The sequence below is a fragment of the Aegilops tauschii genome, chromosome 6 (genome assembly GCF_002575655.3).
Source record: "Aegilops tauschii subsp. strangulata cultivar AL8/78 chromosome 6, Aet v6.0, whole genome shotgun sequence".
In the NCBI taxonomy this organism is placed as follows: Eukaryota; Viridiplantae; Streptophyta; class Magnoliopsida; order Poales; family Poaceae; genus Aegilops; species Aegilops tauschii.
In genome coordinates, this window is record NC_053040.3 from 426,227,531 (window position 1) to 426,299,088 (window position 71,558).

Consider the following 71,558-nt stretch of genomic DNA (forward strand, 5'->3'; position numbering starts at 1 on the left):
GTGGTGGGCGTGCCCCCCTACCTCGTGACTTCCTCTTTTGTTTCTTGACGTAGGGTCCAAGTCTCCTGGATCATATTCTTCCTAAAAATCACGTTTCCGAAGGTTTTATTCCATTTGGACTCCGTTTGATATTCTTTTCTGCGAAACTCTGAAATAGGCAAAAAACAGCAATTCTGGGCTGGGCCTCCGGTTAATAGGTTAGTCCCAAAAATAATATAAAAGTGGATAATAAAGCCCAATAATGTCCAAAACAGTTGATAATATAGCATGGAGCAATCAAAAATTATAGATACGTTGGAGACGTATCAGGCATCCCCAAGCTTAATTGCTGCTCGTCCTCGAGTAGGTAAATGATAAAAACAGAATTTTTGATGCGGAGTGCTACTTGGCATAATTTTAATGTAATTCTTCTTAATTGTGGTATGAATATTCAGATCTGAAAGATTCAAGACAAAAGTTAATATTGACATAAAAATAATAATACTTGAAGCATACTAACAAAGCAATCATGTCTTCTCAAAATAACATGGCCAAAGAAAGTTATCCCTACAAAATCATATAGTCTGGTTATGCTCTATCTTCACCACACAAAGTATTTAAATCATGCACAACCCCAATGACAAGCCAAGCAATTGTTTCATACTTTTGACATTCTCAATCTTTTTCAATCTTCACACAATACATGAGCGTGAGCCATGGATATAGCACTATATGTGGAATAGAATGGTGGTTGTGGAGAAGACAAAAAAGGGAGAAGATAGTCTCACATCAACTAGGCGTATCAATGGGCTATGGAGATGCCCATCAATAGATATCAATGTGAGTGAGTAGGGATTGCCATGCAACGGATGCACTAGAGCTATAAGTATATGAAAGCTCAACAAAAGAAACTAAGTGGGTGTGCATCCAACTTGCTTGCTCACGAAGACCTAGGGCATGTTGAGGAAGCCCATCATTGGAATATACAAGCCAAGTTCTATAATGAAGAATTCCCACTAGTATATGAAAGTGACAAAATGAGAGACTCTCTATCATGAAGATCATGGTGCTACTTTGAAGCACAAGTGTGGTAAAAGGATAGTAACATTGTCCCTTCTCTCTTTTTCTCTCATTTTTTTTATTTGGGCCTTTTCTCTTTTTTTATGGCCTCTTTTCTTTTTTTTCGTCCGGAGTCTCATCCCGACTTGTGGGGGAATCATAGTCTCCACCATCCTTTTCCTCACTTGGGACAATGCTCTAAAAATGAAGATCATCACACTTTTATTTTCTTACAACTCAACAATTACAGCTCGATACTTAGACAAAATATGACTCTATATGAATGCCTCCGGCGGTGTACCGGGATATGCAATGAATCAAGAGTGACATGTATGAAAGAATTATGAATAGTTCCTTTGCCACAAATATGATGTCAACTACATGATCATGCTAAGCAATATGACAATGATGGAGCGTGTCATAATAAACGGGACGGTGGTAAGTTGCATGGCAATATATCTCAGAATGGCTATGGAAATGCCATGATAGGTAGGTATGGTGGCTGTTTTGAGGAAGGTATATGGTGGGTGTATGATACCGGCGAAAAGTGCGCGGTATTAGAGAGGCTAGCAATGGTGGAAGGAAGAAAAGTGTGTATAATCCATGGACTCCACATTAGTCATAAAGAACTCATATACTTATTGCAAAAATCTACAAGTTATCAAAGCAAAGTATTACGCGCATGCTCCTAGGGGGATAGATTGGTATGAAAATACCATCGCTCGTCCCCGACCGCCACTCATAAGGAAGACAATCAATAAATAAATTATGCTCCGACTTCATCGCATAACGGTTCACCATACGTGCATGCTACGGGAATCACAAAATTTAACACAAGTATTTCTCAAATTCACAACTACTCAACTAGCATGACTCAAATATCACCATCTTTATATCTCAAAACAATTATCAAGCATCAAACTTCTCATAGTATTCAACACACTCATAAGAAAGCTTTTACTATTCTTGAATACCAAGCATATTAGGATTATTTAAGCAAATTACCATGCTATTTAATACTCTCAAAATAATCTAAGTGAAGCAGGAGAGATCAATAGTTTCTATAAAACAAATCCACCACCATGCTCTAAAAGATATAAGTGAACCACTAGAGCAAAACTATATAACTCGAAAGATATAAGCGAAGCACATAGAGTATTCTAACAAATTCCAAATCATGTATGGCTATCTCAAAAGGTGTGTACAGCAAGGATGATTGTGGTAAACTAAAAAGAAAAGACTCAAATCATACAAGACGCTCCAAGCAAAACACATATCATGTGGTGAATAAAAATATAGCTCCAAGTAAAGTTACCGATGGAAGTAGACGAAAGAGGGGATGCCTTCCGGGGAATCCCCAAGCTTTGGCTTTTTGGTGTCCTTAGATTATCTTGGGGGTGCCATGGGCATCCCCAAGCTTAGGCTCTTGCCACTCCTTGTTCCATAATCCATCAAAAAATTCACCCAAAACTTGAAAACTTCACAACACAAAACTCAACAGAAATCTCGTGAGCTCCGTTAGCGAAAGAAAACAAAAGACCACTTCAAGGTACTGTAATGAACTAATTATTTATTTATATTGGTGTTAAACCTACTGTATTCCAACTTCTCTATGGTTAATAAACTATTTTACTAGCCATAGATTCATCAAAATAAGCAAACAACACACGAAAAACAGAATCTGTCAAAAATAGAACAGTCTGTAGTAATCTGTAACTAACGCAAACTTCTGGAACTCCAAAAAATCAGCCAAAATAGCACGACCTAGGCAATTTGTTTATTGATCAGCAGCAATTTTAATCACTATTTTATCACGTTCTGGTGATTTTCAACAATTGTTTTCGTGAACAGAAAGTTTCTGGAAATTACAGCAAGATCAAATAACTATCATCCAAGAAGATCCTATAGGTTTAACTTGGCACAAACAATAATTAAAACATAAATACACATCTAACCAGAGGCTAGAACAAAGATTTATTCCTAAACAGAAGCAAAAGCAAAAAAATAAAATAAAATTGGGTTGCCTCCCAACAAGCGCTATCGTTTAACGCCCCTAGCTAGGCATAAAAGCAAGGATAGATCTAGGCATTGCCATCTTTGGTAGGCAATCCATAAGTGGCTCTCATGATAGATTCATATGGTAATTTTATTTTCTTCCTAGGGAAGTGTTCCATGCCCTTCTTTAATGGAAATTGGAATCTAATATTCCCTTCCTTCATATCAATAATTGCACCAATCGTTCTAAGGAAAGGTCTACCAAGAATAATAGGACACGAAGGATTGCAATCTATATCAAGAACAATAAAATCTACGGGCACATAGTTCCTATTTGCAACAATAAGAACATCATTAATTCTTCCCATAGGTTTCTTAATAGTGGAATCCGCAAGGTGCAAGTTTAGAGAGCAATCATCAAAATCACGGAAATCTAGCAAATCACACAAAGTTTTGGGAATAGTGGAAACACTAGCACCCAAATAGCATAAAGCATAGAATTCATGATCCTTAATCTTAATTTTAATAGTTGGTTCCCACTCATCATAAAGTTTTCTAGGGATAGAAACTTCCAACTCAAGCTTTTCTTCATAAGATTGCATCAAGGCATCAACGATATGTTTGGTAAAAGCTTTATTTTGACTATAAGCATGAGGAGAATTTAGCACGGATTGCAACAAGGAAATACAATCAATCAAAGAGCAATTTTCATAATTAAATTCCTTGAAATCCAAAATAGTGGGTTTAGCAACATCTAGGGTTTTGATTTCTTCAATCCCACTTTTATCAATTTTAGCATCAAGATCTAAAAACTCCGAATTTTTTGAACGCCTTCTAGGTAAAGGTGGATCATATTCAGTCCCATAATTATCAAGATTCATATTGCAAAACAAAGATTCAATAGGAGACACATCAATAACTTTTAGATCTTCATCTTTATTTTCATAGAAATTGGAAGAACACGCTTTTATAAAAGCAATCTTTCTTAGCACGCATCCTAGCGGTTCTTTCTTTGCACTCATCAATGGAAATTCTCATGGCTTTGAGAGACTCATTGATATCATGCTTAGGAGGAATAGATCTAAGCTTTAAAGAATCAACATCAAGAGAAATTCTATCAACGTTCCTAGCCAATTCATCAACTTTAAGCAATTTCTCTTCAAGCAAAGCATTGAAATTCTTTTGCGAATTCATAAACTCTTTAACACAAGTCTCAAATTCAAAGGGCACCTTATTAAAATTTCCATAAGAGTTGTTGTAGGAATTTCCATAATTATTAGAGGAATTACTAGGATAAGGCCTAGGATTAAAGTTTCCTCTATACGCGTTGTTACCAAAATTATTCCTACCAACAAAATTCACATCCATAGATTCATTATTATTCTCAATCAAAGTGGACAAAGGCATATCATTAGGATCAGAAGAAACACTCTTAGTAGCAAATAATTTCATAAGTTCATCCATCTTTCCACTCAAAACATTAATTTCTTCTATCGCATGCACTTTTTTATTAGTAGATCTTTCAGTGTGCCATTGAGAATAATTAACCATAATATTATCTAGGAGTTTAGTAGCTTCTCCTAAAGTGATTTCCATAAAAGTGCCTCCCGCGACCGAATCTAAAAGATTTCTAGAAGCAAAATTCAATCCGGCATAAATTTTTTGTATAATCATCCACAAATTCAAACCATGAGTAGGGCAATTACGTATCATTAATTTCATCCTCTCCCAAGCTTGTGCAACATGTTCATGATCAAGTTGCTTAAAATTCATAATATCGTTTCTAAGAGAAATGATCTTAGCGGGAGGAAAATACTTAGAGATAAAAGCATCTTTGCACTTGTTCCAAGAATCAAAACTATTTTTAGGCAAAGACGAAAACCAAGCTTTAGCACGATCTCTAAGCGAAAAAGGAAATAGCTTCAATTTAACAATATCATTATCAATATCTTTCTTCTTTTGCATATCACACAAATCAACGAAGCTATTTAGATGAGTAGCGGCATCTTCACTAGGAAGGCCGGCGAATTGATCTTTCATGACAAGATTCAACAAAGCAGCATTGATTTCGCAAGATTCAGTATTGGTAAGAGGAGCAATCGGAGTGCTAAGGAAATCATTATTGTTGGTATTGGTAAAGTCACACAATTTGGTATTATCTTGAGCCATCGTGACAAACAAGCAATCCAACACACCAGCAAACAAAAAGCAAGCGAAAAAAAGGCAAACGAAAAAGAGAGGGCGAATAAAACGGCAAGGGTGAAGTGGGGGAGAGGAAAACGAGAGGCAAATGGCAAATAATGTAATGCGGGAGATAAGGGATTTGTGATGGGTACTTGGTATGTTGACTTTTGCGTAGACTCCCCGGCAACGGCGCCAGAAATCTTCTTTGCTACCTCTTGAGCACTGCGTTGGATTTCCTTGAAGAGGAAAGGGTGATGCAGCAAAGTAGCGTAAGTATTTCCCTCAGTTTTTGAGAACCAAGGTATCAATCCAGTAGGAGGCTACACGCGAGTCCCTCGTACCTACACAAAACAAATAACTCCTCGCAACCAATGCGATAAGGGGTTGTCAATCCCTTCACGGTCACTTACGAGAGTGAGATCTGATAGATATGATAGAATAATATTTTTGGTATTTTTGTGATAAAGATGCAAAGTAAAATAAAAGCAAAGTAAAAAGAAAAGGAAATAACTAAGTGTTGGAAGATTAATATGATGAAGATAGACCCGGGGGCCATAGGTTTCACTAGTGGCTTCTCTCAAGAGCATAAGTATTTTACGGTGGGTGAATGGATTACTGTTGAGCAATTGACAGAATTGAGCATAGTTATGAGAATATCTAGGTATGATCATGTATATAGGCATCACGTCCGAGACAAGTAGACCGACTCCTGCCTGCATCTACTACTATTACTCCACTCATCGACCGCTATCCAGCATGCATCTAGAGTATTAAGTTCATGAAAACAGAGTAACGCCTTAAGCAAGATGACATGATGTAGAGGGATAAATTCATGCAATATGATAAAAACCCCATCTTGTTATCCTCGATGGCAACAATACAATACATGCCTTGCTGCCCCTACTGTCACTGGGAAAGGACACCGCAAGATTGAACCCAAAGCTAAGCACTTCTCCCATTGCAAGAAATATCAATCTAGTAGGCCAAACCAAACTGATAATTCGAAGAGACTTGCAAAGATAACCAATCATACATAAAAGAACTCAGAGAAGATTCAAATATTGTTCATAGATAATCTTGATCATAAACCCACAATTCATTGATCTCAACAAACACACCGCAAAAAGAAGATTACATCGAATAGATCTCCACGAGAGAGGGGGAGACCATTGTATTGAGATCCAAAAAGAGAGAACAAGCCATCTAGCTACTAACTATGGACCCGAAGGTCTGAGGTAAACTACTCACACTTCATCGAAGAGGCTATGGTGTTGATGTAGAAGCCCTCCGTGATGGATGCCCCCTCCGGTGGAGCTCCGGAACAGGCCCCAAGATGGGATCTCGTGGGTACAGAAGGTTGCGGCGGTGGAATTAGGTTTTTGGCTCCGTATCTGATCGTTTGGGGGTACGTAGGTATATATAGGAGGAAGGAGTACGTCGGTGGAGCAACAGGGGGGCCCACGAGGGTGGTGGGCGCGCCCCCCTACCTCGTGACTTCCTCTTTTGTTTCTTGACATAGGGTCCAAGTCTCCTGGATCATATTCTTCCTAAAAATCACGTTTCCGAAGGTTTTGTTCCATTTGGACTCCGTTTGATATTCCTTTTCTGCGAAACTCTGAAATAGGCAAAAAACAGCAATTCTGGGCTGGGCCTCCGGTTAATAGGTTAGTCCCAAAAATAATATAAAAGTGGATAATAAAGCCCAATAATGTCCAAAACAGTTGATAATATAGCATGGAGCAATCAAAAATTATAGATACGTTGGAGACATATCAGGCTGCAGCTTGGAGGCGAGCTATCTCAGCCCTCCTCGTATACTCTTCCGCCTCCTCTCTAGTTATGTAATATCTCCCTTTGCCTGAAAGTCAAAGAAAGTAGAAGCAGGGAGAGCGACGTGATAGGTGCGTCGTCTGTCAAAAATTAGTCGGTGCTGGAGGAACTGATCGTTCCTCTCAACAAAACGATGACACGCCATAGCCTCATAATCTAAATGAGCAGGAGGCAACTCAATATCATCCTCACGTATGGTTATACCAAGAAAATTAGCTATACGGGTTGCATAAATTCCACCAAAGAAATCTCCATTAAATCTATTATGATGCAACCTACGCGCAACAATGGCTCCCAAATTATAAGATTTATCTCCTAACACAGCACTCCTGAGAATGCTGAGGTCAGGGACACACATGTGACATGCTTCATCCTTACCATTTATGCACCTACCTATGAAGAGAGCAAAATAATGTAAAGCAGGAAAATGAATGCTCCCTATGGTAGCTTGTGCTATGTCTCTAGATTCCCCCACAGTTATACTAGCAAGAAAATCTCTAGATTCATATTTGCGAAGTTCACTAGGGCTACCCCATTGTGGAAGTTTGCAAGCAGTGGTAAAATCCTCTAAGTCCATAGTATAAGAATTTTCATAAAGATCAAACAGGACAGTTTGAGAATTGCGTGTAGATGAAAATTCAAACCTCCTCACAAAGGAACTAGTGAGATAGTGGTACTGACGGCACTTTTCTGCCTCGAAGCTCACAAGATCAGCGTTACGCAAATATGCGTTAAATTCTTCCTTAATTCCTGCTTGATCCATGAAGTCCTCCGAAGGCCATTCACAAGGCCGCACTGGAGCGTCCCTTGGCGGTTCATCATCAGCATCACGCATTGCAAGCCTGGGTCCTTGCTTCCTTGAAGAACCCCCTTGGTACTTTTTCCTAAACATATTTCTTCCTCTGAAAAATTTCTGAAATTTTTAGTAACTTCAAAATAAAAGTGAACCAAGCTCAAAAAAATTGATAGCAACTACTCCTACAAGTGCCCAGAGCCTATATCATGCATTAGAACTACTTGGAACCATATAAATTTGACATGCAAGCTCAAGAAGATGGTCACCTAGGCAGCACAAATTTGCAATGAATAAAGCACTAGAACAAAAACTAATTGGATCAATGGAGGAGTCACATACCAAGGAACAATCCCCCAAAGCAGTTTTGTGATAGGTGCTTTGAGCAAGGAGATCGAAAATCGCAGCAAAATGAGCTAGAACTCGTGCTTGAGCTGGATGGTGATTTTTTGGGAGGAAGAAGAAGTGTGTGGGTGCAGGAATAAGTGGAGGGGGGCCACCATGGGCCCACAAGGCAGGGGGCGCGCCCAGGGGGTGGGCGCGCCCTGGACCCTCGTGGCCAGGTGCTTGCTCCCCCTGTTGTGTTCTTAGTGCCAAATATTCTCAAGTATTCCAGAAAAAATCATATTTCAATTTCAGGGCATTTGGAGAACTTTTATTTTCGGGGTATTTTTATATTGCACGGATAATTCAGAAAACAGACAGAAAAATACTATTTTTACTTTATTTCAACTAAATAACAGAAAGTAGAGAGAGGGTACAGAAGGTTGTGCTTTCTAACTTCATCCATCTCATGCTCATCAAAAGGAATCCACTAACAAGGTTGATCAGGTCTTGTTAACAAACTCATTCTGTATCGCATGAAACCGGAGAAATTTCGAATAACACTATGTTACCTCAACGGGGATATGCACATCCCCAATAATAAGAATATCATATTTCTTCTTGACAGTAGGAAGAGGAAATTCAAAACCTCCAATAATAATCAATGGAATTTTTCCAATAGAATTGATACTGTGGACTTGAGGTTGTTTCCTCGGAAAGTCTACCATATGCTCATTACCATTAACATGAAAAGTGACATTGCCTTTGTTGCAATCAATAACAGCCCCTGCAGTATTCAAAAAAGGTCTTCCAAGAATAATAGACATACTATCGTCCTCGGGAATATCAAGAATAACAAAGTCCGTTAAAATAGTAACGTTTGCAACCACAACAGGCACATCCTCACAAATACCGACAGGTATAGCAGTTGATTTATCAGCCATTTGCAAAGATATTTCAGTAGGTGTCAACTTATTCAAGTCAAGTCTTCGATATAAAGAGAGAGGCATAACACTAACACCGGCTCCAAGATCACATAAAGCAGTTTTAACATAGTTTCTTTTAATGGAGCATGGTATAGTGGGTACTCCTGGATCTCCAAGTTTCTTAGGTATTCCACCCTTAAAAGTATAATTAGCAAGCATGGTGGAGATTTCAGCTTCCGGTATCTTTCTTTTATTAGTAACAATTTCTTTCATGTACTTAGCATAAGGATTCATTTTGAGCATATCAGTTAATCGCATACGCAAAAAGATAGGTCTAATCATTTTAGCAAAGCGCTCAAAATCCTCATCATCCTTTTTCTTGGATGGTTTAGGAGGAAAAGGCATGGGTTTCTGAACTCATGGTTCCCTTTCTTTACCGTGCTTCCTAGCAACAAAGTCTCTCTTATCATAACGTTGATTCTTTGATCGTGGGTTGTCAAGATCAACATCAGGTTCAATTTCTACATCATTATCATTACTAGGTTGAGCATCATCATGAACATTATCATTAACATTATCACTAGGTTCATGCTCATTACCAGATTGTGTTTCAGCATCAGACATAGAAATATCATTTGGATTCTCAGGTGTTTCAGCATAGGTTCACTAGAAGCATGCAAAGTCCTATCATTTTTCTTTTTCTTCTTTTTAGAAGAACTAGGTGCATCTATATTATTTCTCTGAGAATCTTGCTCAATTCTCTTAGGGTGGCCTTCAGGATACAAAGGTTCCTGAGTCATTCTACCAGTTCTAGTAGCCACTCTAACAGCATAGTCATTATTCTTACTATTCAATTCATTGAGCAAATCATTCTGAGCTTTAAGTACTTGTTCTACTTGAGTGGTAACCATAGAAGCATGTTTACTAATGAGTTTAAGTTCACCTTTAACTCTAGACATATAATCACCCAAGTGTTCAATCATATAAGCATTTTGTTTCAATTGTCTACCAAAATAAGCATTAAAATCTTCCTGCTTAACCATAAAATTATCAAACTCATCCAAGCATTGGCTAGCAAACTTAGTAGGCGAGATTTCAGCTTTATCATATATATAGAGAGAATTTACCTTTACTACCTGTGTCGGGTTATCAAGACCATGAGTTTCTTCAATAGGTGATGAATTAAGATCATATATTTCTTCAACAGGCGGTAAATTAAGACCATGTATTTCTTCAATATGAGGTAAATTCTTAACATCTTCAGCTTTAATACCCTTTTCTTTCATAGATTTCTTTGCCTCTTGCATATCTTCAGGATTGAGAAATAGAACACCCCTCTTCTTCGGAGTTGGCTTAGGAGCTGGCTCAGGAAGTGTCCAATTATTTTCATTTGTCAACATATTATTCAATAGAATTTCAGCTTCATCCGGTGTTCTTTCCCTGAAAACAGAACCAGCACAACTATCCAGGTAATCACTGGAAGCATCGGTTAGCCCATTATAAAAGATATCAAGTATTTCATTTTTCTTAAGAGGATGATCAGGCAAAGCATTAAGTAATTGGAGAAGCCTCCCCCAAGCTTGTGGGAGACTCTCTTCTTCAATTTGCACAAAATTATATATATCCCTTAAAGCAGCTTGTTTCTTATGAGCAGGGAAATATTTAGCAGAGAAGTAATAAATCATATCCTGGAGACTACGCACACAACCAGGATCAAGAGAATTAAACCATATCTTAGCATCACCCTTTAATGAGAAAGGAAATATTTTAAGGATGTAAAAGTAGCGAGTTCTTTCATCATTAGTGAATAGGGTGGCTATATCATTTAATTTAGTAAGATGTGCCACAACAGTTTCAGATTCATAGCCATAGAAAGGATCAGATTCAACCAAAGTAATTATATCAGGATCAACAGAGAATTCATAATCCTTATCAGTAACAAAGATAGGTGAAGTAGCATAAGCAGGATCATATTTCATTCTAGCATTCAGAGTTTTTTGTTTAAGCTTAGCTAATAATTTCTTAAGATCACTTCTATCATTGCAAGCAAGAAAGTCTCTTTTAGTTTCTTCATCCATAACATAGCCCTCAGGCACAACAGGCAATTCATATTTATTAGGAGAGCCTTCATCATCACTATCATCGATATTATCAGTTTCAATAATTTCATTCTCTCTAGCCCTAGCAAGTTGTTCATCCAGAAATTCACCAACTGGCACAGTAGTATCAATCATAGAAGTAGTTTCATCATAAGTATCATGCATAGCAGAAGTGGCATCATCAATAACATGCAACATATCAGAATTAATAGCAGAAGCAGGTTTAGGTGTCGCAAGCTTACTCAAAACAGAAGGTGAATCAAGTGCAGAGCTATGCTCCCCGGCAACGGCGCCAGAAAATAGTTGAGGGATAAATTTTTGTTTTCTCGTCTTTCAAGTTCCTCATAGTGACCAACAGATATAAATCCCAAGTGACTCAAAGAATAGAGCTATGCTCCCCGGCAACGGCGCCAGAAAATAGTCTTGATAACCCACAAGTATAGGGGATCGCAACAGTTTTTGAGGGTAGAGTATTCAACCCAAATTTATTGATTCGACACAAGGGGAGCCAAAGAATATTCTCAAGTATTAGCAGTTGAGTTTTCAATTCACCACACCTGGATAACTTAGTATCTGCTGCAAAGTATTTAGTAGCAAAGTAATATGGAAGTAACGGTAACCGCAGCAAAAGTAATATTTTTGGGTTTTGTAAAGATTGTAAGAGTAGCAACAGAAAAGTAAATAAGCGAAGAATAATATGTGAAAAGCTCGTAGGCATTGGATCGGTGATGGAGAATTATGCCGGATGCGGTTCATCATGTAACAATCATAACATAGGGTGACACAGAACTAGCTCCAATTCATCAATGTAATGTAGGCATGTATTCCGAATATAGTCATACGTGCTTATGGAAAAGAACTTGCATGACATCTTTTGTCCTACCCTCCCGTGGCAGCGGGGTCCTAGCGGAAACTAAGGGATATTAAGGCCTCCTTTTAATAGAGTACCGGACCAAAGCATTAACACATAGTGAATACATGAACTCCTCAAACTATGGTCATCACCGGGAGTGGTCCCGATTATTGTCACTTCGGGGTTGCCGGATCATAACACATAGTAGGTGACTATAGACTTGCAAGATAGGATCAAGAACTCACATATATTCATGAAAACATAATAGGTTCAGATCTGAGATCATGGCACTCGGGCCCTAGTGACAAGCATTAAGCATAGCAAAGTCATAGCAACATCAATCTTAGAACATAGTGGATACTAGGGATCAAACCCTAACAAAACTAACTCGATTACATGATAAATCTCATCCCACCCATCACCATCTAGCAAGCCACGATGGAATTACTCACCCACGGCGGTGAGCATCATGAAATTGGTGATGGAGGATGGTTGGTGATGACAATGGCGACGGATTCCCCTCTCCGAAGCCCCAAACGGACTCCAGATCAGCCCTCCCGAGAGGTTTTAGGGCTTGGCGGTGGCTCCGTATCGTAAAACGCGATGAAACTTTCTCTCTGATTTTTTTCTCCCCGAACACGAATATATGGAGTTGGAGTTGAGGTCGGTGGAGCGTTAGGGGGCCCACGAGGCAGGGGGCGCGCCCCCCACCCTCGTGGACAGGTGGAGGCCCCCCTGACGTGGATTCTTCTTCTAGTATTTTTAATATATTCCAAAATAATTCTCCGTTGATTTTCAGGTCATTCCGAGAATTTTTATTTCCGCACAAAAATAACAACATGGCAATTCTGCTAAAAATAGCGTCAGTCTGGGTTAGTTCCATTCAAATCATGCAAGTTAGAGTCCAAAACAAGGGCAAAAGTGTTTGGAAAAGTAGATACGACGGAGACGTATCATGCCCCCCTCACGGACGGCGCCGCCGCCGCCACCTGGTGGGGGGAAATGGACGTGTCGGGTCTACACGGATGGGATCTTGTTGTGCCTTTGGCCCGGATGTTGCTCCAAAGTGTTCCTATGGGCTGACCTAACACAACCGGGTAGAGAGTTCCACTGGTCAAAGCCCGTCCGTCAAAGTCAAAGGCTAGATCCCGTGGTCAAATGCTACAGGGTTAGGCGGGACGGGGCCCTGGGGGGTAGCAATGCCACCGGAGCATCGCACCGGGCCCTCATACATGTCGTACGGTGTGGTGGCATGTCCGAAGAGGCGGCACGCGACTCCGGGGTGTGGCCCCCCTCACGGACGGCGATGACACAGTAGTAGACGTTCTACGGTAACGATGTGGCATGAATATTATTAAATACTTGGAGCGCGATAAAATCATGAGTTTTTTACACGACGTGGGCACATGTGCTATAGGACTGATGGTATTCATAATTTTTGGTGATGGAGAAGTATCTGAACACTTCCCTCTCCGCGGATTGCTCTTCGCGTGTCTACGACTGTGACCGGCGGCCTCCGGGGGCTAGCACATGCCGCCAAATCTTGTGTAGGCGGCCTCTCACAAGTCTGGAAGTGTTGTGGCGGTTGCAAACGCCCGGCACGCGTCTCTGGGGTGTGCCCCCCTCACGGACGGCGTCGCCGCCGGCACCTGGAGGGGGGAAACGGACGCGTCGGGTCTACACGGATGGGTCTTGCTGTGGCTTTGGCCCGGATGTTTCTCCAAAGTGTTCCTATGGGCTGACCTAACACAACCGGGTGGAGAGTTCCACTGGTCAAAGCCCGTCCGTGCAAAGTCAAAGGGCTAGATCCCATGGTCAAATGCTACAGGGTTAGGCGGGACGGGGGCCCTGGGGGGGTAGCAATGCCACCAGAGCATCGCACCGGGCCCTCATACATGTCATACGGTGTGGTGGCATGTCCGAAGAGGCGGCACGCGTCTCCGGGGTGTGGCCCCCCTCACGGACGGCGATGACACAGTAGTAGACGTTCTGCGGTAACGATGCGGCGTGAATATTATTAAATACTCGGAGCGCGATAAAATCATGAGTTTTTTACACGATGTGGGCACATGTGCTATAGGACTGATGGTAATTTTTCATAAATTTTGGTGATGGAGAAGTATCTGAACACTTCCCTCTCCGCGGATTGCTCTTCGCGTGTCTACGACTGTGGCTGGTAGCCTCCGGGGGCTAGCACATGCCGCCAAATCTTGCCTAGGCGGCCTCTCACAAGTCTGGAAGTGTTGTGGCGGTTGCAAACGCCCGGCACGCGTCTTCGGGGTGTGCCCCCCTCACGGACGGCGCCGCCGCCGGCACCTGGAGGGGGGAAACGGTCGCGTCGGGTCTACACGGATGGGATCTTGTTGTGGCTTTGGCCTAGACTTGGTCTGTCATCTCGCGATGACATGCACTAACACGGAGAAGCAGTTATTCACCGTGGACTACACCCTCTCAGTGCCGATCAACGCCCTAGACCGTCGGGGCCACCGGAGGGGTGCCGGTCTCTAGAACCAGGTGAGGCCCATCATTTGAAAAAGAAAACGCAAGTCGGTAATTATGATGTGCTAAGGTTGTTTGCCAAGCATGGAAGAAAACAACAAAAAAAGTATAATACATATTATGAGAATGCACAAGAAGGATGCTTTGCCGAGAGTTCCTCTCGGAAAATGCGGCCATTACCGAGTGCTGCTGGGCGACCCTCGGTAACCACTGTCGGTGCGGCTCTCAGAAAAGCCCCCGAGATCTAGGTTAAGACTTTTACCGAGGTCGCTAGAAGTCGGCTCTCGGAAATGTTTCCCGCGGGGACTTGTGCAAAATTTCCCCCTCGCGGGCGCTCACTCCTCTCTTCTCTCTCTATTTCTCTCGCCCCCGCCCCCTCTGTCCGCCGCCGCCCCTCAGTGCCACCGCCCCATCCGGCGAGCTCTACCGCCGCCTCCGCCGCCTCGCCACCGGGAGTGCCTCCTCCGACCCCTCCACCTCCACCGAGCCCCCCACCCACCGCCACCTCCACCAAGCTCGTCCACCGCCACCATCTCGGCCAACCTTCACCGAGCACCACCGGCGCGGCATCTGCTCCACTGAGCTCTACCACGTCTGGCATCCACCTCCCCCGCCGCCCCCCTGCCCCGTTGGTGAGCCCCTACTCAATCTCGTTTTTTTAAAATAAAAGGGGTTTCCCCCTCTCCATTACAACAAAAGGTGTATATATATGCATAGTGAATAATGTGTGTGAGTGTGTGCTTTGTATGTGTGTGTGTCAGTGAGTGATGTTGGTGTATGTGTGCATATATAATGAATGGTTTTTTATATTTAGGTGTGTATATATGTGCATATATAATGAATGGTGTATGTGAGTGTGTGTGTGGGAGAGGGGTGCTATTGATGTGTGTCTGTGCATGTGTGAGTGAGTGTGTGATGTGTGTGTATGGATATGTGAGTGTGTTTGTGTGTGGGGGGTGTGTGAGTGAGTGTTATTGATGTTTGTGTGTTTGACATATGATTGACACAACTTCATTCTTTCATGCAGGACATGCATCTATTTTGACAATAGAGAGAGTGAATTCCGTTGCATGCTTCAAGGGTAATCTCTTCCCGTTCATGTGTAGGTTTTCATTATTTGTAGATCACCTAAATAGTCCCGTAACCTAGGTGTCTCCCGTTCGGAAGGGTTGTATCTATAAATATGCAAGTCTTTGCATATTTATAACCTCAACTCTTTCAAATTGTCCACGTTTTCCATGGACAACCCGAGGATGAGTAGGCGGGTCATTTCATGATGTACTTAGATCCGAGACAGAATTTCGACACTGTCTCCTTGTTGTTCTCTAGATACACATCCTCTTGGCTTATTGCTGAGACGTGTATTTGGAGAATAGCGGGGAGGTGCTGCCAAAATTTTGTCTCGGGTCGGAGTATGTCATGAAAGCGGACCCAGCCTACACATTCTTGGGTGGGATTAGGACCTATCTTTACCTATTACATAGCTCAGTGAATGTCATAAAACTTGATGGAACCACTTGTTACATAAAAAAATTATGTGTGTGTTTCACTTTATATCAGAGGATGGAAGAACGTGAGTGGATGTACACCGGACATCCCAGCATGGAGGGTATGACCCCTGAGTGGAGGTCGAAGACCAATGATTTCCTGGAATTAGTATTTGCTGGAGAAACGCCAGTTCGTGGAATTTGGTGCCCATGCACGGAGTGTGATAACCAGACTGAAAGAGATAAGATTACTATGAGTAAACACTTAGGCAAATATGGATTTACGCCAGGCTATTACCGGTGGATCTTTCACGGTGAGACAGAACAGTCCAGGGCGGAGGTGGTGCGACAACGCACCAGCGAATATGATACTCGGATTGAAAACCTGTTAGATGACATCCGCCGTGCGGATCCGCGGGAGGAGCCGCCGGAAAGCCCTGAAGAGTATCATGCAGCTTTGTTTGCGGCACAAAAAATCCCTTCATGCCCATATAGAGGTTACTCAACTAGATGGCATTGCACGCCTAATGGCCCTGAAGGCAAACCATAACATGAGCATAATTTGCTTCAATGAGTTATTGTCAGTTATTGCTAGCATGTTGCCTAAAGAAAATATATTGCCAAAGAACATGTACGGGTCAAACAAAATCCTCGGTTCACTTAAGATGTCGTATGAGCAAATACATGCTTGTCCAAACAGATGCATGTTATTTAGAAATGAACATAAAGATACGAATTATTGTGTCAAGTGCAAATCCTCTAGGTATACTGAGGTAATAGATGATGATGGTAGCAAGAGGCAGCTCACAATTGCCGTCAATATCCTTCGATATCTTTCATTCACAGAAAGGATCCAGAGGCTTTATATGACCGAGGAAACTGTCCAATATATGAGATGGGCCGCCGAAGGGAAGATGTACAATACAAAAAAGATGCAAGATCCACAGGATGGTGAAGCATGGAAGAAATTTGTTGAAATTCATAAGAAAACAGATGACTGGAAGAGTGTAGCTGTTGGGATAACAACCGACGGGTTCAATCCATATGGTTTGATGGCTGCCATATACAGTTGTTGGCCAGTATATGTTATCCCCCTGAATCTGCCCCCTGGCATTTGCATGCAACAACATCACATGTTTCTGACGTTGATAATTCCAGGTCCTAACTATCCTGGGAAGCATATGAGTGTGTATATGGAGCCATTGGTGGACGACTTACTTGTTGCTTGGAACAACGGGGTCCGGACATACGATGCCGTTTCAAAGAAGCACTTCAATATGCATATCTGGTACCACACATCGCTACATGACCTACCGGCACGTGTGATATTTTGTGGTTGGTGTGTAAAGGGGAAGTGGCCTTGCCCATTGTGTCGACAGCGTGTGACTTTCATTTGGCTGGCTAAGGGTCACAAGTATGTATGCTTTGACCAACATCGGCAGTTCCTTCATCTTGATCACCCATACAGACAAGACGCTATGCACTTCCAAAAAGGTGTTATTTTTTATGACCCGCCACCACATATTATGACCGGTGCCCAGCTTAAGGATGAGTTAGATGCTCTCGAGGAAAAGCTCGATGGGAAAGGTTTTGTGGGATATGGGGAGACACACCAGTGGACTCACATTCCAAGCTTATGGAGGCTCCCTTACTTTAAAGATCTTCTACTTCCACACAACATTGATGTAATGCACACTGAAAAGAATATTGCGGAGGCCTTACTTGGCACGCTCCTCGACACTGAGAAATCAAAGGGTAACATTCAGGATAGGATCGATCAAGCCAAACTATGCAACAGGCCAAAATTAAATTTGGTGCCTCGTGCAAAAGGTAATTCTTGGTAGAAGCCACCAGCCCCTTTCACCCCTTCAATGCCCCAAAGGAAGGAAATTCTCCAATGGATTGTGAACAACTTGTACTTCCCTGATGGATATGCAGCTAATATCATGAGGGGAGTGAATATGGCTACAAAGCGAATAGGAGGCCTCAAGAGTCATGACTACCATGTATGGCTTGAGCGGATAATTCCTGTGATGATTCGAGGGTATGTCAGAGAGGATATTTGGCGAGTGCTGGCGGAGTTGAGCTACTTCTTCCATCAGCTTTGTGCCAAAGAACTAGATTATGAAGTGGTTGAGAAGTTGGAGGAACAAGCACCTGAGTTGCTATGCAAGTTAGAGATGATATTTCCGCCAGGTTTGTTTAATCCGATGCAACATATGATCTTACATCTCGCGTATGAGGCTAGAATGGGAGGACCTGTGCAGTTCCGATGGCAGTATGCACCTGAACGGGAGTTCAAGCATCTTCGTGGGAAATGTAAGAATAAAGCCCGCATTGAAGCCTCCATAGCCGAGGCATACCTGAACGAGGAGGTGGCCACGACCACGACAAAGTACTATCATGACAGTATTCAGACTAGGTTAAATCCAGCTCCTCGTTACAATGAAGAACCCACCAGTAATGTTTCCGACCTTAGCCTCTTCGAAGGCCAAGGTGGCAAAGCAAGTGGACCGAAGCCCAAGAACTTTTCACCTACTGAGTGGTTGACTATTATGATCTATGTCTTGACCAACATGGAAGAAGTGCAACCGTACATAAAGTAAGTGTAGAACACCTTTATTGACAACTACTCACTAGTCTTGAGTAGTAACTCGAATTCTTCCCATTGCTAGGGAATTTCAGAACGAATTCTGGAAGCTACCACGGCCTCCTAGTGACGAAGAATCAGCAGACCTTCTTGAAGATACCAATGCTGATGGCGGTTTCATTTCTTGGTTCTCAAGAAAAGTAACTTTTCTAACTTTATGTTACTTCAAGTTGATCTTACTTGCCGGTAATGCTTCCACTAATGAACCAGACAATCTCCTATTAATCTTGTAGGCATATCACGAGGTTGATATGGACGCCAAAGTGAGAGAAGTAGCCAAAGGTTTTGAATATGAGGCCAAGTCATTTAAGGCTTACGACATGAATGGGTATCGCTTCCACACTGATAAACACACACGTGAGAGGCCCAACCGAAGGTCAATAAATAGTGTGGTCTATTGTCTAGGGACAGATGGACGTCACTACTATGGAACCATCGAAGAAATTTATGAGCTGCAGTTTGTGGTTTACAAGGAGTGAAGCCCATAGTATTCAGATGCAGCTGGCTCAATCCTGAGACAGTGAGACGAATCCCTAGTATTGGCTTTGTCAAAGTTGAACGAGCATCGAAATATGCAGGAAATGATGTCTATATTATGGCTCAACAGGCTACACAAGGGTTTTTTCTCCCATACGCGTGCACATCTACGGAATATATCGATCTCTTGAAGTGGGATGTCGTGTACAAGGTACCCCCGCGTATCAAGGTACCTACCCCAAACAAGGACGATTACCATATAAACCCTAACACATACGAGGGAGAGTTCTTTCAAGAAGAAGACACTGACGAAGATGATGCAGAGGAAGATGATGGCGTGCATCACAAACATGATGCTATGGAACATGAGGCCATGGATGACATGGAAGTAGATAATGCAGAGGACGAATACGAGGATGTTTCTGACCCTCGAGATTTGGCATTACTTATGCGATGGCACATGGGGCTAGATGAGGATGAGGGCCCCCCTGAAGACTTCGAGGATGAATGTATGAACGGGCGTGATAGCGATGATGAAAACCCTGATCCAAATGTTGCACCTAATATTGACCCTTATTTCTAACAACTCCATGTAATCGTGTGAGAACTCTATGTATGTGTGTCACAACTCTATGTATTTGTGTGTGTAACAACTCTATGTATTCGTGTGTGCAACAACTCTATGTATTCGTGTGTGCAACAACTCTATGTATTTGTGTGTGTAACAACTATATGTATTATTGTGACAATTCCATTTATTCTTCATATGTGATATATTTATTGTATTTACATCAAGTTGTATCATCTGTACTAACTGGTTTGTTCTTCTTCGTATCAGGTGATTGAAACATGACAGGTAGCAACAAGATTCCAAAGGAAAGTTTGAAAAAAGTGAATGATCTGTACAATGATCAAATTGCTCGACCGGTGAAAGCGGTGGCTGCTCCTTCATCGGTTGCCACAACCGCCAAGAAGGCCAAAGGATTGGCGGGTCTAGACACCCGTCCGACAAAATGTGCGAAACAAGGTCGAGTACCACGCGGGGGAGGAGTAGGAGGCGGACGAGGTGGAGGCGGACGAGGAGGGGGGGTAGGTGAGGCAGGAGGAGGAGGCGGACAAGGAGGGGGAGTAGGTGAGGCAGGAGGAGGAGGCGGACGAGGAGTACGTAAAGCATGCCGGCGTAGAGCACCTCTTTCTTCTCCTCGACCCTCTGATGCAGTGCTTCACCGTGCTCAGGAGGAGGAAACAGAGGATGGGGATGAGGCGTGTGAGGAGGAGGACGAGGAGGATTTTGCAGAGGAGGTAGTGGAGGATGAGGAGGAGGAGGTGGTGGAGGACGACGCCGCCGAGAGGAGGCTGGTTGTTCGTCAGGTTTCTCAGGGTGGGGACGGACCCTCACGGGTGACAGAGCGCCACGAGGTGAGCGGTTCGCAACCGAGCGGTTTGACTATCAGCACTACTTCCAGAGGGAAAGTGTGGCTGCGTGGTCCTTCAAAGCTTCCAAGACGTCCATATGTTCATAGAGACGTTTTGATTAAACCAATGGGAGAGAAGTGGTTATCTCGACTCATCCCATATAAATTGTACCTTTTGTCATTTCCTCACAAATAATATGACTTCACTCTTCGTAATGCAGAAGCTTAGTAAAAGGTGGTGAGAGGCGTCTGCCACGGTCGCCGAGTGGCATCATTGGGGGTCTTTGTAGGTTAAATTATCCTGGACTGGTCACTTTGCCGAACGGTATCATTGAGCCAGCTTGGTCATGGGATCACTACAAACTTGCACCGGATTTCCTGGATATGCGTCAGAGGGTTTATGATAACAGAGCCATGCGAGTGGTCAACGATTTCTGGGTAAGTCCTTTCAAACACCTAAATGTCAATACCAAAAGGTTTAAATTTGCCATAGTCATGATTTAACCCTTCTCACATGTATGCATGTTTGTAGGATTTCTATACATGCATTGAGGGTAAGAAGGATCGTGCAAATGTGGTGGTTGAGAATATTGCCAAGAAACTAGTCCACGACATGCACTATGAGGAGCGCGTCCGGTTAGTGGTCAAGTATCACGCGGACTATCTCAACCATAGGATTTCCAAACAGGATGCTCGAGGGACGCATCTTTCACGGGATAATTACTTCAAGGCAAGTGACGATGGATGCTTGCTATTCCCTACATTACCGCAAAATTAGAATCCTTACTGAGATGTATTTGTTTAATTTACAGGTGATTCCTCGGTGGTGCGCTGACAAACATCCGTGTTGGGAGAAGATCGTCGAACGGTGGACAGATCCAGGGTGGCAGGATGAACACAAAGCAATATCTGAACGGTGTAAGTTGATGGGGGGTCGAGGACACCGTCAAGGCAACCTCACCATCCCAGGTGTCGTCTCAAAACATGTAGGCAACCACATCCTTTTCTTTTCATCATGTTCTCTTTCATTTGTGAGCATTCCCTTGATTGTTTGGATCGCTTTCTTTTGCAGAAAGAATACACTGGCAAGGATATCACTTACTTCGAGGCATGGACCATCAAACGTACCAAAGACAACAAGGACAAGGACCCTCTCCACCCGGAGAGGGACTGGATCAGCTCTAAAGCCCGGTCAGATGGAGAGAACTACACCAAAAAATTGAAGGAGACGTACGGGCCTGACGCTGATCCTCACGTGCTACCGTTTGACCCTCTTGTGGCCATTGTCGCGGCAGGCGGTAGACCGAATGGCCGGATGGCGGTTCACCTCGATTCTGTCATAACCTCCTCCCTTCCGAGAGTCAACATGCTCCGTGCTATGAGTACTGGCTCTACTCCTACCATAGAGCTCCACGTACCACATTCCGTGAGCATTATTGAGGATATTCAGGTCAGTGCTTCTTCATTGATCCTTCATGGTCCTGCATATTTGCATTTCAACATGAATGACATTTGCATTGCCATATTGTAGACTCGACTGATTAACACCGAGAAAGAACAAGATGAAAACCGGGCCAAGCTGAAGGCACAAGATGATCTAGTGAAGTCTTTACAACATATGGTGCCCAATCTTTATTCCATGCAAGGCCAACCAGTGCCAGAGATGCCACCGACGCCGGAGTGGAACATTGTGAGTTTCGTTCAAACTATTTCTATCACCATTTTCGGCATTACCATATGCATTCATCTCACTATTGTGTCAATCCATCACAGCTCAACCCATCACAAGGGTCGAACAATGTTCCGGTAGTTCCACCTCAAGTTGGTGGAGTTGGGGCAGCAAACGGAATGATGCCGCCGAGAGTTGATGTTATCACTCCGGTTGATGGAGTTGGGGCAGCAAACGGAATGATGCCTTCTAATGTTGATGTTATCACTCCGATCTCCAAAATCGCGTGAACTTCATGTTATGTTATGTTTGAAACTGTTCCTTGTATGTTGAGAACTCTTGCATCTTGAGACTTGTAAACTTGTGGTAGTCGAGTGTCTTCACTACTATTTCACCTTTTATGCACTATTGCTTTTATGTGGAATGTTTATCAGAATCAATCATTGCTTCTTTTGTTCAGTGATGCCTATATGTGACATGTTCTATGTGTGATGAACTATATGCTTCTGCTGTATATGTTTCGCTGCAGGAAAGAAACAGAAACAGGAAAAAAAAGGCTCCTGGGCACACCATTACCGAGGGTGGCTCTCGGCAATGACTGTGAAACTGGAACAGAATGCACCCTTTACTGAGAGGCCTCTCGGTAAACGTGTACCAACCAGTAGAACCTGACACCTTTACCGAGAGCGTCTCTCGGTAAAGGGAGATGGATTGCCGAGTGGGCTCTCGGCAAAGTTGGCCCTCGGCCTGCACTCCTAGTCCCACATGTCAGGAGGTGACACATGTCAGCCTCCTATTGGTTCCATTTGCCGAGAGGACCTCTCGGCAAAGTTGGCCCTCGGCCTGCTCTCGTGGTCCCACATGTCAGGAGGTGGCACGTGTCAGCCTACTATTGGTTCCCTTTGCCGAGAGGCACTCTCGGCAAAGTTGGCCCTCGGCCTGCTCTCGTGATCCTACATGTTAGGAGGCGACACGTGTCAGCCTCCTATTGGTTCCCTTTGCCGAGAGGTCCTCTCGGCAAAGTTGGCCCTCGGCCTGCTCTCGTGGTCCCACATGTCAGGAGGCGACACGTGTCAGCCTCCTATTGGTTTCCTTTGCCGAGAGGCCCTCTAGGCAAAGTTGGCCCTCGGCCTGCTCTCATGGTCCCACATGTCAGGAGGCGACACGTGTCAGCCTCCTATTGGTTCCCTTTGCCGAGAGGCCCTCTCGGCAAAGTTGGCCCTCGGCCTGCTCTCGTGGTCCCACATGTCAGGAGGCAACACGTGTCAGCCTCCTATTGGTTCCCTTTGCCGAGAGTGCCTCTCGGCAAAGTTGGCCCTCGGCTTGCTCTCGTGGTCCCACATGTCAAGAGGCGACACGTGTCAGCCTCCTAATGGTTCCCTTTGCCGAGAGTGCCTCTCGGCAAAGTTGGCCCTCGGCCTGCTCTCGTGCTCCCACATGTCAGGAGGCGACACGTGTCAGCCTCCTATTGGTTCCCTTTGCCGAGAGTGCTCTCGGCAAAGTTTACGTGGTCCCACATGTCAGGAGCTAACGGACTTATCCATTAGCTGCTTTATTTTGCCGAGACGGGCTGCTTAGCTCTCGGCAAAGGCTTTGCCGAGTGCCCGTGTTCTGGCTCTCCGCAAATTCCGGTTTGCCGAAGAGGTGTATGTCGGGTGGATTTTGCCGAAGGTGACACTCGGCAAAGGCGTTTGCCGGCGGTTTTTGGGCCTTTGCCGAGTGTCCGTGGCACTCGGCGTATAGGGCGATTCCAGTAGTGACTCATCTAGATGAGATATAATTTGGTCTCATTCACTTTGAAAACAAGAACAAATACAACCCATATCAGCACACACGCATCTTATAGCATCACATCCAATGGCTATAAAAGATGAATGAGACCAAATTATATCTCATCTAGATGAGTTCTAGCAAAACTGTTATACTTTTATTTTGCGCTTTTGGTAAAGGAAAAAGACCAAGATTAAATCCAGCCATTGCAGCCCAAGAGACTTGAAGTACAATCTCTAAACCCAAATATACGAGCTTCTACGCTTTTGGTTAAGGAAAATAATTTAAATCATGTCATTGCAGCCCAAGAGACTTGAACTTACTCCCTACATCTCAAAATAAGTAAAGTTGGTACAAATTGAGACACTTAGGCCCTGTTTGGTTACGGGGACTAGACTAGAAAAAGTCCCTTTTATCCCTATGTAACCAAGCAGGAGGGATTTTTTCTTAAGGGACTAGAAAAAGACTCTACTGGAGGGTCTTCTTTCTTTAGTCCTTTCGATTAAAAAAAGTCTAGTCCCTTTGCAACCAAACACCCCCTTATTTTGAGACGGAAGGAGTAATATATACTTGCAGTCTTTTCACTTTGATTTGAAGCCTTCATGCAGAAAAAGGAATCGCAGTGTATCAAATATCTTAAAAAATTGTACCCCTGGTCCTGTCGGATTTTCAGAAATGTTACCAACCCTGGCAGGTAAGAATAAAGGATTGAGAAACCCATTTGCCTCTTCTTCATTAACGCTCGATTTTATTTTTTATTTTTGCGGGACATCACTCACATTGACCAGCTGATTGTATAATACTCCCTCCGTTCCTTTATATAAGGTGTATTTGTTTTTTGATAAAATTCCAGAATGTAAGGTGCATTTCTTCTAATTCCTCATAATTCGCTTGTTAGCCCTCCAGAAAAGAGAAAGTATCTTTGTCCTGATTGTTTGTATCTTTTTTTGTAGCAAAAGAAGAAAAATATCTCTCTGTCGATTGCATGTGTATCTCATACTTTCCTAGACTAACTGATTTACTTGCCACTAACCAATAAATTTTCCAAGGGTAATTTCGTCCTAATATGTCTATAATTATGTTCCTTGGTCACCGTGTCAAAAATAATACACCTTACATAAAAGAACGGAGGGAGTAAGAGGACAAGGCATCGATGACATAACGTCTTTACCATTATCTATCTCAAAAGAATCTCCACCAAGTACTCCAACAAAAGGCAAAGTGCTGCCAACATGATAGCAATTCCCATCAAAGCCTAGACATCATCGTCCTGCATGCTCTCGCTCTTCCGCTTGGCCATCAACGACAAGCGTGCGTCCCGCTCGAGCTCGTACTCCCTGTAATCGGCTCTCTTCAAGAACGACTGCCTATCAAGGTACTGGTTCGAGCTCTTCTTGTACGCCCCCAGCTCCTCCTCCACGCCCTTCTCTGCCTTGTACTCTCCCCAGTCTTTCTTCGTCTTGTCCAGGACACTCAGCTTCTGCTTCTTCCTTATCTGCTCCAGAATGTTGTCCACAGCCGACGGCGAGGCACCCGCCGCACTGGCCTTCTCAACCGCTTCCTTTGAATCCGCATCTACGAGTTTCTTGATCTCAATATCCTTGCCAGCAAAGTCCCTTACCTCGGTTATCTGTTGGATCATAGAAAACTAGAATATTAGCAACATCATGTGGAATCAGATGCACAAATCATACAAAGTGTCACAAGTTTGTCATCTGTATCCACAATTATCAGGGTCGTTCCAAAGTTTTTGCCAGTTGAACTTAAGCTACTCTACAAGAATGAACACGGAGCAGCAAGTAACAAATGTAAAATATAAAAAACAACAGCAGTTACACATTTGCCATGTGCCGACACAATTTTTGAGATGGAAGCTTAACTTGAACTTAATAATAATAAAATATCTGTGTGATGCTGACAGTATTTACCTCCACTTTCCCTCTTCCAGATGCAGCAGTAGCGGCATCTCTAACAGCTGCAAGAGCGTTCGCCGCAAGTTTTTTGGCATCCTCACTTGTTTCGTGTTGTGTCTGTTGTTGCACATTTTTTGGGACTTGATCATTTGCAGAAGCCTTTTTTGGTGGAAGGCCCAGAATGGTCATCCAGTTCTGCAGGATAAAAAATTTAGCTTTTAAAATAAAATAAGGCAACCATAAATAGAAACATAAAACATAACAGTTTGAGCATCAGCTTGCCACACGGTTAATACCAGAAAGATTACTCACATTTGTGGCCTTAGGTTTCTTTTCTTTTGCTGCTGTTTTGAGCTTAACCATAGCAGGTTTGGGCATCTTCACAGGCAAACCGCTGTTCATTTTCTTCCACATATCCTCCACACGTGATTTTGTGTCTGCCAAAAAATGAAGCTTCACGCCATGTGCTTATATCTACAAAAGCATTTGTGGAATAAAAATAGCAAAAATACGCATAAGGACCAAACAGGCATGACATGCTACACTGCTGTCAAAAGTTCAACACGGGCCATGCATCTGAAAACTTCATTGACATATCATAGGTTTAGTTCTGAGAAATAAAATCAGGTAACCTACACAAGTTCATGTTCACTTCACGATAAACAATGTTTACAAAAAGAAGAGTTCATGTTCACTTTCTTCTATTTCTCCTCGACTGGTGTTTTGCTATCCATGCCTACTTGTCAGTAACAAATTAAGGGTCCAGTTATTAACATGTTGTCCTAGAATGTGTGCATTCAAACTTCTCTAACTTTGTATCATGTTGTATTGAAAAATATTTAGTCTGGTCATGAGAGACTTAACACAATTATGTTTTTCATGGAAAATATTCCATAATGTCACAAATTCATAAAATTTTACTAGCATAGTCACATGAGAATTAATGCTAAAGCTGCATATCAGATAGCATGTCCATGTCACAAATGGAGGGAGTAAAAGATGAGGAAAATTCAAAGGCAGCCAAAATGGCTGGTAGCCACTGTTGGAGTTGAATCGCTCAACTCCTGATACTAAATGTTAGAACAGAATCACTCAAGCTCTACCCCCCCCCCCCCCCCCCTACTCGCACATACACATGGTACACACACATGTGCTCTTTGTATTTTATTCATGCTTGAGAGGCTACATCCTGCCACAAGCTTAGTGCCTTTTAAACACATACACATTGCCTCAATATATAGGCTGCCCAAACCGACCTAGCTAGAAACAAGCTAAAGCAATGTATATCTGGCAGCATTGCTTAACAGCTAAGCCACTCTGATTAATGTCTGGAGAAACACCAACTTTATTTTGCAACTCAGAGAAGAGAAAATCAAACATGGAGATAAATTAATAGTACAGACCAGTATCATGAAGCTGTTGCTCTGAGTTGTTAGCATCTCCAGAAGCTGGCAGTTTTTCATCTGCAACCATAGCTTTGGACCCTGGCATTGACATAAACAATATGAGAATTACTGAGTGCATGACTGCTAACTGGAAAAGAAGGCCCATGCTAACAACAATGTTTGGGGTTTGATTAGGCTTTAGTTGCACTATCCGGCATCTGCAGAATGCTGAATGTTTCAACAGAAGTTTTACTTTTTTTGTTAAATCTTTGCAGCATGCTTTCAATTCAAATAGCATATATGCCTGTTTCAGAGTAGTGCCCATAAACAGAAACACATTTGGCTTGAAAATATAACAGAAGTAAAATCATTCTTTAGAAATACTCAGCACATTTGAAGGTCTTATATTTTGATAGGGAGGGAGTAAATGATAAGGAAATTGCTGTGCACAAAAGGAGAGCTGCAACCAAGTGACCCCAAGGTGATCCTCAGAAAAAGTTCTGTATTTCAACACTTGGGCCCTGTTTGAGAGAGCTCCACTCCAGCTTCACCTCCAAACTGCTTGAGTTTTGGAGACTACCCAAAACCCCACCAGGCACTCGGCTTGCCCCTCATTCATCTCAGCCGAAGCGTCTCTCAATCTCTCTCCCAGACTCTCACAGCAGCAGCAGCACTCAAGCAGCACAAGCCAAGCCGCTGCCTATGAAGCACCGATACGTCGAAAGTTGGCGTGTCCGCGTACCGCACGTCGCCGATACGGCGATACGCACGATACGGCCGCGATACTCGTATCCCAGGCGTATCAGGGTTTCCGATTAAAAAGAAAAGGAAAAAAATGACGATACGCTGGGCACACGCTCGGGATATGGGCAGGACACGGCCGTGCAGCCTCGAGCCCATTAAAGGCCCACGTATACGCCTAACCTCGTTCTCTGTTCGACTTCACGATTTGATCGAGGGCGACGAGCACGCCGCCGCCGCCTGTCTCGCCGCCGGTGCCGTCGCTAGGACTGACTCGTCGCCGCCGCACTGTCAACTCGCCAAGTGACCTCTTCTCCGCCGCTATGGCAAGAGTGAGGTAATTGATTCTTGCTGTGTGTGTGTTTGACGTATGTGCTTGGCTGCTTGCTGGCATGTGTGTGTGTGTGCGCGCGCGCTTGCCGTATGTGCTTGGTGCTTGCTGATGTTCCTGCTACTGTCTACTGGCACAGAGGGAAATACTCAAATCACCATGTAATCTGCGGGAGATGGCATGACAGCAAGCTAATGGATGAGGATCGAGGACATCGATGACCATTCACGACATGAAAAGACGCATGAGGCAACCAATGGGGCATCATTTGTTCTCATCTCACGCATTATATTAGTATGTTCTATCTTTATTACATGCCATTTTATTAATTATGTATATATACTCGCCGTATCGCATATTGCTGTTTCTAGAAATTGTCGTATCCCGTATCGCCGTACTCGTATCGCCGTATCGGTGCAACGTAGGCCGCTGCAGCGTTGCTCCAGGAACAGCAAGCCCAGCATGCAGCGCCTCGCGCCTCCGACGAGCACTGGGGCGCCTCGTCCGCGCCACGCTCCTCCCCAGCGCCGGCCGCCCTCCTCCACGCAGGCCACCTCCTCTGCCTCGCGCTTCTCCGTGCCGGACGCCTAGCCCAGCCTCCCCTGTTCCCGAGCCGCCGCGCCGCCAGCGCCGATCTGGGCGTCCCTGAGTACCCCCTCTCCCTCTCACTATCCAGCTGGGCGAAGGGATGAACTTGGCGACGGCTTGCTGGCGGGAAGGAGGATTCTGGATCAGCACTTGGCGTCCACGCGCCGGTAGTTTGGGCTCCAGATTGCGCCGGGAGACCGCAAAAACGGGGAGGGGAAAGGGGCGCACCTGGAGGTTTTTTCCTCTATAAACACCTAAAATAACTATCGGGGAGGGGAAGGGGGCCGGGGAGCCACTGGAGCCCAGCTCTTTTCAGCTTTTGACTCTCCATAATCAACTTTTGAGAAACTTCCCACAGAATCAGCCGTCAAGTTCTTTTCTGAGATTGTGGTCTGAGATTATGGGATGAGTTGTGTGCTGAAATGTCCGTAATGTCCCTGAACTGAAACTGTGTGTCGAATTGCTAACATTCAGGCATCAAGCAAATCATCTACTCCTTCCTACTCCCTCCGTCCCATAATATAAGAGCGTTTTTGACACTACACTAGTGTCAAAAACGCTCTTATATTATGGGACGGAGGGAGTACCAAACAAACATCTATCCATCCATCGTTCCATGTACAGAGAAGAACTAGGAACAGGGACGAACAAGAAGGAATAGAGGCTGCACCCAGGGCGGCATTACCATGATCAACTACAACATGAGAGATTGTAAATATAATACATCCATTCATCAGTCCATCTATCCATCAATTTTGTAACAAGAAATTGATAGAAAAGAGAGACATGGAGGACAGAACAGAGAAGACAGAGAGGAGAGGAGAGCTCACCTTAGGCGACGGCCCGAGCGAACTCCGGCGAGGCGGCGCCGGGCGTTGAGGCCAGCGGCTTCAGGTGAGCGGCCGGGGCGAGCTGTCGGGCGGCGCGGCGGCGGCGGCCCTGTAACCCTATCGCGAGCGCGAGTGCGGAGGTGGGGGATCGAGCGAAGGAGAGGGATTTTTTTTTTCTGAGGGAAGGAGAGGGACTAGTCGTACGACTCGTTTTTTCTGGGCGCGGCCGGCAGTGGCAGTTCTCTCGTAATTTGCCTCTCAGACAGGGGTACTATCTTCAATCGAAACGTTTTGTTGTTTTGTGGGAGAGCCCAGAATCGCCCGAAGCGAGGTTCCCAGGTGAAATGGACAAAAATAGGGTTTGTTTTTTAAATTACTTTCATCTTTGGGTTATTTTTGTCTATTTTGCCAGGTCCCAGACGATTTTCGATTGCACTAGCGATTGTAGTGATTCTCAGATGATTTTAGACAATCAGATCGAATTCTTTTGAGCTTTTGATTTTTCAGATCGGGATTGTCCAAAATCGAGTGAAAATAATTGGGCTGGAACTGAAAAAAGTGGGGGTTTTTTCCTTCGTTACCCTAAAATAACTAGGCAACCACTGGGCGTCAACCCGGCTGATAGCCCCCTCATCGCTCGTCCTTGGATCATATCATCATAACTGTTACTTCATGCTTTCGCACATCTCATGATTCACTAATCGCACATCTCACCGCACCCTTTTGTGGCACCAGCTCACAACTTCGATTGAAATTGTCGGTGGCTTCGCAACAGTGGTGTTGTTGTGAGCCCACCCTTCACATATCGTGTGGTGCAGCATCCCTGAAGGAACACTCTCTCTTCCTTTGTGTTTGATTGCAGGGACTCGTGGTTGGGAAACAACACTTGGGGGCATGGCGGCTTGTTGCAAAGAAGGGGCGAGTCACCTCGCAACGAGTTCAAGAAGGTATGAAGGGAAGAGGAGAAAATGGGATGGGAGAGGATGTACTTGCAGCAATGCCGCTGCAACGACGGTTTTTTGCAACAGCGATGGTCGGCGCCTTTGGCTACAAGGATGAAGGTTTGCATATGTCTTGCAGCACGATGGTTTGAGGGTTGCAGCAGCGCGGCGGTCCGACCTAAAAGACCAGTGGTTCAGTGGTTGCAGCAACACAGAGCGGTGACTCGTTGTGCATCGGTGGTGATGGAGCGCGAGGTAGGAGACTACTCATGCGAGAAAAAAGGGGAAATGCACAGGCCCACTGGACATATGTTGTGTGCGCTACGCGGTCAAGTAAATGTAGCGACCGGTTAGGTGAACCGAAGCGTCTTCCAAATAACTATCGAGGACGTGATGCATGAGGTAGTGGACTTTCCCTGAGGCCCAACAACTACTGACATACCCAGTTAGTCAGTCCGATCAAAATCCAATATAAATGAACAATGCATGCCACCTCATTCCACCTATATAATTACCACCACTCTCCACCCCCTAAACCCTACCCGCCCATGCCAGTTCACCCCGCCACTGCCGTGAACCACCACCCTCTCCCTAGTTAGGTAGGTAGGTAGGCTGTCGTTGTTGTCGTCACCGGTGGGTACCGCTGACCAAGATGTAGAATCTTCGTGAAGACCCTAATGGCGAAGACCATCACGTTGAAGGTAGCCCTCAGAAACCATCGACAATGTGAAGACCAAGATCTAGGACATGGAGGGCATCCCCCGGGCTAGCAGCGAGTCATCATCGCCGGCGATCAACTAGAGGACGGATGCATGCTCATTGAGTACAACATCCAGAAGGAGTCGATGTTGCACCTAGTGCTCCGTTTGAGGGGGGTGCCAAAAGATGACCTACACCAAGCCCAAGAAAGTAAAGCTCATTGTTATGTGGTCCTATGGGGTTGGCGACTCCACCGGCAAGGTTACCTGCCTCTGCAAGGAATGACCCAACGCTAATTGTGGCCAACCACTCCGGCCACCACTACTGCAGTAATTGCAACCTTGCCTATGTCTACAACTAGGAGGCGTAGGTTGCTATGATCTTCACTTTCCTGGGAGAAGAAAAACCAGAAAGTTTTGGTTAGCAGCTAATGTCTGTGTGTTGTTTTGAAGTGGCATTTTGAAACGCCACACACATGTACCCTCTTATGGTGTGCGTACTTTTTGTTTTGATATCATGCCGTGATGGATTGTTAATTAGGATTATATTGGAGTTATTCATCTTGTTATATATTTCTGCTGATGTGCCACTCGTCATCTGAGTAACCTATGTATTCCATGATACTTGTTATGTCCCATATTGTGTTGTTTTACATGCTCGTGTGCTATATAAATCATGTAGATCTTATAATGTTCATGTACATCTTATAGTGTAAGGTGAAGCATAATGGTATTCGTTTGATCATAGTTATGCTGTGATTCATTTTGATGCTTTGTGGGATAGCGTCATGTTGTTGTTGCAGACATTTGTTGTGTTTTTCAAAGGCATAACAAATAGTCACACATTAACACAACTTGTCAAATTAGCTGAAACATAACTCAGTTCAACATCATATGTAATGATCCATCTTAACAAACTCACAATGCTATGCTAGCTAGCATTAACGATCAAATATGTGACACTTGAATTAAATGTTATGCACAATAAATTTGAACAAATCCATAAGACAATTAGGTCACATAATATTGCACAATATTATAGAGCTAGTGCAGAACAAGCTCGCTAATTTTTGAGTTACTGTTTACTCCATGTAGCAAGTGTTATTGGTTGGCAGCCAGTACTTTTTAGCTTTTCTCAAGCTATATTGTCAATTTAAAACCAGGACGCTACTTGAGAAAGTTGTTTACGCCAACGTGACAGGTAATTTTCAGGCTTTAGCAGATCAGACAGTTCGTGCTGGCGTCCCTCCAGGCAGGACAGATGACCGAAACCCGCCCCAAATCAAAAGCGTTGGGGCAAAGATTATACAAGTGCAAATGTTGCGCCTTCAGCACAAATGCATGAGACTAGAAGTACAAATAAGAGTTTTCAGGGCTAGCTGAGTACTTCAGTACAAAATACCATTTCTTTACAACATCTTCGAAATCTACCAAGATTCCTGACTTTTCAGGAAACAAATCGGTACAGCGTAGGGAGAAAAGATATGAGAAGGCGAATACTGCAAGTGGAATCATCGACACAAAATAATACATTCAGAACGACACAATACATCTCTCAGCAGGGTCTTCTTTTGTCCACTTTCAAATGATGGATGTTGAACCATCTCTTCCTGCGAAGCCGCTCTTTAGGTTTCTTTTCTTTTTTATTAGGGCCCTCTTCATCGCTCGCTGATGCCTCCATCGTCGTCGGACTCTTTGATTTCTTCTCTTTTCTTACACTTTGATCATCATCACTTTTGGACCCTTTAGACGATGTTTTCCCTTTGCTGTCACTGGAACTCCGCTTTAGAGTTGGGCTGTTGGTGTAGGATGCATGAATGGCATTCCTTTCGTTGAGAAGCTCATCAATCTATGCAAGAACATTATGTGAGAACAAGGCAAGGAACAGAAATAGATGTTCCACAAATACACGTACCGTTTGCATCTCTTGAGCATATCTGCTGGTCATCTCAGTGAACTTTGCTAAAACCTGCCAATTCCAACTCTTAACAATGATGTGTTTTCACTTAAAAGTCTGTTTCCGTAGATAATCTGCAAAAGGTGAGGGCATACCTCTCTATACTCCGACTCAAATTTAGACAGCTCGGACCGTTTTGCAAGTATCTTTGCCTCCACGCTTCGTAGCTTCTCCTTTTCGGTGGAAAAGGGTTCAGCACATACAACCTCTAAGGTATAGGTTGCACTTTTGAAGAAATTATCGCCTAATAGACCAAATGCTTTATGTAAGCCTATACATGTTTGCCATGGATAATTTTACAGGAAGTAACATAAAGTGGCATACCATAAACAGCAAAATAATGGGTCCCTTCTTTCAGTTCATTAACTTCGCATGGTTGAAAACCATCCAATCTCTTAAAGAATGCACTATCGGGATCTTTTGCAGCAGCAGCCTGGAAATAATTGGAGCTTGTAAAGAGGCAAGCCAACAAAGAAACAAAAGGATAGACAACAAGACACTATTTGTATACTCACTGAATTATTATGTTCAAAACGGTACACGGGAAAGCCAAGAAAGAACATCCCAGCAGAAGTAACTTTCCCGGTCTTTGCACTATCTTCCTGCAACAGAATGGAAGATGTCAGCTGACATAATGCTCAAAGCCTAAAAAACTAGTACACTGAAAATTATAAAATGGACCAACACAAGCATACTTCCAAGGCATTACATTATATGCAATTCAAATTTGACAACACAAAATTGGGACTACTCCAATCACACTAGAAGATCTGGTTAGGCCCAAGAAAGCAACATGTGCGTGAATGCCTGGATTTAACCAAGCTTCTGGATGGGGGATAGGACCACAAGAAGACTTTGTTAAGGTTTAGGCCATTCGCAGAACGCAGCTTCCTGGTAAGATTATGCAGAAAGCAGTTTCTAGCTGGTGTCCCTACAGACATACAGTCCATATCTAAACCTGAGATGATGCTGGCGGACATATCTGACATTTACATGAATTAGCAAAATGCAATATTTTAAGTTCCCTAATTATACCGAGGTGAGGGAAGTTCCAACCATATCAACAAAGTATAGATTCTGGGCTTCACAAGCTCCAATTATTACAATGCAAGCTCAAGTTCAAAAATTCACATAAGAAAACATTAACACAAGGAGGGTTGTAATGAAACATAGTTGTATGCAATAAATACATATTACAGAGAAAACATGGAATAATGGACCGACACCCATGATTAGAATGTCTTCTGGACTATTTGACACACCCTTTTCAGTAAGAAGAGGAGATTTAGGAAAGATAAAGGCTGATGACAAGAAACAAATCATGCATTTTGACAATTCATGCTTGGTAGGTGACAAACTAGTTACAAATAGAAGCAATGTTCTTATGCGGTAAAGGCATCATCCTAAAGTGAGCACCCACCGCCTTAACGCTTAGCGATGACTAAGTGCCTAAGGCGGGCAAAATTGTGAGGAGCTGTCAGCGTGCTTTGCCGCCTAAGCGTCCAAGGCAGGATGCCTTAAAAATTAATGAATAGAAGAAAATGCTGGAAATTATGTTTGTTTGGACCAAAAAAATGATAAGCCAGATAAACATACCTGTAAAGCAAGGCTTAACCCACCGTTCTCTTCAGGTTCAAAATAGAGCAACTGAAAGGAAAAAAGACCTGCCTTAGAAATAAGAACTTGTTCATGGGAGGAAACCTGAAAATTTGCCAAACTTACAGTGCAATAATACAAAATACTATGTACTGTGTACTTGATTATTTGAAATGTGATTATTCAATGCCATGATAATCTCAAGAGAAACGACCAGTTATATGTCCTGTTGAGATGGTGCACATATCAGCAGTGGCGGAGCTACCACAAAAAAACTGGGCCGGCCAGATAGTACAAACTGTGCTACCATACTAAAAATCAGTACATTATTGTAGGCTGGACTTCATGTAATTTTTTTTAACCCTGGGCGGGCCATGGCCCTTTTGGCCTTGCCAGTGCATATCAGTATATCACCGCAAATTTCTTAACACTCAGAGTGCAAAAGTTAACCAGAAAAGAACAGATAAGTTCGTTGACTTATCCAAGTGCAGCAATACAAGTAACAGATGGCGAAGCTTCTCAGCCAAAGTAATGTAATGGAGTAGTTAAGTTATCAAATGAACGTGACACATAGATGCTAACGACGAGTTTGCAACTAACCTTGAATTTACTTTTAGCAGTTGAACAAACTCTACACACTAACCCCAATTTGGCTTCTTCTTCCGTTATGTCCACTGAATAAAAATGCGCTGATTGTTTTTCCACCTGCCAATGTGTTCAATCTAAAATATTACTCACTCGACAAAAAGAATGCATGGAGATGAAACGAAGGCGGGTAGTTTCCAACCTTCCTGCATACGGATTTGCCCAGATGGAGCTGAGCAATCTCCACTGAGCCATTCAATGCCTCCTCTAAAACTGTTGCCGAAACTGTGGTTTTGATTGGTACTCCTAGCTTGCTGCACAAACACAACTATCACTACATAACCTCATAACCAGACAAATATTACTATATTAGAGAATAAAACAGCGTATCCTGAACAAGTTACCTAAACAGAGCAGCAAACATTGTATTTACAGTGTTGAGACTTGATAGGTCCAGCTCTAATTCATGACTATCTGCTTCGATGGCCTGCATGGCAACAAAAGCATTAGTCAAATGAGAAACAAGCAACTCAAACTACTCAAATCAAGCCATACATCACCTCGAATCCAGAGGAATCATACTGCCGCCTTTTATCAGGATCTGAGAGGATGTTGTAAGAGAATGTGGCTTCTTGGAACTTCTCGGAGGCAACGGGGTCGTCTGCATTCTTATCTGGATGGTACCTTCAGGGCAAGCATTAACAGAAAATTACTCAAGCCGCTGCATTATTGCCCTTCGTCAAACTATTACTACTATACTAATCAAGCTAGCTGATAGCTACTGAATTATATAGACATCCTGGTCTGGTCTTAACAAGCGATGAAAAAAGGTCCCAAGAAATTGTGTGCCTGTTGTTGCGAGAAGCGACAATTTCATCCAGAATCAGCTAATGTTCCCACACCAGGAGCAAATTTGATATGAAATACGCTATACCCAGCAGAAATTTTAGCAGTTGGTATCATCCTGGCTAGCTGGATGACTCGTGAGGAGCACAACAAGAGCACGAGGCCAAATCCTGGAGCTTGACTTACTTGAGGGCCATGCGGCGGAAGGCGCTCTTGATCTCCTGCTCCGTGGCATTGCGCCCCACCCCCAGCACCTCGTACGGGTCCCTCCTCTGCGCCGCGGCGCCGGCCGCCGACGCGGCCGAGTCCCCCTTGTTCTCCGACTTGAACGACCCGAACTTGGGGCCCGCCATAGACGCCGCCTCCGCACCCTACGAACAGGGAAACCCTAACCCCGGACCACACGGCAGCAGCAGCAGCAGCAGCAGCTCGCTCAGATCTTACAGCAGCGGCGGCGGCGGCGAGGAGCGCGCGCGCCGACCACCCGCCGCGGCCTTCGGCGGCGGCGACGGCGGCTGGATGGAGCGCCGGAGGGGCGGGCCCTAGGGATTTCGCCGGCGGCGGGGGCTGGCCAGCTCCAGCAGCTGCTAATTTGGGACGGTGGCGAGGCGAGGAGAGGAGCGAAGAAGGATGGCGACGAGGCGAGGGCGAGGAGGGAGAGGCGATAGGGAGGGGCGAGGACGAATTATTTAGGGGCCGGCATGCGGGGCCCGTCGGGCAGTGGGCCGCCTTGCCTCGTCGGACCGGGGCCTTGCCGGCCGGGTTACCGTGTCCCGGTCTCGGTCGCGCTCCGGGTCCAACCGTTGGCGAGTCCGCGGAGCCGATTCGAATGGCTCGACGGGCCCGCGCACGGTGGGGCACACGTGTAAGTGCCGGGGTTAAGTACTCCAAAGGTGACCTTGTGCGTCCGGTGACAGGTGGGGCCGTGTGAGCGCATGCATCAGATCAGCTGATGCAGACTTTCGAAAAACATTAAATCGATTGACTTTTCACTTCCATTCACCCCAGAGGAAAAGTATCGGATACCTTGGGAAATATCACATCCAAAAACAGCCTAAAAGAAAATTATCATAAACCTTGGGAAATTTAAGTTTGCTTAAATTGCAGGGAGCGTTCTTGTTTCCTAAGCAGCGGCTAGGGTATACACCTCCCATCTAAGCAACACCGGTGAGCCTGTGGATTTTCCTTCCTTTTGACCATCGCTCCGGCGTCGGTGACGGGGGAGGAGAATTCCGGTGCCTCGGCGACTAGTAGTTTACGGTAGGGTTTTTCATCCTCGCGGGGGCAGCATTCGAACGGATGGCGATGCTTCTTCTTCGAGTTGGTCTTCCAGGCTCCAATCCTCCTTGAGTTCGACGTAGATTACTTTCGTCTCTTTGGGACGGCGAGGTTAGGAGTTTTCATCGTCCGTGTGCGACAGCCAGATCTGGGAGGGTTCAACGACGATGATTACGGCTACAGGGCGTTTGTCGGTAAGGGCACGTGCTCTAATAGGGGAGCGATGACAGCAACACGTTGGCGGCTTGTTCAGGTGGCGGTGATGGCCGTTCAGTTGTCTAAGGACCTCGATATAATTTTTATTATATTTGGATACTTTGTACTTGTTGTGATTTTTTTTTAAATAGATTCAGCTGTTTTTTTCGTAAAAAGGAAATAAATGATAGCTCAAATTTGAGTCATATATACAATGACACAACGAGATGGAAAATAAAGGATTGCTTGCAGACGTGATGCAGCAGCTCATTTGGCTCGATACGATGCCCAACACTACAAGCAAAGGGCATATCCGATCATGCCATCATGCAAGATAGCTAAAAGGCGGTTATCTCCAGAAGAAAGGACAAGCAAATCCCGAGCTTTCCTCGCAGCTGTTCCGGCAAATACGATACTGCTACGCCTACGCTACATAAACAAGGATCCTACGTACTGTACTGTAATTAGCTACTGTAGACAGGTTCACAACGGCTTGTCGATGCAAACGCATGCGACGACACGGCGATCAAGAGGGCCAACTGTAGCAGGGTGTACATAGGAGGATCCAATCCGAGGTCCCACCGCCTACCTGTGGAAATTGTCTGATTGCAACCACATGGATTAATCGGACATCGGATCGTGAATGATTGACCTCGGTCTGGGCCACGACCAGCAGGAAATTTTGATTTGATTTGCACTTGCACTTTGTGTTTGAACTTCGGCACCGTAGGACATCTCTAGCTCGCAGCACCGGCCCGGCTCTCTGTACAAGAGAGACAATGGGCCGTTGGGAATCGCCGGGCTGTGCAGACGGGGTGGTGCGGGAACGAGATACTCTAACGTTCTAACGTAGCAGCAAACTACTGGACCTTTCGCTGAAGAATTCGCGCACACGGGCCGGCCCAATTACCAGGCGACAAGCGAACGTAATAGTAAATGTCAGAAAAATTGAGCGATGTATGAATTCGATCCCGCGACCTAGCGCAGGGTAAACGAGCCTCCAGCCACTGCACCTAGCGAGTTAGTTTATCTTAAACTACCGCGTTGAACTAAAAGTAATATGTACAACGGCAGATCTCTTTTTAAATCTTCCTTAAAAATGAACAATATTTCTGGAACAAACTTTTGAATTTGTACATGGGATTTCTTTTTAAAGAACAAAAAATTTATTGAACTTTTATATATATGATGAACAGTTATACATCAAACATTTTGTAATATATACACTGAACAATTTTTAACTACACATTGAACATTTTGTGATATATGCCGAATAAAATTTAAAACACATTAAACATTTTAGTGATATATGATGAACAAATTTTAAATGTAGATTAAACATTTTGGTAATATACCCTAAACAATTTTTAACTACATAGTGAACAATTTTGTGATATATGCTGAATAAAATTTAAAACACATTAAACATTTTAGTGATATATGATGAACAAATTTTAAATGTAGATTAAACATTTTGGTAATATATGCTAAACAATTTTTAACTACACAGTGAACAATTTTGTGATATATGCTGAATAAAATTTAAAACACACTAAACATTTTAGTGATATATGATGAACAAATTTTAAATGTAGATTAAACATTTTTGTAATATATGCTAAACAATTGTTAACTACACAGTGAACAATTTTGTGATATACGCTAAACAAACATTTAAATACACGTCGAACATTTTGTGATATATGCTGAAGAATTTTAAATTGTGAACAAAATTTCAAAAAGTAAAAAAATGAATCGGTGAACTATTTTTTACATGACAAACAAAATTTTGGATTTCAATTTTTTTCTTAAAAACAAAGTATAAAAATAAAAACGAAAAATGATCAAATGAAAGAAAAAGAAAAGGAGAAAGAAACAAAAAAAAACAGAAACAGAAAGAAAGGAAAAACAGGAAAAGCGAAAACATGAAAAACGAAAAAACGACCAAATAAAAAAATGGTTCAGGGAACCTACTAGAAGGTTCCCAAAACCGGGAGCTTTCATGAAGTGGGCCGGCCCGTGTCGCCTCGTTCATCGGCTTCTCTTCAGCGAAGCGGCAACGATCCGACCCGCGCGAGCGTCATATAGGATCTGCCTCCTGGACGCATCGCCCGTTCATGAGCCATCCAACGGCAGGAACTGCAAACGAGAATCAGCAGCGTTGGTTGCGCCGGCCCATAGACAGCCCAATCACCTCGAGAAAATAAACATGTCGCGGCCCATAAGCATGACGACTGCACGCCCGGCTACAGCTGCACCATGACGTCGATAATAGGCTTCCAGTTGCTATTTGTACATGAACAAATTTGGATGGCAAAATGTTCCGGTTAAAATCATAACCAACAACACCATCTCAAATCTCAATCAGTTTTTCCACACTCAATTTTGTAATTTACAAAACCAATTCATCTCCTCTGGTCTGAAAGACTAAAACTTAGCTTTTAGTACAAACTTCAGACTTCAAGTTCAACCTCAACCTGTTAGGTTGAGCAGCTAGGTTTCATGGCAGAGGTGCGGACATGACAGAGTTCGAAGATTGTTTTTCCCTTACGCGATTGGGCTTCGTTTATGGGCCGCACTGTTTTAGGCATTGCTTGGGTGCTTGCCACGTTCCAATTCCTGCCATCGGATGAGGCATCGACGGGTGCTAGACATCTACGTCCCCCTGCAGTAGTTGTTGTTACGTTAGAGGATCTCGTTCCAGTGGTGCGGGCTACGGCTAAGAAGTGCCTCAAGAGAGAAGGAACGATGGGCATTTGGTATACCAGTATTTGTCAGCTTTGCCACCCCTAATAAAAAAATTGTCAGCTTTGCCTAGTGAACGGGTTGGGAAAAACTGGAGCCCGACCAAATGACTGCCAATTTTCTAAAGCTGCTAAATATTAATTAGCCATCTAAAATTTAGTTGCAAACCAAGCATACCCTAAAATCAAGGGAAATCCATGTGTTTGAAATGGGGTGTTGATGGCAGGTCCAATCCGGACGCGGTCGACTCCATGCACCATAAGTTATGGAGGTGACACACCGTGAGGATCCGGCCCCTATACGTGGAGTTGCTGAGTGCAAACATGGTGAGTGTGGTGACCGCGGCATCCTCAAGAGTCATGGTGCGTCAGGGCCGCTCAACTTCATGTATCGTTGGACCTCCACCTGGTTCTATGAGAGCATCCCGCTCCGAAGGGAGCCTGTGACGGCTGGCAGTATATCTCTCGCCAATTGTTAAACTTGAAGATTTATTTTCACTGCGGGGAAAATTAATGGGCAATGACAGTGAGAAATCATGGCATTCTAGAGGACAAATTACATGTTGACGTCTCGGCATGAAAATTCGGACACACGAAGCAAGACCCCACCCGCTAGGATCTGGTAATGGAGGAGACGAGAAGCCGACGTGGCTGTTCAAAAATTTGCTACTCCCTCCGTCTCATAATATAAGAGTGTTTTTTACACTACACTAGTATAAAAAACGCTCTTATATTATGGGACGGAGGGAGTATAATTGATCCTAGAGCTAGAACCGGGTCATTTTTCAGCTATGAGATGTTGCAACCCAGGTCCAATATTGCTTACCCTGGTTTTGGTCAAGACCACACACGCTCTTACAAACCTCCTTCTGGAGTTCTGGTCTAGTACCAGATATTTATATACTCTACATATTCTACAAGTCTTTGTCAAGATATTTACTAACACCGAACCTATATGGACACCATATGCATCTAACTATAGAAAAATAGAAATGTGGTTTTGTCGGTTATACTCTAGTTAGAAGGGGGTCTTCCCTTTAATTAATGATTTTAAAGCGTTCGTGAATTTCTCACACGATGCCAAGAAAAAAACAATCCTATCTTAACATCTAGATTTGAGCAAAAACAAAAGGATGATTAGATCTTGATCAAAACGACTATGGATCTCAAATTGAGAATTGGTTATTTTTAATTTCACGAAGCCATACTACTCCCAAGAATGTCTTAAAATTAAAATATAAAGTGTAATATGTGGCATTAAAAAGTATCACCTATCACTCCTTTTGTTAGTACATGGATTGTGTATAAAGTTCTTTAAAATTAGCATGTCATATCGATTTTTTCAAATGCATAAAAGTTTGATATAAATGCGTTTTTTATGTATCACTTGACCTAACTTTTTCACGTAAGCTATGGATAATTAAACCAGGTGATTTACACCAAGGCCAACACACATATAGGACCAAAGTACATTTGAGTTTAGATAAAATGGAAATCAATTTGTTCAAGGACTTGGGGATTACACCGAATCATAATTAATAATTTACATAAATAGTTGAAACGGAACATAAAACATGACAACTTCGGAAATATGTCACACAACCTCTTGAAAAATCCATAGCCGCACTTATTTTACTCTTTTTCATTGGCTTCACTTTGTGTCGAACATGCATTAAGCTGCTTTAACATTGACTCGTAATAATATTTGTTCAAAAGTATATTTTGAAGTCCAAATATAAAATGTTTTTATCATTGATATATTTCGATGAACTTTTTTAGGGCCTTGTTTTCCTAGTGTAGTTGTATTCTACATTGGGGAACGTCGTGATTTTATATCAAATCAAACCAAATATTGTATTTGATGAATGTTCCCTTCAATCTATATGTATATTTTATTATCTATATAAATTCTGATTGGTGGTAGACGGCCAATAGTGTCGCCAATCGGCGAGCAAGTACCTGCTTGTGCTAGCAACCGTTCTCATGTCCATGTTTTTTTATGTGGATAGGGGAGCGACTAAAGAAGTCATTATCACGTTTCTTTCGTGTAGGTCGGGTGAGGAAGGAGAACTAAGCAGCAAAATGAAGGGAAATTTGAGCATGTTTATCCGGAGATGTTGGGCGGTAAGGATATGTGTGCTTTCCTATTGGCCTTACACAATATTTATGCAAGGAGGGCATAGGTGAGTCAGATAAGTGTATCGTGTGTCACACCGAATATTGCCTTGGCGGATTGTTAATTCAACTGTTATTTAAATTTTCTTATTATTGTAAAATACCTAAAAATTGTTCTGTAAGTACATCTAGTGCCCCCTTTGTGGATTTGATGATTAGTACAAAAAATATGGGACTAATGTGTTATAGAGTGCATGGAGGTGCTAGGTCCTCGAGGATTTGGTTTAATCAAAGGATTACAACTCCTAAAATGTTGAGAACACATTGAAGTCTTCCCAATGCATAGTGAAAAACTAGAATTCAAGGAGTGGTATTTATTTACTAGTTTATTTAGTTACTCGTTGAGTCGATAGGGAAAACCATACTATTAAGGAGGGGTAAAAACTGAAGCAATATCAAAGTCTTCGTGTGTGCTTAGTCAGAACCCGTCCTACTCAAATAGTCAAGACATGGAAATCTCCTTCCAAGCAAGCCGACTAGCTCCAGTGACTAAGTCAAGTGCGTCCGAGGAATCAGCACGAGTTGCTAGTGTCACCAGGGTTAATTTTCTCTCCAAGGAGTTAGGAAGGTTGTCGTTGTAGTTTTCCTAGGTTCTTCGGAACACCCGCATGACCATTGCTATTGTTACCGATGTTAGTTGCCATCAGCTCGTCGATAGGAGCATCCCATCCAAATGTCACCCCTTGGCCAGAGTGCCGACTAAATAGCCCCTACCGCCACCTAAAGCAGGTGGTTTCTCAAATGAAATTTTGCTAGAGGCATCAAGAAATACCCTTCATCCATTTTAGAGACAAATCCCAAGTGAGGAAAAACTACACGATCCTGAACATGAGTTTTGATTGAGAATCAGTAGACACACAGTCATGCCTAGTTCTTGATTTGTTACCCTTGATGAATTGACATCCTCAAGATGGTAGGTGTTGTTATGTGAACATCCAACGTGTGAATTCGGCAAAGAACAAGTTTGTACCAGTTCGGGGATCACCACAAGATATACCCGAATTGTTGGGCGCTCCAAGAAACTTAGCTTAAGGAGAATAAGGCGACGACTTGTCCTCACGACAGTGTGCTTAGCCTGTCCAACCAAGACGTAGAACTGAAGCCAATAATTAGGTAAACAAATCACATGGCTTTACCAACTTAACAGTTCTTATTCCACCCACCCTTTGTTTTCCAGTACTTTGCTATATTTTGAGGTTTTCCTCTCCCTGATAGACTTAGCCATCTTTGTCCTGCCTAGTTACCATTGTGAAGACTTTCACTGTTTGTTCGTTGTCCATTGCAACTCTATTACTTTATGTTACACGCATTTACGTGAAGACTTTTGTCTCAGATTGATCCAATTAAGTCTAATAGCATTTTACTTTCTCATCTTTACTGTTTATCTAGCATGTCCAAGTTCTCACAATCACTACCTAGTTTTCCCTTCGCTATTTTCATGTATGACATCATGCTTTTGTTTTGTAGATTGATATAGGTCTTCACACATGTTGTTTAGCTTTTTAGTTTCTTCCATGTTGCTCAAGAACTCACTTTCTGTGGGGGAAAATATCAGAAAACCCTATTCACTTCCCAGTCGTTACACTCAATCTCCCATGTTAAAAGTTAGATGGACTTTATGATCATATAACAAATAATTCCTCGATAAATCTCAGAGGACCATTTGTGGTTTCATGACCTGGTGAGAAGTTTAGTCCCACCTTGGGAGTGGAGGATATAAGGAACTCTCCCCCGTATCACATTGAAGCATGAGACAAGGAGTGGTACACACACTCCTCATCCGCCACCCATTTAGAACGCTCACCGGCGTCATTAAAATACGTGTTAAGCGCACCCATTTCCAATCCTGATGACTAGGTGCACTGTCATACAAGAGAGCATCCCTTTGAAGCCGCGTCCTTTGAGATCATGCATGGGGAGAACAACGATACAATTTTGGGGAGCATCTCGGCATGACCGCTCACTTTCATACGTCACCGTCGACGACTTCAACCACTTCCTAGACTTCCCCAACCACATCATAGGTGACAACAACATTGCTGTGAAAATGGGCCGCCAATGTGAATCTTGTCCTGCAAGAGCACGGTGACTTGTTGTACCTATTTTGGAAGTAAGAGTAGTAATCCCATGAAGAGATGAGGAAATGGTCTTTTGCCCCTTATAGAGGTTTATCAGAATATACTTGCAACTTATTTATTTAGATCCCAAGCAAAAGTGGTGCGAAGGTAAAAATATTGCAAGTGTGTGAAAACGAGAATTAAAATGCACAAGAATAACAACTAAGAACAAGAGAATAATGAAAATGATGGATTATGCAGTAGGGCTAAAAGAGTTATGAGAGAGTCTAGATTCAATACTACCCCCTCCGTCCCAAAATAAGTGACTCGACTTTGTATTGACTTTGTACTAAAGCTAGTACAAAGTTGAGTCACTTATTTTGAGACGGAGGGAGTAGTATTTATGATACTTTATAATGTAGAAACACAACTTTTGGTTCAGATATGTAATCTCCGTTATAGCAAGATATGTGCATACAGTCGCAACTTCGCATCACGCACGTCACCACCATCCCTCCAATAACTACCGGCGAAGTAGGATGGTGATTAAGAGTCTCATTTTCTCTTTGTGGAGGCGACATAAAGCATATGGGTCTCCGTTATTCCCTTACTAATGATCCACTGAGTAGAGGAGGTAGCTTATGTGACCGTTGTACCTCTAACCTTCATATCACAAAGATAATAGTTTCGTTCAATTTCACTATGGCTAAATATTGTGCAGGCGACATTCGCGCAATATCATGAAGAACATTATCACAATCATATAACAAAGATTATATATCTTATTGGTGTTCAATTCATATGACTATTAGGATTCCTCCATATCCCCGAGGACTAGAAAATTACTCAGACATAGAGATACAAGACATCACCGAGGTGATCATGGCAATGAAAGATGAATGATCATGTGATACACGTATAAATCAACACTACGATTTGAGATTACAATGAGATGAATGGAGGAGCCTCTCTCGAGGACATGGATGACGATGATGATCCATGTCGTAGTCTTCGTGATTGAAGCAATGGCGAGGTGGATGCCCTTTTTTTATTCCCCCTCTGGGTCCTTTCTGGAGGTGGGGTTTCTACTTCTGAGTCTTGAGTTGGAGTCTCTCTGTTCGTCACATCCGAGATCCGTTTGTATGTGGTAAAAGTAATCAATCAAGGGGAGGCGGCGCCGCATGATACCACCACTGGTACGAGTGGTCGCGCTCGTACCTGCGTTGTCTTCTCTTGTGGATTGCCAGACGCCGTTTGGTTTTCTTCCACACGTTTGTCTCAAACCTGCCGCTTTCCGCAAAAAAATATAAAAAAAAATCTATCAGCCTGCCGCTGCCACGACCCTCACTTTCTCAACCACATGGTACAATCTGTTCATCTCACTTTCATTGGTTCATGCGTATGCAGTACTTACTATGTTCATAAATATTCATGTGCTCTGCTTAGTACGTGATTCCTGCTAGCCTCGTGGTCATGTTGTTCACATGGACTGAATTAAGTCAAAAAATGTTAATACATCCATCAAAAAGATCTGTACATAAAGCAATGATAGCCGGATGAGAAACCCCAAAACCCATCACACAGATGTTTTCAATCGTGAGAGGCTAATTCAATCGATTTTTTTAAATAAAGGCAAAACCATTGCCTTTTGATTGATTATTACAATTGCTTTGTTTGAATACGAGTACAACTTTTCCTTGGTACAAACAATTCGAACATCTACCAGTAACGGTATACCAGAACGTATTATGAATTTCAAGACACCCACTAGAGGAAAGGGACTGACAATTACCAGTAACGGAATTTGGCTTGTGTCGTGACTCCATTTCCGTAATGTAAACAGGGCCGTGTGGCCCATTTGATCGATTTTGTTTTCTTGCACAGTTATCCGTTTATGCTTTGGATATTGGTGTGCTGCCCACCGCGTAAACGACCTTCTAGGTCTGTCATTATCATGGCACTTTCGGTCGAATCAAGGTGTTCGACTTCAGGGGCCTCCCATCCCAAGGGCTTCAAAGCCAAGAACGGACCGGCGGTTCACGCAGAAAAATCCACGGCGACCTTCTCATACACTACGACAGAACCATTCCTTTCTCATTTAGTAGCAACATGGCTTATCTTAATCAGTCTGTTACTAGAAAGCTGCAATAATTCAGTCTTTTTGAAAGTGCGAGAGTTGCTCGTGTCATGCTAATAAAGCACCCATCAGCAAAAGAAGCATCTGGCTATGGAACGCCCCGATCCGCCTGCGTTCCCACTCACCCACCTCTATCTTTCAAGTTTCAACCGTCGTCCGCTTTGTGATCTAGAGCAGGAGGGGTTGGTCACCTGCACACACCTAGCACTGGAACTAGAAGGCATCCCTGCTGATCTCTGATTGACGAGTTGCCGATTCAAAGACGCATGTTTCGTCTGCTTCCTGGCCGGTGCAAGTTGGGATCCTCGATATCTTGCGTGTGGATCAATCTGATGGAAGCTGCTTCAATTGCCGGATAGCAAGTCAAGGCTCGATCGGGAGCCAAAGGCGTTGCTTCCAACCCCGAAGCCGTCATCTGTCACGTCGACGCTCGACCGATTGACAGCAACATGCGGCGAACACAAGGCCACATACTTGACCGAACGAAACCTTTGGAAAAGCACACACCAACTCGGACATTTCGTTGGAACCCAAGCGGACGGGGCGGACGTTTCCCGCCTCTATTCGGCGATCTCCGCGTCCCGCCGTGCTGCTGACCCAGCCGCTCGCTCGCGAGCCTTAAAGCTTACGTGACAGCAGCCTGCTTCTCTCGCTTCGATCGCCTGCTCATCTCATCTGCAGAAAGACTTCATCGATTAGCAATGGGCAAGTCAGGTTCTCCTTCCCTTGTGTTGTTGCTGGCTGCTGCCATGGCGGCGGCGGTAGTGTTCGTTGCGTCCTCGTCGTCGCCGGTGGCGGCCTTCCCGGTGGCCGGATTGCCGGAGGCGGAGCCCCCGTTCCCGAACCCGTGGCTGGCGTTCCAGAACCTCTCCGGCTGCCACATGGGCGACGAGCGGGACGGGCTGGCGAGGCTCAAGGACTACCTGAGCCACTTCGGGTACCTCCCGGAGGCGCCGTCGTCGTCGCCGTTCAGCGACGCGTTCGACGCCGACCTGGAGGCGGCCATCGCCACGTACCAGCGCAATTTCGGCCTCAACGCGACGGGGTTCCTGGACCCGCCCACCGTGTCCCAGATGGTCGCCCCGCGCTGCGGCGTGGCCGACGTCGTCAACGGCACGTCCACCATGGACCGGCGGAACGCGTCGTCCGCGGGCGGCGCACACGGCCGGCACCTCTACACGTACTTCCCCGGCGGGCCCATGTGGCCGCCGTTCCGCCGCGAGCTGCGGTACGCGATCACCGCGACCGCGGCGACGTCCATCGACCGGGCGACGCTGAGCGCGGTCTTCGCGCGCGCCTTCGCCCGGTGGTCCGACGCCACCACGCTGCGGTTCGCGGAGACGGCGTCGGAGGCCGACGCCGACATCACCATCGGGTTCTACGCGGGGTCGCACGGCGACGGCGAGGCGTTCGACGGGCCGCTGGGCACGCTGGCGCACGCCTTCTCGCCGACGGACGGGCGGTTCCACCTGGACGCCGCGGAGGCGTGGGTGGCGGACGGGCAGGGCGGCGCGTCCTCCTCCAGCCCGGGTGCGGTGGACCTGGAGTCGGTGGCGGTGCACGAGATCGGGCACCTGCTGGGGCTTGGCCACTCGTCGGTGCAGGGCGCCATCATGTACCCGACCATCAGGACGGGGACGAGGAAGGTGGACCTGGAGGCGGACGACGTGCAGGGGATCCAGAGCATGTACGGGACCAACCCCGACTTCAAGGGCGTCGCGCCGACGTCGCCGTCGACGAGCAGCCGGGAGATGGACAGCAGCGCCGGCACCGGCTCCCGGCCGGGCGGCCGGTTCGTTGCGGTAGTTGTGGCGGTTGGCCTGCTGCTGCTGCTGCTGCTGTCACTGTAGATCGACTACCCGGTCCTTTTGCCTGCCGCCGTGACGGTCACGCCACGTTCATCCCTGCAGGCTCTGCCACGATTGCTAGTTGCTAGTTCGATTGGTCACTGATATTTTTGGATAGATTCTTCTGTACATACTTACAAATACACTACAGAATAATACAGTAGATTACACGGATCACATGGTTTATTTTCTCAGTGTCAAACTCCCTAGCGTGTGAAGTATGACATCTCTTTTAGCTACTGGTCGTTGGTTTGCCACCAAGACACTGTCACGCTGATCATTCCACAAGTAGATTATTACACTGTTTTTGGGCTTTTCGTAACCTCTGTCCGGCCAAATGGTAGTTGTCGCTGTTGGTGAGGGCTGGACTCTGGGTGCCGTATCAGGTTATCGGCAACAGCGACTCAGGATCCCGGCCAAATTCTATGCTTTGTTAATAGTTTGTTTGGTCGCCCGTCCACTTGGTCCATGCACGCATTAGTATAACCACATGACTTCCTTTCGCAATTCCAAAGTACAGTTGACGTCCACCAGAATACCTACCCAGACACCCAGACCAGACAAACATCAATGAGAATAATAGGAAAAGTCTGCTCTCCGAATCTTCGCTTCCTCACGTGTTGTTTGGTTGGGTAGTTGAGCAAGGAATGCACAATGAATATAATGTGAAAATATATGTCTTTTTTGAGGATAATGAAGCAAATTTGGTGTTATGGATGATAGTATATTCTCAAGTTGACATGTCAATTTTTTTAAGGACAATTGACAAGTCAAATTTAATGAGGTTTGGCTTAGGATATCCCTCCAAAAAAAAAAAGTTTGGCTTAGGATAAAATTAGAACTACACTTATTTTGGAATGGATAGAGTAACCCTGAATGATTCATACTATCAATAAAGTTCTTGGTTCAACTAAAAAAATAAACAAAGCTTTCGGTTAACAAAAGAAAAGAAAAACAAGAAGAGAGTTCCTGTCCAGAAGACGATCGGCACTCCTAGATGCTCACTGGTTGATGAACCTTAAACTCCCCCGATAACTTGGTCAAGCCGATCTCCTCCCAAAAAACTAATCCCACGACTCCAAATGGGCCAATTCGAAGCTTAATTATAAACGCCACGACAGGCACTTGCTGCGGTTTTGCTCAGAGACAAGCCAAGCCAAGCCAAGCAAGCAAGCCTCTCTTGAACCGATCAAATCAGGCGACCGGTTCACCGGCCCGTCCGCTAAAACAAAGGGGAGGTCACAGTCTCACGACATCGGTCTTGCACGCACCCACGCGACCAGGCTGTCCAACACTTTTTCACAACTAAAAAAAACATTTTTAAGAGTAAACAACCGAGTTCACCTGTGGCCGCGCACGGTTACACCGACACGCGGGCCACGACGATCTCCGCGGGCCCACCGGTCGGCGTCTCCGCGGCTGGAAGCTTCGTATTCGCAGCCCAGGCCGTATGGATGGACGTGGACCGCAGCCCCCGTCGTGAGTGACGCCGGTCAAAACTGGCATGCAGCGCCGCGGGAAGGAGAACCAACCAAGCAGCCAACGAGACCACCGCGTCCCGGTCCCGATCCCGGATGTCTGTCTCCAGCCTCCTCCGCGTACGTTTCCTCCCACGCGTGTCTTGTGGAAGGGACGATCCCCTCCCGTTGATTGGTTGCCCGAAGCGGGGCCGCGCATGGCATGCCCCTATAAATCCCCGCCGTTCTCGCCCTGACTGACCGCAGGAGAGAGAAGCTTTTGTTCATCACTTGATTGAGATTGTTCTTGATGGAGCGCAAGAACTCGTTTGGCTCGTCGTGGGCGGACCAGTGGGACTACGGCAGCGACCCGGCCCCGCGGGCCGGCGCCGGCGGCGGGAAGAAGCAGGGCGGGGGAGGCGTGGAGAAGACCAAGGCGGCCGCGGCCACGGGGCTGAAGAAGGTGAAGGAGGGCACCGCGCACGGCTTCCAGTGGATCAAGGGCAAGGTGCAGAAGAAGAAGCAGGGCGCCGCCGGCGCCGGCGACGACGTGGCCGCCGGGTATTAGGCAGCCAGGCTCGGCTGATCCCTGGAGGATGGAACGCCGATCGATCGATCGATCGATCTGTTGGTTCCTTGCGTCGTTTAATTGGTTGTGTACATATAGTTTTAACGTCTGATTCAGGGTTGGCACCGCCATGTAGACCATCGATCGTTTTAGATCTCTACTTATTGATTGGTTCTTTCTTCTTTCTTGTGTCCTGTTCCCGATTGATCCAATAAAATTTGCTGCTGATTAGTTCGTTCACTGACGCTCACGAGCAGATGCCTGATCGGTGCGTGATCTTCAGGTTTGCGGACCGTCACCTCCGGCAGATTTCAGTTCAACGTTTTTTTTTTGGTTTTGTTATCTGAATTCTGAGTAGATACTGCAGAGTCGTGTGATGGTGGAAAGGTCAGTATATGGGAGTTTGCACGTAGTACAGTTGCATAGTTCCATTTCGTCCTTCACAGATGAAACGGACCTCACTTTTCGTCTAATTCTGTTTCAACACAAAGATAATTAACACTGAGAAACTGATGTGGAAATTTCAGTTCTGCGGGCAATTCAAACGGTACTGTATCAGCATAGTAGCACGGTTTCAGCTTTACATAAACGTACTTGCTCTAAGATTTCAGAAATGGCTTGTCAAGGACAAAGTACCAAGCTCCGTAGAGTTGCAGACATTGTTAGAGATGGTTGGATTCAGAAGAAATGTCTAGAATAGTTGCATAGTTGCCCTCTATATGGAGCATTACTCAAAAGTTCAACTCAGAAGAATAAACTCGGTGACCATTCAACTACTGAAATGGTGAACGTCAGTGAGTGCAATCCTAACGGTAAAGGATTTAGAATGCATGTGCACTAGATAACAAAGATGCTAAAAGCACTTGATGCTCATAGAAAGCCCATAGGAGCAACCAATTTAATAAAAGTTTAAAGAGAAAAGTTTTGTATGATAACGCTTGTAGAGTCACCCAATTTTTCACTTGGTACAAGAACCTAATTCTGTCATCTTCAGTCGTGTACAAACTCGTTTTTAGTAGCCAATCATGTAATCAGTTCATGTCACACACGAGGTAAGCAAAACAGGACAACATATGCACACCGACTAACCATCCTCTAGCCGTCCAGCTGCTTGCTGATGTGGAGTTCATCAAACTCTTATTTCGCCGGAAGAAAATTGCCAAAGACACGGTTTCACCTAAATAACGTTGTTGACATGATGGATTCGTGACTAACAAAGTGCAAAGCAGATCAATTATGACCCATTGCCATCTGATAGTAAGTCACAGGGCATTATCCCTTGCTGCATGTATCTTTTCAGTCAGTATCATTCTACACCAGATCTTTACACATCCAGTGACATTCTTGTAAAGTGCATCCAAGTTAGGTAGAGAAGAAAAATAATTCAGAGGCTCAGCATTATTTATTCTGCGGGAAGTGGCAAGTTGTATAGCACCAAGATCACATTGTAGTACTGAAGGCCACTGAACTGAAGGGGGAAGAAACATTACACATAGCACCTAGATACCAAACCTAGTGGTTGACGACATACAAACTGCAGAGCTAACGACCTCGACAGGCCATGTCTGTCTGCGTGCAAGTATAGAGGCAGTGCAGCGGAGCAGCCGCCACTTATTTCTGATGGTACCTCCCCTGCTCGACCCTCTGCTTGAACTTCTCCTTCTCGTCGTCCGACTCGCCGAGCACCGCTTCCTTGGTCTCCTGCACCGTCTCCTTTGCGCCCTCGGCGACGTCGTCGGTCTTCTCCTTGGCCATCTTCAGGAACTCCTCCGCCGTCGTTCTTGCCTTCTCTCCGATTTCGCCCAGCGTGTCACTGTCGTCGTGTTTCTCTGTCGAGTGGTACTGCAAAGATCACATGAAAAAGGGAAAAGGTTATAGAACACTGTCAGATGTACTGTACTAGAGATCAATTTCAGCAGTACGTAACTAGGTATGTAAACTGGACTAGAACAACTGCACGGTCGACTTGCTACCTGAACATCTCATGTAAACTGGACTAGAACAGCTGCATATATTCGACTTGCTACCTGAACATATCTCTGCAACATATCCACGGACCAGCCGGTTGTTCTGCCTTCTTAAACACAATCTGTTTTCCTAGAATTTTAGCAGGCTTTTTACATCCCATCTCTCCCATATTATCTCTGCAATTCACTATGCAAGAAGACACTGCCACTTGGACAAACAACACTAGATTGCTCTGCTACATGTTAGTGGTACTACTACTGAAGACTCCTAGAATAGCAGATCATGGTGCTGCCAGAGGAATGAAACGCTGAAGAAGGCAAGGCAGGAAACTCAGAAACTCAAGGGCAGCAGTGATCTCTGAACTCACCCTGGGCAGTAGAACGCTGTTGCCAAGCGCGGGCAGGGCGGAGGGATCTCCCGCCGCGCTCCTGGAGGGGCAGCTGATTCCCCTCCGGCCATGAACGAGCAGCCTCTTCATTTTCCTACGCTGCAAAGCCGATCCCGGCCTCTCAAGTCGCTCGCGGAGATGCAAAAATGGCTTCGTTCTCGGACCCGAAGTAGTAGCAAGGCGATAGGGATGGGGATGTGACGATGTGATCAGGATTCAGGAGCCGCCATTTGCGCTATAAGAAGTCGGGAAGCGTGGAGAAAGGACGCGGGAGTCGGCACGTGGAGGGGGAGCACCTCGGCACGTAGCGAGCTGGCATGCGGAGCTGTGCAGGGCTTTGGTTGGCTTTTGTGGTGCTGTGGCCTTTGGCTTTGCAAACTTGTTGGAGTGCGTGGCCGATTTGAATTTACTACTGCTGCTGCTGGGGTCTTGGGACAAGCAGGAATCCAATGACCTGTTGAACTGGGGTCTTGGTCGGTGTTTGTGTTCGGTGCATCCGAGTTCGTGTGTTCATAAATTGAATTCTTTTGATAATAGATTTGTCTGGCTTTGATGAGGGAGGGGCCATGACGGCGGCCCCAATACTCGTAGTGGTTGCTAAGTGGCCGAATATGTACTCCCTCCGTTTCTTTTTTGTTTGCGCATTACTTTCTTCTTTTTTCCTAATTAGTCTGCGCGTTCTTCTTCTTTAGCGTCAGTTTCCAACTGTGCCCCGTTTCAGCCGTATTAATCAGCATACACTTTGGCAGCAGCAGCTAGAACAAGCCAATCAAATGCGCCATGTAGAGGGGTCCATCCTACGCGCAAGGGAAAGGGAAGAGAAGACCCAGCGACCACCCAATCACTAGCATGCAGCAGTTAAAACAATTCACCTCTCTCTATGCATGCACAGGGGTAAAAATGTCCAAAACAAACTCATCATGGCCCTCCTTGGTATTCGTGCAGCTGCTTATGCGCAGAGAAAATAGAATCGGAGGGAGTATGTAGCTAGATGATGCCCCGCGAGTTGATGCGGTAACTTTGTTAAAAAATACGTAAATATAGAGTAGTTGCTGGAAAATAACTAAATCTAATAAAAAAAGTACAAACTTGAAAATCAATGACAGAAAGTGTCAAAAATAGAATTCAAACAAATATGTGAAGGATGGCTAACATAAACGTATGATGTGGGTGCGTTGCATGCATAGACTAAAGGAAAATGTAATTATAATTTATAAGTTAAATGCATGACTTGCTTATGTGGCAGATTTTGCATGGCTAGTGAGAGAGAAGACTTAAATGCATGCCTTAGTGGAACATTGAGGTGGCCACTTTGCATATTGAGAGAATTGTGATCGACTTTTTAAAAATGTAGGATTTCTATTGCTTCGTGTGTTCTTTTGTATTGCCATGATGTTTAATGAGCAGATCGAAAGTTTTTTTTCGCAAAAAAAGAATTTTTTTAGAAAAACATAGCAAAGATCATAGATCGAACATAGCAGGTTTAATTTACAAACAGACATAGCATATGAAGTTCACAATGATCAAACATGGCAAAGTTTCATCGGACATAACATAGCATATTAACAAAGTTCATTCGAAAATAGATTAAGGTAGAGGAGGGGGCGCCGGACTTCACCGGTTCCTCATCGACTGCTTTTCCCTTGGGTTCCTGAAGCGGCGGTTGTATCTTCATCATAGGCGTCAGCCGATGGATGGTCGACCTCGTCATCGATGGTTGTGCCGCTGTCGAAAGAGGAGATGAACGGATCCCGACCAGACGTTGGGCTGCACGGGCATGCTCCTTCGTGAGGCAGGCGGCTTCCGCCGAGGCGACCATCTTTTCCTTGGCGAGGTGCTCTGACACCTCGATGCCAATCAAGAGCTCCATCGCATTTTTGTGGCAGCGACGACGGTGGGCGTCTGTCTCCACCGAGGTGAAGGAGAGGTGGTTGATGTCACGGAGGATGTCATCGTTGGAGTCGGCGGGCGGAAATGGCTTCGACCCGAACCTACACGACCTGCAGCCGGACTGGCTAGAGCCAGTCCACGCCGCCGTCTGCCTTGCACGACGAGCGGCCCGCACCTCTGACTCTGGTAGCCGCGAATGCACTCGACGGTGCGGGCACGAGCACCCAGCGCCGCCCAAGAGTAGCAAGGGCTGGAGGTGTCGGGTGCCACCTCTTGAGCTTGCGTTGGTTTTTCCCTTGAAGAGGAAAGGGTGATGCAGCAAAGGAGCGCAAGTATTTCCCTCAGTTTTGAGAACCAAAGTATCAATCCAGTAGGAGACTACGCAACAAGCCATCGAATACCTGCACAAACAAACACCAACTTGCAACCAAGGCAACAAAGGGGTTGTCAATTCCTTCACGGTTATTCGCAAAGTGAGATCTGATATAGATTAATAAACGGTGAAGTAATATTTTTGGTATTTCTGGTTTATGGAACAGAAAGTAAAGACTGCAAAATAAAGGAACGGCGACAGAAATTGGCAAGTTGACGGGAAACTAATATGATGTAAAATAGTGAAGGAAATATGCCCTAGAGGCAATAATAAAGTTGTTATTTATATTTCCTTATATCATGATAAATGCTTATTATTCATGCTAGAATTGTATTAACTGGAAACTTACTACATGTGTGAATACATAGACAAACAGAGTGTCACTAGTATGCCTCTACTTGACTAGCTTGTTGAATCAAAGATGGTTAAGTTTCCTAGCCATAGACATGAGTTGTCATTTGATTAACGGGATCACATCATTAGAGAATGATGTGATTGACTTGACCCATCCGTTAGCTTAGCACGATGATCGTTTAGTTTTTTGCTATTGCTTTCTTCATGACTTATACATGTTCCTATGACTATGATATTATGCAACTCCCGAATACCGGAGGAACACTTTGAAGGAAATATGCCCTAGAGGCAATAATAAAGTTTTTATTTATATTTCCTTATATCATGACAAATGTTTATTATTCATGCTAGAATTGTATTAACCGAAAACTTGATACATGTGTGAATACATAGACAAAACAGAGTGTCGCTAGTATGCCTCTACTTGACTAGCTCGTTAATCAAAGATGGTTAAGTTTCCTAGCCATAGACATGTGTTGTCATTTGATGAACGGGATCACATCATTAGAGAATGATGTGATGGACAAGACCCATCCGTTAGCTTAGCATAATGATTGTTTAATTTTATTGCCATTGCTTTCTTCATGACTTATACATGTTCCTCTGACTATGAGATTATGAAACTCCCGAATTCCGGAGGAACACCTTGTGTGCTATCAAACGTCACAACGTAACTGGGTGATTATAAAGATGCTCTACAGGTGTCTCCGATGGTATTTGTTGAGTTGGCATAGATCAAGATTAGGATTTGTCACTCCGAGTATCGGAGAGGTATCTCTGGGCCCTCTCAGTAATGATCATCACTATAAGCCTTGCAAGCAATGTGACTAATGAGTTAGTTGCGGGATGATGCATTACGGAACGAGTAAAAAGACTTGCTGGTTACGAGATTGAACTAGGTATGATGATACCGACGATCGAATCTCGGGCAAGTAACATACCGATGACAAAGGGAACAAACGTATGTTGTTATGCGGTTTGACCGATAAAGATCTTCATAGAATATGTAGGAGACAATATGAGCATCCAGGTTCCCCTATTGGTTATTGACCGGAGATGTGTCTCGGTCATGTCTACATAGTTCTCGAACCCGTAGGGTCCGCACGCTTAACGTTCGATGACGATTTGTATTATGAGTTATGTGATTTGATGTACCGAACTTTGTTCAGAGTCCCGGATGAGATCACGGACATGACAAGGAGTCTCGAAATGGTCGATAGGTAAAGATTCATATATTGGAAGGTTGCATTCGGACATTGGATGGTTCCGAGTGATTCGGGCATTTTTCCGGAGTACCGGGAGGTTACCGGAACCCCCCGGGGAAAGATATGGGCCTTATGGGCCATAGGAGGGAGGCTAACCAGCCCACAAGGGGCTGGTGCACCCCCCACAAGTGAGGAGGCCGAATTGGACTTGGGAAGGGGGCGCCACCCCCGTTTCCTTCTCCTACTCCCTCTCCTTCCCCTTTTCCCCCTCCGATAGAAGGAAAAAAGGGTGGGGCCGAATCCTACTAGGACTGGAGTCCTAGTAGGACTTCCCTCTCCCTGGCGCGCCCCTTGTTGGCCGGCCTCCTCCTCCCCTCCTTTATATACGGGGGCAGGGGGGCACCCCAAAGGCACAACAGACAATCTCTTAGCCGTGTGCGGTACCCCCCCCCTCCACAGTTCAACACCTCAGTCAAATCGTCGTAGTGCTTAGGCGAAGCCCTGCGCCAGTAACTTCATCATCACCGTCACCACGCCATCGTGCTAACGAAACTCTCCCTTGGCCTCAACTGGATCAAGAGTTCAAGGGACGTCGCCGAGCTGAACGTGTGCAGATCGCGGAGGTGTCGTGCATTCGGTACTTGGATCGGTTGGATCGCGAAGACGTTTGACTACATCAACCGCATTACTAAACGCTTTCGCTTTTGGTCTACGAGGGTACGTAGACACACTCTCCCCGCTCGTTGCTATGCTTCTCATAGATAGATCTTGCGTGATCGTAGGCAATTTTTTTTGAAATACTACGTTCCCCAATAGTGGCATCCGAGCCAGGTCTATGCGTAGATGTTATATGCACGAGTAGAACATAAAGAGTTGTGGGCGATAATAGTCATACTTCTTACCAGCATGTCATACTTTGATTCGGCGGTATTGTTGGATGAAGCGGCCCAGACCGACATTACATGACCGTGTTCATGAGACTGGTTCTATCGCCGTGCTTCACACACAGGTGGCTAGTGGGTGTCTGTTTCTCCAACTTTAGTTGAATCGAGTGTGACTACGCCCGGTCCTTGTTGAAGGTTAAAACAACACACTTGACGAAAAATCGTTGTGGTTTTGATGCGTAGGTAAGAACGGTTCTTGCTAGAAGCCCGTAGCAGCCACGTAAAACTTGCAAAAACAAAGTAGAGGACGTCTAACTTGTTTTTGCAGGGCTTGCTGTGATGTGATATGGTCAAGACGTGATGATATATAAATTGTTGTATGAGATGATCATGTTTTGTAAAAGTTATCGGCAACTGGCACGAGCCTTATGGTTGTTGCTTTATTGTATGAAATGCAATCGCCATGTAATTACTTTACTTTATGACTAAGCGGTAGCGATAGTCGTAGAAGCAATAGTTGGCGAGATGACAACGATGCTTCGATGGAGATCAAGGTGTCAAGCCGGTGATGATGGTGATCATGACGGTGCTTTGGAGATGGAGATCAAAGGCACAAGATGATGATGGCCATATCACATCACTTATTTTGATTGCATGTGATGTTTATCTTTTATGCATTTTATTTTGCTTAGCACGGGGGTAGCATTATAAGATGACCTCTCACTAAAATTTCAAGGTATAAGTGTTCTCCCTGAGTATGCACCGTTGCGACCATTCTTCGTGCTGAGACACCACATGATGATCGGGTGTGATAAGCTCTATGTTCACATACAACGGGTGCAAGCCAGTTTTGCACACACAGAATACTCGGGTTAAACTTGACGAGCCTAGCATATGCAGATATGGCCTCGGAACACTAAGACCGAAAGGTCGAGCATGAATCATATAGTAGATATGATCAACATAGTGATGTTCACCATTGAAAACTACTCCATCTCACATGATGATCGGACATGGTTTAGTTGATATGGATCACGTGATCATTTAGATGACTAGAGGGATGTTTATCTAAGTGTGAGTTCTTAAGTAATATGATTAAATTGAACTTTAATTTATCATGAACTTAGTCCTGATAGTATTTGCATAACTATGTTGTAGATCAATAGCTCGCGATGTAGCTCCCCGTTTATTTTTGATATGTTCCTAGAGAAAAATAAGTTGAAAGATGATAGTAGCAATGATGCGGACTTGGTCCACGATCAGAGGCTTATCCTCATTGCTGCACAGAAGAATTATGTTCTTGATGCACCGCTAGGTGACAGACCTATTGCAGGAGTAGATACAGACGTTATGAACGTTTGACAAAGCTCGGTATGATGACTACTTGATAGTTTAGTGCACCATGCTTTACTGCTTAGAACCGGGATTTCAAAAACATTTTGAACACCATGGAGCATATGAGATGTTCCAAGAGCTGGAATTGGTATTTCAGACTCATGCTCGAGTCGAGAGGTATGAGACCTCTGACAAAGTACTTAGCCAGAAAGATGGAGGAGAATAGCTCAACTAGTGAGCATGTGCTCAGAATGTCTGAGTACTACAATCGCTTGAATCAAGTGGGAGTTAATCTTCCAGATAAGATAGTGATTGACAGAGTTCTCTACTCACTATCACCAAGTTACTAGAACTCCGTGATGAACTATAATATGCAAGGGATAACAGAAACGATTCCCAAGCTCTTCGCGATGCTGAAATCAAGAAAAAGCATCAAGTGTTGATGGTTGACAAGATCGCTAGTTTCAAGTAAAAGGGCAAGGGAAAGAAAGGGAACTTCAAGAAAGAATGGAAAGCAAGTTGCCACTCCCATGAAGAAGCCGAAAGCTAGACCCAAGCGTGAAACTGAGTGCTTCTACTACAAAGGAAGTGGGACTGCCCTAGATACTTGGCGGATAAGAAGGATGGCAAAGTGAACAAAGGTATATTGGATATACATGTTATTGATGTGTACTTTACTAGTGTTTATAGCAACCCCTCGGTATTTGATACTGGTTCAGCTGCTAAGAGTAGTAACTCAAAACGGGAGTTGCAAAATAAACATAGACTAGTTAAGGGCGAGGTGATGATGTGTGTTGGAAGTGATTCCAAGGTTGATAAGATCAGCAACGCACACCCCCTTTACCTTCTGGATTAGTGTTGAACCTAAAATAAATGTTATTTGGTGTTTGCGTTGAGCATGAATATGATTGGATCATGTTTATTGCAATACGGTTATTCATTTAAGTCAAAGAATAATTGTTGTTCTATTTACATGGATAAAACCTTCTATGGTCATACACTCAATATAAATGGTTTATTGAATCTCGATCGTAGTGATACACATATTCATAAATATTGAAGCCAAATGATGCAAAGTTAATAATGACAGTGCAACTTATTGTGGCACTGCCGTTTAGGCATATTGGTGTAAAGCGCACGAAGAAACTCCATGCTGATGGGCTTTTGGAATCACTTGATGCTTGCGAACCATGCCTCATGGGCAAGATGACTAAGACTCCGTTCTCCGGAACAATGGAGCAAGCAACTGACTTATTGGGAATAATACATACTGATGTATGCGGTCCGATGAGTGTTGAGGCTCGCGGCGGGTATCGTTATTTTCTGACCTTCACAGATGATTTTAGCAGATATGGGTATATCTACTTGATGAAACATAAGTCTGGAACATTTGAAAAGTTCAAAGAATTTCAGAGTGAAGTGGAAAATCATCGTAACAAGAAAATATAGTTTCTATGATCTGATCGTGGAGGGGAATATTTGTGTTATGAGTTTGGTATTCATATGAAACAATGTGGAATAGTTTTACAACTCACGCCACCTGGAACACCACGGCGAAATGGTGTGTCCGAACGTCGTAACCGTACTTTATTAGATATGGTGCGATCTATGATGTCTCTTACCGATTTACCACTATCGTTTTGGGGTTTTGCATTAGAGACAACTGCATTCACGTTAAATAGGGCACCATCTAAATCCGTTGAGACGACACCATATGAACTGTGGTTTGGCAAGAAACCTAAGCTGTCGTTTCTTAAAGTTTGGGCTGCGATGCTTATGTGAAAAAGCTTCAACCTGATAAGCTCGAACCCAAATTGGAGAAATGTGTCTTCATAGGATACCCAAAGGAAGCTGTTGGGTACACCTTCTATCACAGATCTGAAGGCAAGATATTCATTGCTAAAAATGGATACTTTCTAGAGAAAGAGTTTCGCTCGAAAGAAGTGAGTGGGAGGAAAGTAGAACTTGAAGAGGTAATTGTACCTTCTCCCGAATTGGAAAGTAGTTCATCACAGAAATCAGTTCCAGTGATTCCTACACCAATTAGTAAGGAAGCTAATGATGATAATCATGAAACTTCAGATCAAGTTACTACCGAACCTCGCAGGCAACCAGAGTATAGTCCGCACTAGAGTGGTATGGTAATCATGTTCTGGAAGTCATGTTACTAGACCATGACGAACCTAAGAACTATGAGGAAGCGATGATGAGCCAAGATTCCGCGAAATGGCTTGAGGCCATGAAATCTGAGATAAGATCCATATATGAGAACAAAGTGTGGACTTTGGTGGACTTGCCCGATGATCGGCAAGCCATTAAGAATAAATGGATCTTCAAGAGGAAGACGGACGCTGATAGTAGTGATACTATCTACAAAGCTCGAATTGTCAAAAAAGGTTTTCGACAAGTTCAAGGTGTTGACTATGATGAGATTTTCTCACTTGTATCAATGCTTAAAAGTCTGTCCGAATCATGTTAGCAATTGCCCCATTTTATGAAATTTGGCAAATGGATGTCAAACCTGCATTTCTTAATGGATTTCTTAAAGAAGAGTTGTATATGATGCAACCAGAAAGTTTTGTCGATCCTAAAGGTGCTAAGAAAATGTGCAAAGCTCCAGCGATCCATTTATGGACTGGTGAAGCATCACGGAGTTGGAATATACGCTTTGATGAGTTGATCAAAGCATATAGTTTTATACAGACTTGCGGTGAAGCCTGTATTTACAAGAAAGTGAGTGGGAGCACTATGCTACCTCTTGAGCACCGCGTTGGTTTCCCCTTGAAGAGGAAAGGGTGATGCAGCAAAGTAGCGTAAGTATTTCCCTCAGTTTTTGAGAACCAAGGTATCAATCCAGTAGGAGGCTACACGCAAGTCCCTCGCACCTACACAAACAAATAAATCCTCGCAACCAACGCGATAAGGGGTTGTCAATCCCTACACGGTCACTTACGAGAGTGAGATCTGATAGATATGATAGGATAATATTTTTGGTATTTTTATGATAAAGATGCAAAGCAAAATAAAAGGCAAAGGAAATAACTAAGTGTTGAAAGATTAATATGATGAAGATAGACCCAGGGGCCATAGGTTTCACTAGTGGCTTCACTCAAGAGCATAAGTATTTTACGGTGGGTGAACAAATTACTATTGAGCAATTGACAGAATTGAGCATAGTTATGAGAATATCTAGGTATGATCATGTATATAGGCATCACGTCCGAGACAAGTAGACCGACTCCTGCCTGCATCTACTACTATTACTCCACACATCGACCGCTATCCAGCATGCATCTAGAGTATTAAGTTCATAAGAACAGAGTAACGCCTTAAGCAAGATGACATGATGTAGAGGGATAAATTCATGCAATATGATAAAAACCCCATCTTGTTATCCTCGATGGCAACAATACAATACGTGCCTTGCTACCCCTACTGTCACTGGGAAAGGACACCGCAAGATTGAACCCAAAGCTAAGCACTTCTCCCATTGCAAGAAAGATCAATCTAGTAGGCCAAACCAAACTGATAATTCGAAGAGACTTGCAAAGATTACCAATCATACATAAAAGAATTCAGAAGATTCAAATATTTTTCATAGATGAACTTGATCATAAACCCACAATTCATCGGTCTCAACAAACACACCGCAAAAGAAGATTACATCGAATAGATCTCCACGAGAGAGGGGGAGAACATTGTATTGAGATCCAAAAAGAGAGAGAAAGCCATCTAGCTAATAACTATGGACCCGAAGGTCTAAGGTAAACTACTCACACTTCATCGGAGAGGCTATGGTGTTGATGTACAAGCCCTCCGTGATGGATGCCCCCTCCGGCGGAGCTCCGGAACAGGCCCCAAGATGGGATCTCGTGGGTACAGAAGGTTGCAGCGGTGGAATTAGGTTTTTGGCTCCGTATCTGATCGTTTGGGGGTACGTAGGTATATATAGGAGGAAGGAGTACGTCGGTGGAGCAACGTGGGGCCCACGAGGGTGGAGGGCGCGCCCTAGGGGGGTAGGCGCGCCCCCCTACCTCGTGGCTTCCTGCTTGATTTCTTGACGTAGGGTCCAAGTCCTCTGGATCATGTTCGTTCCGAAAATCACGTTCCCGAAGGTTTCATTCCGTTTGGACTTCGTTTGATATTCTTTTTCTGCGAAACTCTGAAATAGGCAAAAAACAGCAATTCTGGGTTGGGCCTCCGGTTAGTAGGTTAGTCCCAAAAATAATATAAAAGTGAATAATAAAGCCCAATAATGTCCAAAACAGAAGATAATATAGCATGGAGCAATCAAAAATTATAGATACGTTGGAGACGTATCAAGCATCCCCAAGTTTAATTCCTGCTCGTCCACGAGTAGGTAAATGATAAAAACAGAATTTTTGATGCCGAGTGCTATTTGGCATAATTTCAATGTAATTCTTATTAATTGTGGTATGAATATTCAGATCCGAAAGATTCAAGATAAAAGTTCATATTGACATAAAAATAATAATACTTCAAGCATACTAACTAAGCAATTATGTCCTCTCAAAATAACATGGCCAAAGAAAGTTCATCCCTACAAAATCATATAGTTTAGTCATGCTCCATTTTCGTCACGCAAGAATGCTCTCATCATGCACAACCCCGATGACAAGCCAAGCTTCAACTTCACGCAATACATGAGCGTGAGCCATGGACATAGCACTATGGGTGGAATAGAATATGATGATGGGGGTTATGTGGAGAAGACAAAAAAGGAGAAAGTCTCATATCAACGAGGCTAATCAATGAGCTATGGAGATGCCCATCGATTGATGTTAATGCAAGGAGTAGGGATTGCCATGCAACAGATGCACTAGAGCTATAAATATATGAAAGCTCAACAAAAGAAACTAAGTGGGTGTGCATCCAACTTGCTTGCTCACGAAGACCTAGGGCACTTGAGGAGGCCCATTGTTGGAATATACAAGCCAAGTTATATAATGAAAAACTCCCACTAGTATATGAAAGTGACAAAACAAGAGACTCTCTATCATGAAGATTATGGTGCTACTTTGAAGCACAAGTGTGGTAAAAGGATAGTAACATTGTCCCTTCTCTCTTTTTCTCTCATTTTTTTGGGCCTTCTTTTTTTTTATGGACTTTCTCTTTATTTTTTTATTCCTCACTTGGGACAATGCTCTAGAAAATGATGATCATCACACTTCTATTTATTTACAACTCAATGATTACAACTCGATACTAGAACAAGGTATGACTCTATATGAATACCTCCGACGGTGTACCGGGATATGCAATGAACCAAGAGTGACATGTATGAAAGAATTATGAATGGTGGCTTTGCCAAAAATACTATGTCAACTACATGATCATGCAAAGCAATATGACAATGATGAACGTGTCATGATAAACGGAATGGTGGAAAGTTGCATGGCAATATATCTCGGAATGGCTATGGAAATGCCATAATAGGTAGGTATGGTGGCTGTTTTGAGGAAGATATAAGGAGGTTTATGTGTGAAAGAGTGTATCATATCATGGGGTTTGGATGCACCGGCGAAGTTTGCACCAACTCTCAATGTGAGAAAGGGCAATGCATGGTACCGAAGAGGCTAGCGATGATGGAAAGGTGAGAGTGCGTATAATCCATGGACTCAACATTAGTCATAAAGAACTCACATACTTATTGCAAAAATCTACAAGTCATCAAAAACCAAGCACTACGCGCATGCTCCTAGGGGGATAGATTGGTAGGAAAAGACCATCGCTCGTCCCCGACCGGCACTCATAAGGAGGACAATCAAAGAACACCTCATGTTTCAAATTTGTTACATAACGTTTACCATACGTGCATGCTACGGGACTTGCAAACTTCAACACAAGTATTTCTCAAATTCACAACTACTCAACTAGCACGACTTTAATATCACTACCTCCATGTCTCAAAATAATCATCAAGCATCAAACTTCTCTTAGTATTCAACACACTCATAAAAAAGTTTTTACTATTCTTGCATACCTAGCATATTAGGATTATTTAAGCAAATTATCATGCTATTTAAGACTCTCAAAATAATCTAAGTGAATCATGAGAGATCAATAGTTTCTATAAAACAAATCCACCACCGTGCTCTAAAAGATATAAGTGAAGTACTAGAGCAAAAACTATATAACTCAAAAGATATAAGTGAAGCACATAGAGTATTCTAATAATTTCCGAATCATGTGTGTCTCTCTCAAAAGGTGTGTACAGCAAGGATGATTGTGGTAAACTAAAAATCAAAGACTCAAATCATACAAGACGCTCCAAGCAAAACACATATCATGTGGTGAATAAAAATATAGCTCCAAGTAAAGTTACCGATGGAAGTAGACGAAAGAGGGGATGCCTTCCAGGGCATCCCCAAGCTTTGCCTTTTTGGTGTCCTTATATTATCTTGGGGGTGCCATGGGCATCCCCAAGCTTAGGCTCTTGCCACTCCTTGTTCCATAATCCATCAAATCTTTTACCCAAAACTTGAAAACTTCACAACACAAAACTTAACAGAAAATCTCGTGAGCTCCGTTAGCGAAAGAAAACAAAAGGCCACTTCAAGGTACTGTAATGAACTCATTCTTTATTTATATTGGTGTTAAAACTACTGTATTCCAACTTCTCTATGGTTTATAAACTCTTTTACTAGCCATAGATTCATCAAAATAAGCAAACAACACACGAAAAACAGAATCTTTCAAAAACAGAACAGTCTGTAGTAATCTGTAACTAACGCAAACTTCTGGAACTCCAAAAAATTAGACAAAATAGGAAGGCCTAGGAAATTTGTTTATTGATCAGCAGCAATTGGAATCAATATTTTCTCACGTTCTTGTGATTTTTAACAATTGTTTTCGTGAACAGAAAGTTTCTGGAAATTACAGCAAGATCAAATAACTATCATGCAAGAAGATCCTATAGGTTTAACTTGGCACAAACACTAATTAAAACATAAAAACACATCTAACCAGAGGCTATATCAAATATTTATTCCTAAACAGAAGCAAAAAGCAAAAAACTAAAAAATAAAATTGGGTTGCCTCCCAACAAGCGCTATCGTTTAACGCCCCTAGCTAGGCATAAAAGCAAGGATAGATCTAGGTATTGCCATCTTTGGTAGGCAATCCATAAGTGGCTATCATGATAGATTCATATGGTAATTTTATTTTCTTACTAGGGAAGTGTTCCATGCCTTTCTTTAATGGAAATTGGAATCTAATATTCACTTCCTTCATATCAATAATTGCACCAGTCGTTCTAAGGAAAGGTCTACCAAGAATAATAGGACATGAAGGATTGTAATCTGTATCAAGAACGATAAAATCTACGGGCACATAGTTCCTATTTGCAACAATAAGAACATCATTAATTCTTCCCATAGGTTTCTTAATAGTGGAATCCACAAGGTGCAAGTTTAAAGAGCAATCATCAAAAACACGGAAACCTAGCAAATCGCACAAAGTTTTTGGAATCGTGGAAACACTAGCACCCAAATCACACAAAGCATAGCATTCATGATCTTTAATCTTAATTTTAATAGTAGGTTCCCACTCATCATAAAGTTTTCTAGGGATAGAAACTTCCAACTCAAGTTTTTCTTCATAAGATTGCATCAAAGCATCAACGATATGTTTGGTAAAAGCTTTATTTTGACTATAAGCATGGGGAGAATTTAGCACGGATTGCAACAAGGAAATACAATCTATCAAAGAGCAATTATCATAATTAAATTCCTTGAAATCCAAAATAGTGGGTTCATTAATATCTAATGTTTTGATCTCTTCAATCCCACTTTTATCAATTTTAGCATCAAGATCTAAAAACTCCGAATTTTGGAACGCCTTCTAGGTAAAGGTGGATCATATTCAGTCCCATCATTATCAAGATTCATATTGCAAAACAAAGATTTAATAGGGGACACATCAATAACTTTTAGATCTTCATCTTTATTTTCATAGAAATCCGGTTTAGCGGCCATCTTATTAACTAAGGCAGCCTGCTTATCCGATATTTCAACTATCAACTTTTCAAGACGAGCAATTTGGGATCTCAAACCATCAAATTCTTTAGACATATAATCGAGCTCTTTATTCATAAAGCTCATAAAGCTTTTTTGTTCCTTAAGCTCGTTTCTGAAGAAATTATTATGCTCAAATTGCAAAACCATAAAACTCCTGACGTTGCTTTCGATCTCTTCTAACCTTTTAAGGAAGATCACCAAATCTAGGTAGAGCCATCGTGACAAACAAGCAATCCAACACACAAGCAAACAAAAAGCTAGCGAAGAAAAAGGCGAACGAAAAAGAGAGGGCAAATAAAACGGCAAGGGTGAAGTGGGGGAGAGAAAAACGAGAGGCAAATGGCAAATAATGTAATGCAGGAGATAAGGGTTTGTGATGGGTACTTGGTATGTTGACTTTTGCGTAGACCTCCCCGGCAACGGCGCGAGAAATCCTTCTTGCTACCTCTTGAGCACTGCGTTGGTTTTCCCTTGAAGAGGAAAGGGTGATGCAGCAAAGTAGCGTAAGTATTTCCCTCATTTTTTGAGAACCAAGGTATCAATCCAGTAGGAGGCTACGCGCGAGTCCCTCGCACCTACACAAAACAAATAAATCCTCGCAACCAACGCGATAAGGGGTTGTCAATCCCAACACGGTCACTTACGAGAGTGAGATCTGATAGATATGATAGGATAATATTTTTGGTATTTTTATGATAAAGATGCAAAGTAAAATAAAAGGCAAAGGAAATAACTAAGTGTTGAAAGATTAATATGATGAAGATAGACCCGGGGGCCATAGGTTTCACTAGTGGCTTCTCTCGAGAGCATAAGTATTTTACGGTGGGTGAACGAATTACTGTTTAGCAATTGACAGAATTGAGCATAGTTATGAGAATATCTAGGTATGATCATGTATATAGGCATCACGTCCGAGACAAGTAGACCGACTCCTGCCTGCATCTACTACTATTACTCCACACATCGACCGCTATCCAGCATGCATCTAGAGTATTAAGTTCATAAGAACAGAGTAACGCCTTAAGCAAGATGACATGATGTAGAGGGATAAATTCATGCAATATGATAAAAACCCCATCTTGTTATCCTCGATGACAACAATACAATACGTGCCTTGCTGCCCCTACTGTCACTGGGAAAGGACACCGCAAGATTGAACCCAAAGCTAAGCACTTATCCCATTGCAAGAAAGATCAATCTAGTAGGCCAAACCAAACTGATAATTCGAAGAGACTTGCAAAGATAACCAATCATACATAAAAGAATTCAGAAGATTCAAATATTGTTCATAGATAAACTTGATCATAAACCCACAATTCATCGGTCTCAACAAACACACCGCAAAAGAAGATTACATCGAATAGATCTCCACGAGAGAGGGGGAGAACATTGTATTGAGATCCAAAAAGAGAGAGAAAGCCATCTAGCTAATAACTATGGACCCGAAGGTCTGAGGTAAACTACTCACACTTCATCGGAGAGGCTATGGTGTTGATGTACAAGCCCTCCGTGATGGATGCCCCCTCTGGCGGAGCTCCGGAACAGGCCCCAAGATGGGATCTCGTGGGTACAGAAGGTTGCGGCGGTGGAATTAGGTTTTTGGCTCCGTATCTGATCGTTTGGGGGTACGTAGGTATATATAGGAGGAAGGAGTACGTCGGTGGAGCAACGTGGGGCCCACGAGGGTGGAGGGCGCGCCCTCCTACCTCGTGGCTTCCTGCTTGATTTCTTGACATAGGGTCCAAGTCCTCTGGATCATGTTCGTTCTGAAAATCATGTTCCCGAAGGTTTCATTCCGTTTGGACTCCGTTTGATATTCTTTTTCTGCGAAACTCTGAAATAGGAAAAAAACAGCAATTCTGGGCTGGGCCTCCGGTTAGTAGGTTAGTCCCAAAAATAATATAAAAGTGAATAATAAAGCCCAATAATGTCCAAAACAGAAAAAAAATATAGCATGGAGCAATCAAAAGTTATAGATACGTTGGAGACGTATCACACTACAACCTTTCTGGTAAGTATATGTGAACGACATATTGTCGATCGGAAATAATGTAGAATTTTCTGGAAAGCATAAAGGAGTACTTGAAACTAGTTTTTCACAGAAAAACCTCGGTGAAGCTGCTTACATATTGAGCATCAAGATCTATAGAGATAGATCAAGACTCTTGATAAGTTTTTTCAATGAGTACATACCTTGACAAGCTTTTGAAGTAGTTCAAAATGGAACAGTCAAAGAAAGAGTTCTTGCCTGTGTTGCAAGGTGTGAAGTTGAGTAAGACTCAAAGACCAACCACGGTAGAAGATAGAGAGAGAATGAAAGTCATTCCCTATGCCTCGGCCATAGGTTCTATTGTTGGGGAACGCAGTAATTTCAAAAAATTCCTACGCATACACAAGATCCATCTAGGTGATGCATAGCAACGAGAGGGGAGAGTGTTGTCCATGTACCCTCGTAGACCGAAAGCAGAAGCGTTATGACAAGGCGGTTGATGTAGTCGTACGTCTTCACGATCCAATCGATCCTAGTACCGAAAGTACGGCACCTCCGCGATCTGCACACGTTCAGCTCGGTGACGTCCCACGAACTGTAGATCCAGCCGAGTGTCGAGGGAGAGCTTCGTCAGCACGACGGCGTGATGATGGTGATGATGAAGTTACCGATGCAGGGCTTCGCCTAAGCACTACAACGATATGACCGAGGTGGAAATCTGTGGAGGGGGCACCGCACACGGTTAAACAATCAACTTGTGTGTCTATGAGGTGCCCCCCTCCCCCGTATATAAAGGAGGGGAGGAGGAGGCCGGCCGTCCCTAGAGGGCGCGCCAAGAGGGGAGGAATCCTCCTCCTATTAGGAGTAGGATTCCTCCTTTCCCAGTCCTACTAGGAGGGGAAGGAAGGAGACGGGGAGGGAGAGGGAAAGAGGGGCCGTGCCCCCCTCCCCTAGTCCAATTCGGACTCCCTTGGGGGGGGGCCACCTCCTGGCTGCTGCCCTCTCTCTCCCCTAAAGCCCACTAAGGGCCCAATAACTTCTCAGGGGGGGGGGGGTTCCGGTAACCCTCCGGCACTCCGGTTTTATCTGAAACCTCCCAGAACATTTCTGGTGTCCGAACGTAGCCGTCCAATATATCAATCTTTATGTCACGAACATTTAGAGACTCCTTGTCATGTCCGTGATCACATCTGGGACTTCGAACTACCTTCGGTACATCAAAACACATAAACTCATAATACCGATCGTCACCGAACGTTAAGCGTGCGGACCCTATGGGTTCGAGAACTATGTAGACAAGACCGAGACTCATCTCCGGTCAATAACAAATAGCGGAACCTGGATGCTCATATTGGTTCCTACATATTCTACGAAGATCTTTATTGGTCAAACCGCATAACAACATACGTTGTTCCCTTTGTCATCGGTATGTTACTTGCACGAGATTTGATCGTCGGTATCTCAATACCTAGTTCAATCTCGTTACAGGCAGGTCTCTTTACTCGTTCCGTAATGCATCATCCCACAACTAACTCATTAGTCACATTGCTTGCAAGGCTTATAGTGATGTGCATTACCGAGAGGGCCCAGAGATACCTCTCCGATACTCGGAGTGACAAATCCTAATCTCGATCTATGCCAACTCAACAAACACCATCGGAGACACCTGTAGACCATCTTTATAATCACCCAGTTACGTTGTGACGTTTGATAGCACACATAGTGTTCCTCCGGTATTCGGGAGTTGCATAATCTCATAGTCATAGGAACATGTATAAGTCATGAAGAAAGCAATAGCAACAAACTAAACGGTCATCGTGCTAAGCTAACGGATGGGTCAAGTCAATCACATCATTCTTTAATGATGTGATCCCGTTAATCAAATGACAACTCATGTCTATGGCTAGGAAACTTAACCATCTTTGATTCAACGAGCTAGCCAAGTAGAGGCATACTAGTGACACTCTGTTTTCTATGTATTCACACATGTAGTAAGTTTCTAGTTAATACAACTCTAGCATGAATAATAAACATTTATCATGATATAAGGAAATATAAATAACAACTTTATTATTGCCTCTAGGGCATATTTCGTTCAGTCTCCCACTTGCACTAGAGTAAATAATCTAGATTACACAGTAATGATTCTAACACCCATGGAGTCTTGGTGCTGATCATGTTTTGCTCATGAGAGAGGCTTAGTCAACGGGTCTGAAACATTCAGATCCGTATGTATCTTGCAAATCTCTATGTC

The 71,558-nt window shown here is 43.9% G+C and overlaps 5 protein-coding genes across 6 annotated transcripts; 2 read left to right on the forward strand and 3 right to left on the reverse strand.

The window, feature by feature from the left end:
• Window positions 1-25,049: 25,049 nt before the first annotated feature.
• Window positions 25,050-29,983, reverse strand: LOC109753513 (uncharacterized). Of its 2 annotated transcripts, none has more exons than XM_020312412.4 (5): window positions 29,798-29,983; window positions 27,326-27,406; window positions 26,235-26,359; window positions 25,938-26,117; window positions 25,050-25,639 (listed from the first exon to the last, which is right to left on the reverse strand). In XM_020312412.4, exons 2-5 carry the CDS (start codon window positions 27,393-27,395, stop codon window positions 25,265-25,267), a joined length of 750 nt encoding a protein of 249 aa, XP_020168001.1. In that variant the 5' UTR covers window positions 27,396-27,406; window positions 29,798-29,983; the 3' UTR covers window positions 25,050-25,264. The 2 variants fall into 2 exon arrangements, with proteins under 2 accessions (XP_020168001.1, XP_020168002.1); XM_020312413.4 differs by having other exon boundaries at window positions 26,235-26,396; window positions 29,798-29,955.
• Window positions 29,984-32,784: 2,801 nt separating this feature from the next.
• Window positions 32,785-37,212, reverse strand: LOC109753511 (chaperone protein dnaJ 16). Its single transcript, XM_020312410.4, has 11 exons — window positions 36,607-37,212; window positions 36,135-36,258; window positions 35,979-36,061; window positions 35,777-35,888; window positions 35,590-35,694; window positions 34,990-35,040; window positions 33,909-33,995; window positions 33,718-33,826; window positions 33,489-33,637; window positions 33,352-33,405; window positions 32,785-33,285 (listed from the first exon to the last, which is right to left on the reverse strand). The coding sequence occupies exons 1-11, from the start codon at window positions 36,771-36,773 to the stop codon at window positions 32,992-32,994; spliced, it is 1,335 nt and encodes a 444-aa protein (XP_020167999.1). The 5' UTR covers window positions 36,774-37,212; the 3' UTR covers window positions 32,785-32,991.
• Window positions 37,213-46,996: 9,784 nt separating this feature from the next.
• LOC109753515 (metalloendoproteinase 3-MMP) lies at window positions 46,997-49,030 on the forward strand. The gene has a single exon (XM_020312414.4). It carries the CDS (start codon window positions 47,708-47,710, stop codon window positions 48,854-48,856), a length of 1,149 nt encoding a protein of 382 aa, XP_020168003.1. The 5' UTR covers window positions 46,997-47,707; the 3' UTR covers window positions 48,857-49,030.
• A 1,504-nt stretch (window positions 49,031-50,534) lies between these two features.
• LOC109753510 (uncharacterized) lies at window positions 50,535-51,118 on the forward strand. The gene has a single exon (XM_020312409.4). It carries the CDS (start codon window positions 50,621-50,623, stop codon window positions 50,876-50,878), a length of 258 nt encoding a protein of 85 aa, XP_020167998.1. The 5' UTR covers window positions 50,535-50,620; the 3' UTR covers window positions 50,879-51,118.
• A 1,140-nt stretch (window positions 51,119-52,258) lies between these two features.
• LOC109753512 (uncharacterized) lies at window positions 52,259-53,520 on the reverse strand. The gene is made up of 2 exons (XM_020312411.3): window positions 53,214-53,520; window positions 52,259-52,720 (listed from the first exon to the last, which is right to left on the reverse strand). The coding sequence occupies exons 1-2, from the start codon at window positions 53,322-53,324 to the stop codon at window positions 52,490-52,492; spliced, it is 342 nt and encodes a 113-aa protein (XP_020168000.1). The 5' UTR covers window positions 53,325-53,520; the 3' UTR covers window positions 52,259-52,489.
• Window positions 53,521-71,558: the final 18,038 nt, after the last annotated feature.

What these genes read in the sequence shown, in the direction of transcription:
- LOC109753513 (XM_020312412.4), bottom strand. Translation starts at nt 27,395, where the DNA reads ATGGTTGCAGATGAAAAACTGCCAGCTTCTGGAGATGCTAACAACTCA. An exon ending in GCAACAGCTTCATGATACTG is followed by an intron (nt 26,360 to 27,325) that starts GTCTGTACTATT and finishes ATTTTTTGGCAG; the next exon opens with ACACAAAATCACGTGTGGAG. An exon ending in AGAAACCTAAGGCCACAAAT is followed by an intron (nt 26,118 to 26,234) that starts GTGAGTAATCTT and finishes TTTATCCTGCAG; the next exon opens with AACTGGATGACCATTCTGGG.
- LOC109753512 (XM_020312411.3), bottom strand. Translation starts at nt 53,324, where the DNA reads ATGAAGAGGCTGCTCGTTCATGGCCGGAGGGGAATCAGCTGCCCCTCC. An exon ending in ACAGCGTTCTACTGCCCAGG is followed by an intron (nt 52,721 to 53,213) that starts GTGAGTTCAGAG and finishes TGATCTTTGCAG; the next exon opens with TACCACTCGACAGAGAAACA.
- LOC109753515 (XM_020312414.4), top strand. Translation starts at nt 47,708, where the DNA reads ATGGGCAAGTCAGGTTCTCCTTCCCTTGTGTTGTTGCTGGCTGCTGCC.
- LOC109753511 (XM_020312410.4), bottom strand. Translation starts at nt 36,773, where the DNA reads ATGGCGGGCCCCAAGTTCGGGTCGTTCAAGTCGGAGAACAAGGGGGAC. An exon ending in ATGATTCCTCTGGATTCGAG is followed by an intron (nt 36,062 to 36,134) that starts GTGATGTATGGC and finishes GTTGCCATGCAG; the next exon opens with GCCATCGAAGCAGATAGTCA. An exon ending in CTGCTAAAAGTAAATTCAAG is followed by an intron (nt 35,041 to 35,589) that starts GTTAGTTGCAAA and finishes TTTTCCTTTCAG; the next exon opens with TTGCTCTATTTTGAACCTGA.
- LOC109753510 (XM_020312409.4), top strand. Translation starts at nt 50,621, where the DNA reads ATGGAGCGCAAGAACTCGTTTGGCTCGTCGTGGGCGGACCAGTGGGAC.